This window comes from Panthera tigris, chromosome D3, assembly GCF_018350195.1.
Source record: "Panthera tigris isolate Pti1 chromosome D3, P.tigris_Pti1_mat1.1, whole genome shotgun sequence".
NCBI classification, from domain to species: Eukaryota; Metazoa; Chordata; class Mammalia; order Carnivora; family Felidae; genus Panthera; species Panthera tigris.
In genome coordinates this window covers 87,888,551-87,960,639 of record NC_056671.1, presented here as the reverse complement: position 1 = coordinate 87,960,639, position 72,089 = coordinate 87,888,551, and the positions used below count along the sequence as shown (strand labels likewise).

The following is a 72,089-nucleotide window of genomic DNA, read 5'->3' as shown; positions in this document are numbered from 1 at the left end:
AGCATAGATTCCTACCCCCCTAACCCCATGGGACCCTCTGCTCACTCACCCCTGATGGCACCACCACAGAGCACTGAAAACTTCCTTTGGAAGTTCCCCACGAGTATGGGAGATTCTTGAGCTCAGAAAGGGGGTCCCTTTAGCCTTTTGCCAGAGCTTAGCACAAAACATAGTAGAAGCTCAAAGTAGAAAATATTTTGGAACTAGATGGAGGTGGCTTTGGCACAATATAGTGAGTGTCCAAAATGCCACTGAATTATTCACTTTAAAATGGTTAATACAGGGGTGCCTGGAGGGCTCAGTCGGTTAAGCGTCAGACTTCGGCTCAAGTCATGATCTCTTGGTTCGTGGGTTCGAGGCCCGCGTTGGGCTCTGTGCTGATGGCTCAGAGCCTGGACCCTGATTTGGATTCTGTGTCTCCTTCTCTCTCCCCCCCCAAAATAAAATCAACATTAAAAAATTTAAAAAAATAATAAAATGGTAATACAGAGAACAACCTGAGGGCTCCTGGAGGGGAGGTGGTGGGGGGAGGATGGGTTACATGGGTAATAAGCATTAAAGAGACCACTTTTTGGGATGAGCCCTGGGAGTCATATGTTAAGAGCTGAATCACTGGGTTCTCCTCCTGAAGCCGAGTACACTGTATATAAACTAACCTGAATTAAAAAAAAAAAAGTTAATTTTGTGGTATGTGAATTTCACCTCAATAAAAGAGAAAAACTAATACATGCATTTGTCTAACTGTGCATTCAAAACATTTAGATTCAGTGGGTGACTAAAAATTGAATTCAGGGAGACAGTGAAGCATTTCAGAGGCAGGAACCCACTGATGGTGGGACCGGTGCACAACACCCATTGCCTCCTCACTGGTGTGAGCTTCCAAAGTCCGTGGTAACAGACTCCCTCGCAAATCTTAGCTCCGAGCAAGAGAGAAGATGGGAAATTTGCTATGTGAATTTGTTCAGGGTGAGGTAATGTGGCGAATTACTAAGCCACGTTATTTGTCTTATAGCTAAATGAGCCAACTTACGTAACAGCAATTTATAAACTCTAACGTCCTGTTCAAATACAAAGTAATCTTTATCAAGATTATTATAAGGATATCAGATAAGGCCAAGCCCTCTGAGCCAACACTCAGGGATTCTGTTCACAGTAGCTGACATACAGGCTTGCAGGAGAGACATAATCCGTTAATTTAAACAGTTTCCAGCTGCATTATTTCCGAGGCAGCTTAGGATAGTGGTGAGAATACAGAAGTTGAGACCAGAAGACATAGCTTGGAGCCCCAGCGACAGCTTTTCGTGACTCTGGACTATAACAGTATGGCACATGCTCCATGAGCTTTCCCTTCTTCGTGGAGTTACTACGTTTCATAGTATGTTGCATTGTTTCCTAAAATGCGAAGCCATGTTCGGATGCAAATCATCATTGCCCTTGAAGTCAGAGAGAGGAGTCTGTGTCCTCCACGAATATGCAGAAGTTATGGGATGTTAAAAATACAAACAACAGAAACTAGGAGAGAGAATAAAGGGGCATCTGGTGGTTTTGTGCAGCTTCCGACTCTAGCTCAGGCCATGATCTTGCGGGTTTTTTAATTTATTTTTTATTCTTTAAAAATTTTTTTTAATATTTATTCATTTTTAAGAGTGAGAGAGACAGAGCATGAGTGGGGAAGGGGCAGAGAGGGAGGGAGACAGAATCCGAAACAGGCTCCAGGCTCTGAGCTGTCAGCGCAGAGCCCGACGTGAGGCTCAAACCCACGGACTGCGAGATCATGCCCTGAGCTGAAGCCGGATGTCCAACCGACTGAGCCATCCAGGCGCCCCATGACCTTGAGGTTCTTGAGTTCAAGCCCCACATGGGGCTCACTGCCGTAAGTGAGGAGCCCGCTTCAGATCCTCTGTCTCCCTCTCTCTCTGCCCCTCCCCTCTTCATGCTCTCTCTCAAAAAATAAATATAAACATGAAAAAAAAGAAGAGAAAAAAAACTTTTCTAACTTCATAGTCTTTTTATATCAGCTGCGCTTACAGTTAAATATTTTTAATTCACTTTTTTTTTTGTTATTGTTTTTGGCTACAGAAAAATTGGTCCATCTACATAAAGAGAATCAAATGTAACTGATAATTATCCTTATCCTTCTTGTCCTTTATATGTTGTTTTATTGGGGTAAGAACCTTAATTCACATTTTAGATGAACAGTGACGGAGTGACTTGAGTCTCAAGTTACACATTAAGTGAACAGCGACGTCAATCCGCGTATTTTCACTTCCATAAGGAATTACATTTAAAAGACTTTATTTTCTCTCATATTTTCTATTTATCTGGAAAATATTGTCACTTCATGCCAGAGTGGTTTTGGGGAGTGCTTCTACAGATTTTAAAAATAGAGTAATGGGGGCGCCTGGGTGGCTCAGTCAGTTAAGCGGCCGACTTCGGCTCAGGTCACGATCTCGCGGTCCGTGAGTTCGAGCCCCCGCGTCGGGCTCTGTGCTGACAGCTCAGAGCCTGGAGCCTGCTTCCGATTCTGTGTCTCCCTCTCTCTGACCCTCCCCCGTTCATGCTCTGTCTCTCTCTGTCTCAAAAATAAATAAACGTTAAGAAAAAAAATAGAGTAATAAATTAAAGCTATGTTTTTGAATCCATGCAACTTTATTAAACCTCTATAATACATGTGTTTGTGTTATCTGAATACTGACGGTATTGTACTGTCATTTCCATATTTAAAAAATGCTGAGCTTTTTATCGAACCTTTTACCTTTACACACATTGTAACGTGATAGTGGGTTCATATAGACATTTTGCAGCTATAATTTGAACATCTGAAAATTTCAACCTCTCATTTGGAGTTTTATTCTTCTGTTAGTGCAGAAAAAAAAGAAAAAGAAAAAGAAAAAAAAAGAAAAAGAAAGAAAGAAAAAGAAAAAAAAAAACACACCAAAAAACTAGTGTTGGAATTGAAATACCATTCCAGTTTGAGATCTCAGAAATCACGCCCCCAAAGGCCTGCTTCACTTATTCCACCTTGGAGAACTCTCTTAGATAGTTAATGTCTATTTATATGGTAATTTCGCCCCAATATACGTCTACTTTTTCTCCTTTCAGCTAGATCCCATTTTCACCTAATAACATCACTCACGGGCGGACTGTGTGAGTACAAATGATCTTCATGAATAGCGTTGAGCGGATCAATAAAGTGTTCGAGTTCGCCTTACGCTGAATGCTGAACAGTTCATGAATTAAAATGAGATGAGAGAACACTTGGGAGAGGTGGGCCATTCCTTCTCTTGCGGGGGTGACTCTTCGGGAAGACTGGCGACTGGTTTGGTGGTGATGTCGCCTTTGCTCTGCCCTCTGCTGTCCCCCGCTGGTCTCCTGGAGGCATCTGGGAGCTTACGGCCACCGTGGTGAAGATAAGCGCAGCAGTTTCCCCACTTTTAGTATACTCGACTCAAATGGTCCGCTGGAGGGGGTATCAAATTGTGGAAGAGTTAGAAGGACTAGGAAGACCAGGAAGAACGAGGGACAGGCGGTGAAGAAGCCCCAACTGAGGACGAGCTGTGTGAACCGAGGCTCCAACGAGGAGGTAGCAATGACCGTGGATTCCTGGGGAAACGTTTCTAGGCCCCAGGAACGTGTGACCCAAGGCCTTAGATCAGGAACTGGATGTTCCTGCCTGGATGAACACTCAGAGGCCGGACTGCCTGGAGAATGGGCGTTGGGGTGGGGGGGGGGGGGGAACGTCAGTTCAGTGAGCTTGGTAGGTAAGAGGCCACGAACGGGCCCTGCAGGTCATGGTGACAAGACGAGGAGAGGTCTTAAGGTCCCTTAAGCAAGCAGGGAAATACGTCCAAAGTGCTTGGCAGACTATCCTGCAAGGAGCAAGTGCTTAATAAACGTGCGACCAGTGGGGTCAGCCCTGTCCGTACAGCGGAGTTGCTCTGGGAACTCGTGAACGGCGTCAGGGCCACCCCCAGAGATGAAGACGGTCGGGGGGGGGGTATGGCTGGGACAGGACTCTGACGTGCAGCCTCCGCAGAGGTGCTCCCACCCCGGAGAAGGCCGGTCCGGGTCCTCCTGGGGGAGGGTGCAGGCCTCGCCGTGTGAGCTCCACTGGAACCTTTTCACGTTTACACGTAGGGTACACATGTCAGTTGTAGGTCTATGTTGAGCCTTCCGACCCCAAGTGAGATCGCGGTGTTTTCCCTAACAACTAAGTACCGTCCAGCCCTAGACCTCATGTTTTTGTGTCGACGCCCAGAACACCCTTCGCCCGTCCTCTCCAGTGTTTTGTTTTGCCAACGGGCTTCCCCCCGTCTGCTCCTTCTTGGGTCCTGCGCCTGACGCACATCACGCGCATCGGCTGAACATCCCCGGGCAGCTCTTTAACTCAGCATTCAGTGCTCAGGGCTGGCAAAGCACAAGCCCCGGGGAACCTCCCTCCGGGACCCGGTTGCCGGGCCCCTGGAACAGGTGCTCCGCGTCTCTTGCCTCGTGCACGGAAACAAGATGCGTCTGCTTGCACACACCATGAGGCCGCTAACACTTTTCCTTTCTTTCCTTTTTTAATTGCTTAAAATGTTTGTTTGTTTTGGAGAGAGAGACAGAGTGCAAGTGGGGGGAGAGGCGGAGAGAGAGGGAGACACAGGATGCAGAGCAGGCTCCGGGCTCCAGGTGGGGCTGGAACTCAGGGGCTGGGAGATCAGGACCTGAGCCCAAGTCTGAGCCTTAACCCCCTGAGCCACCCCGGCGCCCAACGGCTCATGCGTCTCCGACACGTGAATGAACGAGTCTCGGATCGAGGAAGCCTTTCCTGGTGGGAGCAAGTCATGGTGGGTGATGTTATCTTTCTTGCTCGCAAACCTCACGCTGTTTCTCCAACTGCCACTGCCCGAGGCGACACCAAATGGCCTTTGTCTGCAGATGGAATCATTCGTTAACCCCTGTCTATCGAGATCTTGACTCTCTCTCTGGCATGCATTTTGTGCCTTCTCTTAAAGCACGTCATGTGAATTTTTTACATTATTCTGTGTCTTTCAGAAAACTCGACGTCCCTGTACTTGCCTTAAGTTTTATTAAGTTGATCCGCTCAGTTAAACAGGTTTTTTTTTGTTGTTGTTTTTTGTTTTTTTTTGTTTTTTTTTTATTTTTGGGACAGAGAGAGACAGAGCATGAACGGGGGAGGGTCAGAGAGAGAGGGAGACACAGAATCGGAAACAGGCTCCAGGCTCCGAGCCATCAGCCCAGACTCCGAGCCATCAGCCCAGAGCCTGACGCGGGGCTCGAACTCACGGACCGCGAGATCGTGACCTGGCTGAAGTCGGACGCTTAACCGACTGCGCCACCCAGGCGCCCCTGGTTTTTTTAATCTTCTAAATTTCTCCTGTTTTCCTTTACGTATAAGTTCGTACCTTGACATTCTTTCAAGTTTATTTTATCCATTTATTTTGACGGAGGTGGTCAGAGAGAGAGAAGGAGAGAGAGAGACTCCCAAACAGGCTCCGAGCTGTCAGCACACAGTCCAATGCTGGGCTCGATCCCACAAACCAGGTCGAGACCATGACCTGAGCCAGAATCAAGAGTCGGATGCTTAACCGACTGAGCCATCCAGGCACGCTGTATCTTGACAAAAAAAAAAAAAAAAAAAAAAAAAAAAAACTCTAAACTCTCTTAAGTTTTTTTGCAAGTAGGAGACAAATATATCCTAAATAAGTACGAATGAAATAATCTCAAAGCAAACCTTACATGAGGCTGGACCAATAGCCATGATCTCTCTTCTTTCCAAAATAGAAAACCAAATATATTTATAATTCTTTACTACTGGTTAAGTTTCATGGACGAGTTAGCTACTCGTTAGTAAATAAGATGTGTTTAAACAGAAACACGCATAAAACCAGGGTGTGTCTGGATCAGCTGACAAAAATGGGAGCCAGAGGCTCATAGGAACCTGGGACCAGTGGTGGTTCAGTGGTTGCAGCTTCGGTCTCTGGCGACCTTATGGAACGTAAGGACCAAAGTAATGAGAATCACGTGGACCTACAAATACGTCTAACAAAAGGTGCACAGAATATCAGAAGGTTTTTGACCACTATTAAGGAATTTAAAATAAGCGTAAAAATTGGAGCTATAGACCAGGCTCGTATGTGATGACTCAACAGAGCAAAAATGTCAGATCATCACAAATTATCGACATAGTTAATACAATCTCCATAAAATAAAAGTGTAGATGGAGCCTGACAAGATGTTTCTAAAATTTACATGGATATGCAAAGTTCCAAACATAGACAAAGCACTCTTGAAGGACAAGACTGTGGGAGGACTTAGCTGCCATATATAAAAACATATTCTAAAACATATGTTCTGAGGCAAGGGTAGACAAAGAGAACAGGGGAAAATAGCTTCTAAAGTGTCCCCTGTGTGTGTGGACCCTGGATTTATGACATAAATGGCACATCAGAGCAGTGGAGGAAACGTGGTCCTTCCACAAATGGTGTGTGGACAAAAGAACGTCCTCAAAGGCAAAAGAGAAAAACAAACTTGAACCCTCCTGCATTTCATTCACAAAGAAATAATTCCACGGTGATTGTGAGTATAAAGGCAATACCCACCCGTACACACAGATATGAACTAACTAAACAAATACGTACATTTAATGCAATTAATAGACTATCCTCATAACATCAGAACGGAAGAATATTAAACATAATACAAACATATTCACCGTGGAGAAAAATATTATACATTGAATGGCATTACACGTCAGATCTCTTATTCGCCAATTTCAGCATTACAAGAGTGAAAAAGATATTATTTGCAACACACATAATCACAAAGTGCCCTTTCCAGAATATATAGGAAAGTTCTACATTTCAATGAGACAGAAGACCCATGAGAAGATGAAGTAAAAACACAAACAAGCATAAGCAAACATAACAAGACATAAAGAAGGCTATTCAAATGATTCAGTGGTCAGTATACATATGGAAAGGTACTTAACTTCATCAGTGACCAGAGAAATATCAACTAAGCAATAAAATTCACGGTCCATCCCCAACAATGGCTAAAATTCCCACCACCGGGAGATGGCAGAAATGGGGTGTGGCAGAAATGGGGGACCACAGAAATGCTCATATATTGATGGTGGAGGTAGAAATTGTTATACTCATTGCAGAAAATAGAAAAGATTGATTAATTTGAAGGTGTGGTACCCTATGACTGAGAAATTCATTCTTCAGCATATACTGTTACAAAATTATTCCAACACATGTTAAAACAGGGAAACTTTGTTTAAGAAGACTACTTGTGATAGGGTCATTGCATTAAGGGAGAGATACGACTCAACTCCTAATTACAGTAAAGAAAGCCGGGGATTGATAGCCACCTGGGCTATCAACTAGGGGTCAATGGTGGAAAATAACTGAGTGGGGGACGTCAAGGGTAGGGGGTTCTGGCTAAAGGCAGGTCAAGAACTCAGACATCAAACGTGGAGGATGAAGAACTTAATTAGAGATCAAGAGTGATTGGATTGCAGACGTTGGGGAATTCTAGCTAAACTGATTAACAGTATTCTCACTTAGACTCAGGCAGACGGAATCTGAGGGGTGAGGTCAAGGCTGAAGTCTAGTCAAGAAGATGGCAGAGGAGCCTGTTGAAAGTTCGGTCAAGAAGAGCCTTTGTTAATACCCCACCCAAACCTAGGAGAGACACGGACAGGAACGCTGACAGTATTCTTATTCATAATTTCGCAAAAGGCAAAATAATCTAATATCAATCAACAGAGGCAGAACCGATGAGTTATGGCATGACTTACCATGCAGTGCATTACAATGTTGAAATGACTGAGAGTTATACAAAAAACATAAATGAATCTCAAAAGCATGTTTACTATAAGCAAATGATGGCAGGTAAAAAAAATATGTGTGCACGATGCCGTTTATATAAAATCTAAAAGCAGGCAAAGCTATACTATATTTGGAGATATATACTTAGGTAGTAAAGAAGAAACAATGAATTGATGACATCATACTCAGGTAAGTGGTTACTTTTAGGAAGTAGGAAGGAGGTTATGACAGAAACAAACCTGTGACGGCATGCTAGTTTCCTGGTGAGGGTCCAGCCCTTGCTGTAGGTGGTGGTTTACTCTGCAATAATTCAATATGCTGAATAGTTGTCTTTAAGGCGCTCTTCTGCATGAGCTTATACCTCCCATTAAAATGGTTTAAAACCTATCCAAATGAATTTTAGGCATTTTAATAAGTATAATATTTAAAATTAAGTTTTCTAATGGCCACAGTGTGGAAAGCACCCCGATGTCCATCAACATAAGATAAAGAAGATATATACACCACATTTTCTTTATCTTATGTTGATGGACATTGGGGTGCCTTCCATACTTTGGTGATGGATGATAGATAGATAGATAGATAGATAGAGTGGAATATTACTCAGCCATCAAAAAGAACAAAATCCTGCCATTTACAACAATGTGGATGGAGCTAGAGTATATTATACTAAGTGAAATAAGTCAGTCACCGAAAGACAAATACTGTCTGATGTAACTTGTATGTGGAATTTAAAAAACAAACATATAAATGTAGGAGAAGGGAAAAAAAAAAGAGAGGGAGGCAAACCATAAGAGATTCTTAACTATAGAGAACACACTGAGGGTTGCTGGAGGAAAGGTGGTCAGGGGGATGGGCTAAATTGTAATGCGTACTATAGAGGGCACTTTTAGGGATGACCCTAGGCAAAAACTTTCCTAGTTTTTCCTATGTATATATTACACTGTAGTTTTTAGAGTTTGTTTTATTTTATTTTGTTTTGTTTTTAAGTAAGCTTTACGTCCAATGTGGGGCTTGAACTCACAACCCTGAGGTCAAGAATCATATGCTCTACCAACTAAGCCAGCCAGGCGCCCCTCCTTATGCTATATTTTTTAAATGGGTAGACTGTGCCTCTACAATTGTACTACCTTTAGGAAAGGGGGACTAAACTCCAGGCTTCATATTTCTACCCAGGAGTATTAATCATTGACCATTGCAATTCCAAAAGATTTTCTTTCTGTCCTAAATTCTACATTCCCTGAATTCAAAACTGACTTTGCTAAATCTTTTGAAACACACATAAGTATGATGAGAAATCTTTATGTCGATCAACTCAGTGGTTTCTGGAGAGGCCTTGAAAAGCCATGGAAAAACTTTTTTCCAATTGCTAGTTTCTAGAATGTGCCTAAGTTCTTCAAGATCGATGATACCTTGTATTTTTGAAACTGGAAATTACTAGCCATGTTTTTTGACCTAGTGATACCAAAAGCTTGCCTAAAAGCCTTACGTCAAATAAACAGATCCATTTTAGTTAAGGGGGGATTATATGTTTATTGTTTTCCTAATTGGTACTTTTATTACGCTTTTGGGAACATGAAAACATTGGTGGGAACTCTTGCCCAAATCAGAATGGCTTCTACTTCAAATTCCAGAGAAGACTTTACCATCTTCTTTAGAAATAGTTCCTAAGAGTAAAAAGGCAGGTGTGTTATTCTCTGACCCTAACGGTCCAACTAACGGTCTGATCCTTTGTCCTAATTCTCTCGCTCAAAAACAACACATGAATATCTATCAAGGACAAGCATGGCAGTAGATCTGGGGCGTAAAAATGGAGAAGATATAACTCATAAGGATCCATCTGAAATGGAAGCTTGGTGACACACAGCCTCAATCGAAGAGAGAGAGCGTCCCAGTTAATGGTTAGGTTTAACCTTTAAACCTCTTTGAGAAAATGAGAGGAGAAGGTACATTTAGGAAGAAAAAAAAAGTTGAGCCCCATCATGATTTTTATTTGTGCTTTTATATATTGCAATGAAATATGGTTTAGGGGAAGCACATTTTCCTTAAACCTCCACCGCTATTGCATTTGCCAGGCAGATAAGCACACTAAATAATTTTTATAGGACCGAGGTATGAAAAATGTATACATTGAGTTTTTTCTGTACAACGGTGTAGTAAAGACCATGAACTCTCATAGCTCGATTATAAGGCTTCTGAAAAACAAAAGTCAAAATGGTTTAAATGGCAAACGTGACGAAAAGAAACTAGCAGGGAAGGTTTCTCCAAAGCAAACTTTATAAGCATGTTTCATAGACGAAGGAGGGAACAGATGGGAAGGGTGGTCTTCAACAGTGTAGGATGTTGTTCTCACACGTCTGTGCCTCACGGAAAGGCTTCGAGCCATGTTCCTTCTCGCTGCTCGGTGTCTCAATGCTCAGTGTCTCTATTATCTGAAGGCAGGTGGAGATATTTTGTATATATGAGTCATATCATCCTTGAATAACATGTAAGTGTCTTTAAAGACCTGGTAGTAATTCCTTTGCTCTGTCCCACGGTAAAGCCTGAATGCTAACTACTAAAGGACGCATACCGCCACGTTTGAAGCGTAACACCTCACTTTCAATCAGTGATCAGAACCGGATGTGAGATGGCCTGAATCTGCTTTGTTCACTTTACAGCGCTATAATATTGATTGTGACAGAGTTACTCTTCGTACAGACCATCACATTAGAAGCATTCCTCATATGCGGAGACCGACATACGTCTTAATAGTTCTTACATCTGCACTTTTGAGATGGCAGTGAACTCAGTTATGATGAATCCATCTGTATCATTACAGCAAAGGGTACATCAGAAATAAAATGAGACCAGTAGGCACTATGCCAAAGCCTACCTGGGGACTTTTACGCCCGGCTGCAGCCGTCGCACAGGTTAACGTCTTTGAGAAACACCAGAGCGCTAATTTCGTAACATAAGATAGAATCATTTAGATATTGGATAGCAATGCAATTGCTTTTCTTTATTGCTGAGGCTCAAAGTTAAATGGGAGTTTTTACTGTGGTAAAGAGAAGTTACCATAAACGTATGAATTGGTTTAGACTTGACTTTTCCTCAGGTATCATCGTTTGTTTACGTTAAGTCATGATACACTAATACAATAAAAATGTAGATGATAAAGTACAGAGATGAGCAAGTTTCTCTCCTCAACTTTACACTTTTAAAATACATGGTTTGGGGCGCCTGGGTGGCTCAGTGGGTTAAGCGCCAGACTTCGGCTTAGGTCGTGACCCCACGGATCATGGGTTCGAGCCCCGTGTCGGGCTCTGTGCTGACAGCTCAGAGCCTGCAGCCTTCTCAAGATTCTGTGTCTCCCTCTCTCTTTCTGCCCCTTCTTGGCTCACACTCTGTCTCTATCTTTCTCTCTCTCTCTCTCTCTCTCTCAAAAATAAATAAACATTAAAAAAATTAAAAAAATAAATAAAATACATGGTTTTTATGACATAAAGCTAATTTATGGCAGTTGTACAATATCTTTTTTAAAAGATAAAGTATATATGTAAGAAAATCAAAATATTCTATAGATTACAATTGCTAACATATTACATTTTTTATTCTTTCATATATAGTTAAATATGTTTATATAATTTTGAAATTGCATGTTTTCCAGCTAATATTTAATTGCAAACATTTGCATGACCATTAACATTGTTAATGTAATCTTTAATGATTTTATTTTTTATGAATTTAGCAAATATGCTCAAGCAATTTCCATGATCTCCATTAAAATTTTTTTATAATAATTCTAAGTTGAAAATAATTGTACATACATTGCACTCATGTTTTAAAAATAATGCTCTGACAGTTTTCTAGACGCAGAGTTACTGAGTTTTCAAGGATACATATCTTTAAAATTTTTGAAATACTTTTCTGAGTAATTTTCCAAAATCTCAAAAGTTCCTTTAGGGAGAAAGTATTCAGCATTTTTCTTTCTTTCCTCAGATCCCAGTACAGTATCTGGCACAGCATTGGTACTTAATAAAAACGATTTTAGAGCTGAGTTGACTGATATTGTTTTGAGAAACAGAACCATTTTGTAGTCCTGCCAGAAACACTGAAAATGCTATTGTCACAGCATTGATGAGACTCATCTTAAAACATTTCTAGCTTTCAGAATTAACGTTTTCTCATTTCATTGTGTGTAACTTTTGCTTAACGGTGAGAGGCAACATTTTTATATGTTTCTAACCTATTTGTGTCTTCACTGTGATATATTTCACTGCACACTTTAAAACCGTTGGCAAAAGTTCAAGTGTATAAGCCGTGACCTCCCTCGGGTGCGGCATTTGGGCTGGTACCAAGCCAGGAAGCTGCTTTACATGTTCTGAGCAAAACTCACGTTCTCCCATACCCGTTGCTTCTCTCACTGGTCTGTTCCACAGCTCAATGCTCGCGTTCTGGAAGAAAACGGGGTGCAAATTTCCCATTAATAAGCCATGCATGTTAAGGCCACGGAGAGAAACAGAGACTCCAGAAGCTCGTGTATCAAAACTCCAGGATTTTGTCAACTCCTTAGTTTTTCATTTTAGCTTTAGTGTAAATTCTAGCTGTAAGTTCAACATTTTTATGTGCTTTGTTTTCTAGCATATATACAGCTCCGGGCTTAGAGAGTTGACCCTTGGATAGCACAGGCTCAAACTGTGTGGGTCAACTTATATGTGGATTTTTTGCAGTGCCGTTCTATAAATAGATTTTCTTTTCTTTGTGGTTTTCTTAACATTTTTCCCCTCTGGCTTAATTTATTGTAGAAATACAGTATTTGATACATATACCATACCAAATACGTGTTAATCAACTGTTGACATGATCTCCCATGACCTTGCCACTCACCCTGCCGAGATTGCTAAGCCCACACTCACCTCCTGGTTGGCTCACCCCCGCCCCCCCCAGAAGTGCAGATCCTCTGTGATGTCAGCCTCACACAGCACATTCCCTTCCACGGCTTCCTGGTCCCTTTGGCAGCTGACTCCTAGCGTCGTTCAACCTCACCGGGTCCTAAATCTCTTGGCCATGTGTCCTCAATGAGCCCCTCTCCTGGACTACCTAGCTTAAGTGTTAGGATTACTCCATATAATCACTTCCATGTCAAGACTCTCAATTTTCCCCCTCTCCCTCCTCCTCGCTTCATTGTTCTCTTGAGAACACGCCAGTCCAAACCAACCCGTCATCTCCCTCTTGCATTTCTACAGGGAACATGGCTCAAGCACCGTACACAACCGTGAGGACTGAACGTGCCCTTTCAATTCATCCCTGGGAGCTCCAACCGGCCCTTGATTCTGGCAGCCATGTCTGCTTTTCTATTTCGCTTACCTTCCCATTCTCTTCTTCTCTCTCCCCAAGCCCCAGGCACCACTTTCTCATTTTTATTCTTGGCTTTCTGTTCACCGAGGAAATCAAGCTTCAGAATAGAATCTTGCAAACTCCCACTACCACATCTATTCACTTTCCGGCATCTGCACCCACATACTCTGCGTCCCTGCTGTTCACATAGATGAACAAACCATGATCCCATCTAAGGCTGTCCCCTCCATCTGTGCACTAGCTTCCATCGCCTCCCACGTGCACAGAGATATACTTCAGTAATCCCCTGCTCCTGACATAATCACTTCATTAATGTTGCTATTGGCCTCACCCCCTGACCGCCCCGCCCCCAGCTACCACCACATTTCTTTGCTCCCTTGGTAACAGAGCCCCCCAAAAGAAGTAACTCATGTACGAAGCTCCTGGAGAATTGCATGGGAGAAAGGCCGAATGACTTTGGGTTTGGTGCTGGCTTTCTCAGTACTACCCCAAAGGTGTAATCGATAAAACTTTATTAGGATTAAAAACTTTGAAAGACCCTCAAGAGAATGAGAAGACGGGCCACAGACGGAGAGAAAACATTTGCAACAGACACACGTGATAAAGGACTGCTGTCCAAAATATGCAAAGAACTCTTAAAACTCGACAGTAAGAAAACAAACAACCTGATTTAAAAACAGGCGAAAGACCTGAACGGACACATCACCGATTGGATCCACAGAAGGCCGGTAGAATATGGAAAGATGCTCCCCATCCAATGTCGATAGGAAGTGCAGGTTAACACAATGAGATACCACCATACCCCCATGAGGATGGTGAAAATCCACAACACTGACAACACCGAATGCTGACAAAGATGTGAAACAGCAGCAATTCTCATCCATTGCTGGTGGGAAAGGAAGGTGGCACAGCCAGTTTGGAAGACAGCTTGGCGGCTTCCCACAAAACTAAATATGCTGTTACCAGATGACCCAGCAATCGTGCGTTTTGGTATTTCTCCAAGGGATTGAAAACATATGTCCACGCAAAAACCTGTACATGGATGTTTATAGCAGCTTTATTCGTACTTGCCAAAAGTTGGAAGCAACCAAGATGTCTTTCGGTAGGTGAACGGATAGCTATTCGTGGTGGATTCGCAAAATGGAATATTATTCGGTACTAAAAAGAAATGGGCTATTTAGCCATGAAAAAAACATGGAGGAACCTTAAATGCATGTTACTAAGTGAAAGGACTCAATATGAAAAGGCTGTATGTGGTAGGATTCCAATCTATGACATTCTGGAGAAAGGACGGTACAAGGATCAGTGGTCGAGAAGGCTTGAGGGGAGGGACGGACGAGTAGGCAGGGCACAGAGAACTTTTAGGGCAGTGTAACTGTTCAGATACTTACACCCTTTTGCTGACTATTCCCCTTTTACTAAGATATCAGGTTTAATTTATTAACGTTCATATTTCATTTGTCCTCTAGCGCCGCCCCCCCCCCCCCCAAATTGTTTTCCTAAATAATACAGGTTTCTTGCTAGATACCAGCAACCAAACTTGGACTACAGTTTCCAGCTGCTCTCGCAACTACGCTGCCCCATCTGAGCAGCTTTTAACAACCGAGTCTGAGCAGAAGTGATGTGCTCGTGCCCCAGGCGGTTAAGATGTGCATGTCTCTTTGGCGTCGTCTTCCAATGACTTACTGAAGACAAGCATGGCGATGCTGTTGAAGATCACAAAGCCACAAAAGAGAAAAAGTCCGAGTCTTTGAATTACGTCTTGCAGGAAAACCTCCTTGTTGACCAAGAAAACATCATTTTTTTTTACTTCATGTGAAAGATAAAAATGAACTTTTTCATTCTGAATTAAATATTTGGGAATTTCTTTCTTAGAGCAGCTAGTATGCCCCCACTAATATATCATTCTCTAGGGGCCCCTGGGTGGCTCAGTCGGTTAAGCATCCGACTTCAGCTCAGGTCGCGATCTCGCGATCCGTGAGTTCGAGCCCCGTGTTGGGCTCTGGGCTGACGGCACAGAGCCTGGAGCCTGCTTCCGATTCTGTGTCTCCCTCTCTCTTCGCCCCTCCCCTGCTCGCACTCTGTCTCTCTCTCAAATATAAACATTAAAATTTTTTTTTTAAATATATCATTCTCTAATAAAATCAAATGTCTTCTGTAGACTATGAATGATGAATCTAGCTTTCTATGGAAGTCCTTACATAAAAACTTTTAAATGGGCATATAATATTGTAAGTAAAAAAAAAAAGACACTGGAATAAATTCAAAAATGTCACATTGTTTCATGCAAGGAAGTTGTACACCGTCAGATCAGTCTTCCCTATTCTTTGATATGCCTGCAGTCCGACAATTTGTTTTTCCTATAAAATGAAAAAAGTAATATAATGTAAGTTTGTGTTTTATAAGAAATGTGTAAGATTTGTTAAATTTAAAAACTTCAGATAATAATATTCTAATAACCAAGTGCTTTTTAAAAAATGAGATTTATTAGGTTTATCTCACTAAAAACAGTAACGCTGTTCTAACTCAAGTTATCACCATTGCATTGATTACTGCCGTGGACACATCTGGCAGTCATTCAGGAAGCAGGATAGATGAACTCACAATTAAAAATTCTATAGACTTCACACAATAGTCAGGAACACGTCTCCTAACACAGTGCTAAATTATTTTTCAACTTTCTGATTGTCTAATTATAGTTGAAAATATGCCACTAGTCATCTCTTGCCGCATCATGACTTTGAAATGCCAAAGCCACTGCCCTAAAAATATATTCATATTGGAGCATGAAACGCTCTAATTGTTTGTCAATGATCCCGTGAGAAACTCGATCCTCGGTTGTTATCACCGAGCAAATCTCCGTTGAGCCAAGTGCATGAGTTAGCAATGCCCCACGTTTTCAGATAGTCCAAAATATAAAGAGGCGGGGGGGGGGGTGCTGCCGGAGGTCGTGCCTGGAGACAGCATACCACGGATGGTCGACTCGACAACATTAGTCAGTGCAAAAGCATCCAGGACACGATTTAGGGAACAACTGTCCTTTAGTGTTAAAATTAGCAATGTGTATTCAAGCGGGGCCTGTCACCTCTTCGTGCCATCAAATAAAATGAGGGATTTCTTTTCGGCGATTTGGAAGGCACTTGTTGGCTTTGACTGTTTGGGGTCCTGCTACGTTTACCTTAAATTAAGAACATCATTAAAAATGCTTTCAGCCCTGTCAGTGAAGAAGTCAAAGTTGTCTTTTGCGTCTGTCGGTTTTACTATGTCTTTTGCTTTTTGTTTTTTTTTTTTTCTCTTTGCCTCTTACAGGAAGAATCCACGTGCTTGACATTCTGCTAGAATACACTGAGCTCTGTCCCGGAATTTCTTTGTGCATACGTGAAAACACTGTTAGAATTCATGATTTAATTTGCTGTCGTCCCGAGTGGAATCTTCACGAAAAGGGGTGGAATCAAGCAGTTGATGTGCCTTCTTTTGTCTGAACAAAACCTTACGGTGTGAGAATACACGCACCAGTCGCCAACGTGGCCATCCCTCCGCTCATTTTTCCGACCTGGTAGTTTCTTCCACTGCATTTAAGGGGGTGTCTGTAATTTACTCCCTCCATCAATTTCTCCATTTTGTCCACCACGTTTGTCTCTTCCGTGGCCACCACCTTCGAGGTAATTTTCTCCACTGTCGCCCCCCTCCTGTTTTCTAACTTTTCCCACATCTCTAAATTTGCTACCAATCAGCTTTCCTTTGTACCCGTTTCCCGGCAATGAGCGTTTGCCTTAATTTTCATTGAAGAAGCGATCTATGGCATTGCACTTTCTTTAAGCTTAATATAACTGATTTGTGTTCCCGTGTTAACTGCTCTGTCACGTTCATGTGTTAAGACTTCCTTGTTAAAATCTGTGCCGGAAAAATGGTTCTGAAGTGTTGGTATTGCAGACTTTAAAAATCTTGGGCATTCTGTACTAGTTCGATAAACAAGGCCCTTGAAAACACGCTTCACTTTTTTTTTTTAAGTTTATTTATTTAGTTATTTTGAGAGAAAAAACGAGCACGTGTAAGTGGTGGAGGAGTAGAGAGAGAGAGAGAGGGAGAGACAATCCCAAGCAGGCTCCGCACTGTCCGTGCAGAGCCTGATGCAAGGTTCGAACTCCCAAACCGTGAGATCGTGACCTGAGCCCAAGTCAGATGCTTAACCGAGTGAGCCCTGGTGAACCAGACATGCTTTGCTTTTTGTGTATTTTAAGAAATTAGGAAAATACTTGGCATCCTATATATGATAGATGTGTATTTTCTGATTTCTTAAAATATCTACGCTATATATGCACACATATACATGCGATCGTCATTACTGATGCATTCTGTATTTGCAAATTCACCCGCTCGCCATAATTTATTTGTCACCCCAAATCAAGACTGGGGCTCAGCCATTCGGATGTCCCAGAGCGGAGACACACTCAGCTGGGGCTGCTCTAGGTTCGGCCTGCAGGTCTCAGCTCTCATGCTGCGTTCCAGTCTCCTTTTTGCACCTTACTTTCTGCCAGGTTCTTTTAGGGCTTTGTGGGGTTTTGTCCGTGATGTCGCTATTTAAAATGGCCCCCAAGAGTTAGTGCCAAAGTGCTGGCTCGTGTTCCATTAAAAGATAAACTGAGGCAGACTAACCATTTTGGTTTATTTGAACAAAACTGGGTTCCAATTGGGCAGCACCCTCTGGAGGTGGTCGGGAGCCCTCCACCAGCCGGAGCTCAGGGAAACAAAGACGGAAGCACCGTCGGGAAATTATTGACCGGCTCTAGTTTAAAGCCTTGCTGGCTGTTTGTGGTTGGTTCTCCTTAGTGTTTCAATTGCGTAAACTCGAGGCATTTAGGCTTAGATTTCGATTTGTTCAGGAAGGCCACTTGGCATCAGAGCCACAGCCGTGGAACGACCTCCCTGATTAGTTAACAGTTCTGGAGCACAAGAAGGCTAAGGTGTGCCTTATAGAGAAAATATGGCTATTCCATAAGCTTCCTTCAGGCATGAGCTATAGTGCGGTTGGCCTCGAGTTCAATGTTGATGAATCACCAGTCTCTATTAAATAACAGAGCCCTGGAGAAGCCATCAGAGCACCACTGAGTTTCTCTATTTTTAAACTACATATCTGAGTAACACTGATGTTTCTTCATATAGTTAAAGCAAAATAATTTATTGCAAACATTGATTGCAAAAGCAGGTATAAGAATCTAGCTGTTTTCTCTTAAGCCATTAAGAAGACATTAAAAATGTCTTTTGTAAAAATGTAAGCCAATACCATTCTAAGTTATTTTTTTTGTTTTGGTAAATACGGTTAATTTTGTTAAAATTATAGGTATGTTAGCAGTTCCTTGGTGATATTATTCATGTCAACATTTACTGGGCTATTATTTTTATTTATTTTTTATATATTTTTAATGTTTATTTATTTTTGAGAGAGAGAGAGAGTGTGCATGAGAGCGAAGGAAGGGCAGAGAGAGAGGGAGACACAGAATCTGAGGCAGGCTCTAGACTCCAAGCTGTTAGCACAGAGCCCGATGTGGGACTGGAACTCAGAAGCCGTGAGATTATGACCCGAGCAGAAGTTGCACACTTACCCGACTGAGCCACCCAGGCGCCCCAATTATTTTTAAATTTAATAAGAATTGTTCTCATCCGGTGAACATGGTTAATTACAAATAGTGAACATGGTTAATTACAAACAGCCGCGAGCTGGTAATCTGGCTCGTGGGAGAAAAAATTCTGATGTGGATTGAGGTGTGCCAATTTCCTTGCGGTAACTATTCCAGTGCTTTGATGGCAAACATGTAATAACTCGTTCTCTGAGAGAATCCCAACATAAATGTCTACATGGACACGTGAGACAACCATGAAACAACAAATCTCCGAATTGGAGCTCTTCTTCTACATGGGAATGGCTTTTAGGTTGAATAACATAGAAGGTGATTTCCTCAATTTTTTGTCATGCTTCGTAATATAACGGCTACAGACTCGAAACACCGTAAACGTAGTCTTCGTTCTTAATATCTTCTTACGTCAACAAAGCAACAAATCAAGCCGTGCCTGGTAGCATTGCCAATTGCTGTGGTGTAAATATTCTCACCTCTGCCAATTCCAAGCGACCTCGCATCACCAAGTAAGGAGTCGTGAAGAGGTGCATGATAGCACAACACCATATAATGTTTCCACTTAACCGACAGACCGCGCATAACCTCAAGAGAACAGATCATAGAAAAATGTAGTAGCATGTGTTAATTTTGTTTTTAATATAAAGTATTTGTAAGTTTGTGGATTTTAATTTTTGACCAGAAATCTTTGCCAAGACTGCCTTGCAATATTTTTTTGGAAAATTTGACAGTCGTTCTCTTGGGAGATAGAATGCACCGCGTTACCGGCAGACTCCCTGGATGGGCGTTTGCAGGCCGCTAAGGGGGCTCGCCAAATGCAGAGTTGGGAGTCAATGCGCAAAATCAGTTCTGAGAGTCTGCCGGCCTGTCCCAGCGCATCCCTGGATATGACCCTCACAAACAACAACTCTTTGAGGGCCTTCCGTGTTTTTAAGAGGGTTAGAGGTTCCGAGACCAAACTTGGAGAACTGCTGAGTTAGTGCTTAGTGAGTTAATTGGTTTTGAAGCCTGGAGCTGGTGCGCGGATTAATAATGATCCTAGAGAGAGTCTCAGTGGTTCAGAGCATGATTTTATTAAACACAGATTCCATACCTAGAGGATAACAGGCACAGCAGTATTTGACAAAGGAGGTGAGGGCTCAAAAAAAAAAAAAAAAAGTGATAAGAAGTGAAGGTTTTGAGCAAGAAAAGGAGTTGAACGAAGTTTGTTGTTGTTGTTGTTTTTTAATAAAGAAGTGAGATAAGTCCTGTTAACCTCACTAAAGTTAATGTAATCCTTCATTTCTATAGAAAGTGTTTGCTCCTTACATGGGTTTAACTCGTGCGGAAGATGAACAGGAAGGCAGACGGTACTTGCAAGGGGTAATTACAACTGCGTTCTAACGTCTCGTTACCAGAGAAGCGTTTGGATCAGCTAAACACTGTGAGAGGTTTCAAAGGCAAAAAGGGTCTCACCTAAGCCTGAAGGCTTGAAAGACCCAAACTCTTCCGCATCATAGGCCTGGGAGTTCTCAAGAGGATCCGGGGGGAGGAGTCTCGAAGATGAAAGGGAGGACGATGGAGGAGAAATGGTCCAAGAGGCTGGGGTCTCAGCGAAATGAAGCATAAGGTTAGGAAACGTTCAATACGACGTTGCCTTGTCCGTGTCCCTTCCACGCCTCCATATTCCACTTCCCATCCCTTGCACGCCGGGGCCCGCGTGTGCACACGCGCGCGCGTCTGCTCACGCGCTTGGGCAGGTGTATGGATTGAGCAGGAAGCTGGGTTGCCTGACGCTGGTAACTCAGATAACAGCAGTGAGATGACTCATAATTGAAATAACAAGTCCACATAGGCAAGATTTTGGAATAAGGGAGAAAAAAAAAAAGAAAGATTTTGGAATAAGAGGTGACTGCTAGAATATAAGCTTCTCAAGAACTCACAGAAATTTTAGGAAGAGCTTCGAGCTTCCATTCAGTATGGCATGGATTTTTGGAGGGAATTCATTTTTTTTAATTTCCAGAAGCAGAGATACCCTAGTTTAAGTGAAACCACACTTTTGACATCTCTTATGTCTTAGGCTGATCAGGCAGCTAAAATACCGTAGATGGGTTTATGAGTATCACACATTAATTTCCCACAGTTCTGGAAACTGGAAGTCTAGGGCCAGGTTCTAGAACATTAGGTGTTCAGGGAGGGCTTCAGGTTTACAGAGGGTGCCTTCTCACCGTGTCTTCAGATGGTGCAGGGGCTAGAGAGCTCTGTGAGGTCTCTTTCCTAAGGCGTTAATCCACTTGGGAGGCTCTGCCTTCATTACTAATCACCTCCAAAGCCCCCACCCCTGTATCCCATCACATCGGGCGACAGCGTTTCAACATGTGAGTTGAGTGGGGACAAAATATTCAGGTCACAGCCCCCTCCACTGAGGAGGATTGTCTACTCATCTATCCGGGCTTATAAAAATAATGCAAATATCAACGACTCATGAAATTGGTCTGGTTTGATGAAACTAACCATTCCACAGGTTCCCTTTAATTTAATTGTGTCTATTGCACATCTTAGATTTCCCTTTTCGTAATGTAAACCTGGATTTACTCAATTGTAATTTAATTTCTGGATCCACAGTACATGCTTATTATTTTCTAAAGCTACACGTGGGGGGGGGTGTGCGGGTGTGTGTGGAGATACAGGTCTGTGTATGTCTGTGTCAATATCTATGTAACTCTTCCAATGGAATAGAATAGAAACCCCAGAACTAGACCCCCAAACGTATGGCCAACTAATCTTTGACAAAGCAGGAAAGAACATCCAATGGAAAAAAGACAGTCTCTTTAACAAATGGTGCTGGGAGAACTGGACAGCAACATGCAGAAGGTTGAAACTAGACCACTTTCTCACACCATTCACAAAAATAAACTCAAAATGGATAAAGGACCTGAATGTGAGACAGGAAACCATCAAAACCCTAGAGGAGAAAGCAGGAAAAGACCTCTCTGACCTCAGCCGTAGCAGTCTCTTACTCGACACATCCCCAAAGGCAAGGGAATTAAAAGCAAAAATCAATTACTGGGACCTTATGAAGATAAAAAGCTTCTGCACAGCAAAGGAAACAACCAACAAAACTAAAAGGCAACCAACGGAATGGGAAAAGATATTTGCAAATGACATATCGGACAAAGGGCTAGTATCCAAAATCTATAAAGAGCTCACCAAACTCCACACCCGAGAAACAAATAACCCAGTGAAGAAATGGGCAGAAAACATGAATAGACACTTCTCTAAAGAAGACATCCGGATGGCCAACAGGCACATGAAAAGATGCTCAATGTCGCTCCTCATCAGGGAAATACAAATCAAAACCACACTCAGATATCACCTCACGCCGGTCAGAGTGGCCAAAATGAACAAATCAGGAGACTATAGATGCTGGAGAGGATGTGGAGAAACGGGAACCCTCTTGCACTGTTGGTGGGAATGCAAATTGGTGCAGCCACTCTGGAAAACAGTGTGGAGGTTCCTCAAAAAATTAAAAATAGACCTACCCTATGACCCAGCAATAGCACTGCTAGGAATTGACCCAAGGGATACAGGAGTACTGATGCATAGGGGCACTTGTACCCCAATGTTTATAGCAGCACTCTCAACAATAGCCAAATTATGGAAAGAGCCTAAATGTCCATCGACTGATGAATGGATAAAGAAATTGTGGTTTATATACACAATGGAGTACTACAGGGCAATGAGAAAGAACGAAATATGGCCCTTTGTAGCAACGTGGATGGAACTGGAGAGTGTGATGCTAAGTGAAATAAGCCATACAGAGAAAGACAGATACCATATGTTTTCACTCTTATGTGGATCCTGAGAAACTTAACAGAAACCCATGGGGGAGGGGAAGGAAAAAAAAAAAAAGAGGTTAGAGTGGGAGAGAGCCAAAGCATAAGAGACTCTTAAAAACTGAGAACAAACTGAGGGTTGATGGGGGGTGGGAGGGAGAGGGGGGTGGGTGATGGGTATTGAGGAGGGCACCTGTCGGGATGAGCACCGGGTGTTGTATGGAAACCAATCTGACAATAAATTTCATATATTGAAAAAAATATATCTATGTAAGTCTTGTAAGATTGCTGATTTCCAGGCGAGCTTTCCCTAAATATTAAGACAAAAGTCTTGCAAAGGGGTGACTGATGCTATTTGTGCTCCATTTGCCGAAACGGAAAAGGAATTCTGAGTCCAATGTCCGAGAAGCAACTTGGTTTCAATTTCCTGTAGTTTAAAACTAGCAGCTGCCAGCAGGTATCACCAAGCACATTTCAAGTGTCAGAGAGATAAATAAAATCACTAAGGTAACCAGCTTCTCAAAACCCTGTGACTCATGAAGGCATTTTCTCATAATGTCAAACCTAAATTATGCTTAGAAGACTGAAATTTTAAACTGCCTCCTTAAAAGTAGGATTCATTTTCCACTATTGTCTGCTTCCAAGGGCTCTAAATATGCATTCGGCACTTGTGCTATCCTGGTTTCTTTTAAAACTCAAAATAAAAGCAAAACAAAATAGTGAGACTTTTTTTTTTTTTTTTACTATTTTTTTTTTTTTTTTTTGTATCAAAGCTAGTCAACGAGAGGTGCCTTAACCCGCCAGTCACATCAGGTCGCATGGGTTCCTGCCACATTAATAAAATGAATGATACACTGAGAAATGGTGATCGGATGCGAAATTTGGACCTGGGCAGAGCAAATATGGTCTTCACTCTCGGATGTTTCCCTTCTCTTCCTTGGGCGGTGCATTCCTGAGCCTGTGTAGTCCGTCCTCCTTTGCAACCATTTCTCAGTTCTATTTTGCCCCCGCATCTTCTGCATTGCCAGCTTCGATCACAGCCACGCCGCTGACACACGATATCGAGCCTCACCTATCACACACATGCACTCAATTTGTCTGATACGTAGCTGGTTTCAGATAGCTGTCATCTGTTGTAAATGAAGTCCCAAACGTGCGCGTTGCTGACTGCTCCCTAAAGGTAGTAGCAGGCACACAGAACAAGCAATGCGCTTGTAGACCCAGTTCTGTGAGCTATTTCTGCTTGGAATCAGTTATCACAGGCGACTGGGTCACCTGGCAGTGGTCCTGTGGCCGAGCGACCCGCCGCCTGCCAAAGTTTGCAAAAAATACAGCTAGGACACCTTTTATTTCCCCCTACCTGATGCATAATAAAAATAGTTCGTATGGGCCCCCCAGAGCATTTTAAGATGAATGTTTATGTACTTTTAAGCCTTTGTGCTAATGCACGAGTTACTGCTGTATAGACAGAGGGGCGATTATGAATGAAACAGCCGATTGGTTATACTTTCCCTATCCACCGGACAGAAAAGAAAGGTTCCTTTCAAATGCTTTTATCTGTCATGGACTGCTGAGAGGTAATACACACGATGGTGGTGGTATGATAATTTTCTGGAGCTTTCTGAAGCTTGCCAATTGCAAAATTACTCCTGATTCAAGTTAATAAATAATGTATGCACTGTTAATAGATCCGAAATCTTAAGTTCCTGTTAGGGAGAGAAATTGTGCCAAATCATCGGAGAAGTGTTATATTAAATTGGAGTGGGTAGGAGGGGGGGGCGGGGAGGAAGAAGACTAAAGATGTGTTTACGTCATGGATGCTACTTTTGCTTTAAGAACTAAAAGAAATAAATTTTAAGTAATCAAAAAATTTTGTTCCAAGCCTTGAATATTTTTATATAATATTGTCTTTTATTTCCCTTCTGGTTTGAAAATTAATTTTTTTCATATTCTCCATAACTTTATGAAAGTGAATTTCAAATACCTGGGGTTTAGCTGTGTTTGTTTGTGTCCCGGGAATGACTTCTAGTTTACTGTTTTTTTTAACGTAATGAAAATATGCACCACTGTATATGTATTATAAATGATATATATCATATATATACATATATCTATAAGGGTCTTTCATCCCAATACTACTTACACATCTCACAATGGAATACGCAATAACTGTGTTTTATTTTCTAAACTCTCACAATATCAACCTTCACGTATGTGTACATTTCTACATACAGGGATCAGCAAACTTTTTCAATAAAGGACTAGAGAGTAAATATTTTAGGCTTTGTGGCCATATTGTCTCTGTCACGACTGCTCAACGCCGCCGCTGTGATGAAATCAGAGGACAATTCATGAATGAATCAGGGGGACTGTGCTTTGGTCCCTGGGTCATAGCCTGTCATCTCCTATCTTAAGGAAAAGTTAATCCAAACTAAAGCTCATTCCGAATTTTTCCTATACCCCCCCAGGTCATTGTAACATTTTTAAAAAGTCTTCGGGAATTCTCCTTTGGCTGAAAAAGTGTGTAACGTCTTATACTTTAGAGGCTTGAAGACAGCACAGTTTTCTGCATGGATACATGTGGGTTGCTCGTGTAACCAGAGACCAGAAGGAGTCCCTTGTCCATCTGCATAGGTGGTCAATCTCCATGGCGGGTTCGTTTTTGAGAGCAAGAGGGGACCCAGCCACCCAGCACCCATTCTCTTTCAAAAAGGGAGGGTAGGCAAGGGGGCTGCTGGATGTGTGTGCCCAGCGCCCTTCAGCTCCTGGAGAACAATAGCTTTGTTAGGTCCTGGGAGCAGCATATAGACAGTGAACAATCAGGAGCTGAGTAGAATAAGCACCTTTCTCTGCCCAATCCCTGTTCAATGAGCTCCTTCCTGGGTTCATTGTGAAGAGTTGACAATATTATCCCCATGGAGAAAAGGATCACAATGATAGATATTTAATCAATGAGTGTATAAAAAATTAACAAATGTCACCGAAGAGCGTGCCTGAGACTGGCCACAAAATCAAGGTGCTTTGTATCTTTCTTTTAACCACTTTTCAATGCACTTTGATTTCACCAACCTCAAGAGACTGCATTTCATCAAATGGCTTTTCATCTCCTATACCATAGGAAGTGCCCTTTAAAAGTCTAAACAAAATAATGTCATCTGTGTCTGTGTGTTACCTAGTTTTGCATTATCCTCAGAAAAGTCAAATGGATCTGCTCTCGTTGGATGCCATTTTGAATCCAGGCTGGTGGCCAGTGACACAAGGTGCTTCCCCCAAATCAGTTTTCAAACACACACCCAACCCCACATTAATTGTGTTTCATCTACCCTTCTTTCAGGCTATCCTCCGCTGTGATTATCACTGAAGGATTTGCTTATTTGAATATTCACTAAAGTTACGTTTTGTATTAAAATGAAAGCACACTGTACCCACATGAGCGCCATCAAATCCAAAATGGCACCCCTTGGGGGGTGTCGTCCGAGCAAGTCTCTCTCTGCTTCTCAAACTTGTTGAATCCTCACTTCATCTGGCGCCATCAGGCTGCAGGGAAACCATCCTTTCATCCTCTGAAAAGCGGACTTGCAAACTGCCAAGAACATTGGTAGTTGGCCCCCCGCAGATTGTGTTGCACGTTAGACAAAATGTCTAACGCCTAGCTGTGTGCACCTCCAGAGCAACCCCATCAGAGACGCTTTGCTAGCCCAGGGAGTACCGGTGGGTTGTGCCATACCACACTGCTTGAGACTGCACTTTATATTCATTTGTGGCAATGTTTTAAAACTTCATACGTATATACAAAAACACGAGACATTATTTAGAAGATTACCTATCAATTGACTGCTGACACCAGAGTAGCCCTTGGCTTTCACGTCCATCCTTTGCTCCAACGCGCGCCTCCCCTCTTGTGCTCCTCCAGCTGTATGATGGGCTGCTGGAGTGACAAAGGCAGACCCTTCCCACATTCGCCCTTAAGAACATCTGTGAGTTTGGAGAGTCCACAAGGTAACCCTCAGGTTTAATGAGAAGACTCAACGGAATTGGGTAACGCTGTTACCTTCGCAACTGCGTCTTATTACAGTTCAGGGATACCGATTACAGCCAGCAGGTGGAAAAGGTGCCTAGAGCAGGGTCAGGAGAGAGCGGGCATGGAGATTCCAGTTGGACGCCCTGAGCGGAGTAGAACAGCAAGGGTGTGTGACAATACTCATGGAGTATCGCCAACTGGGGACACCCACCCACCCCATGGTGTCCAGAGATTTTACTGGGGGTTGGTCACATAGACCTGACTGACATGGCCCCCACCGTAAAGCACACCATTGGCGTAGACCTCCACACGGGATCTGAAAGTTGTAGACATCCTACGCTCATTAGGGAAGTCCTCGATGTTAACTTCTTGGTCACCTTGCTCGTCAAGGTCCCTTTCACTGACATATTTCATACAACCTATTCCCTTTTGTCGTCTCTCTGCTCTTGAGTGATCAGTCTGCCTAATCTTTTTCCCACGTTCTGACCCTTGTTGTCGCTTTGTTCTGTCCTTTTCATTCGATCTGAATTGAGTTGATGAGAAAATCAAAGATGTTACATTTAAATATCAAATTAAAATTAGGGCAAGGAGTGTCTGGGTGGCTCAGTTGGTTAACTGTCAGACTGTCGATTTGGGCTTAGATTATGATCTCAAGGTCCTGAGATCCAGCCCCAGGACAGGCTCCCTCCGCCTCGAGCATGGAGCCTGCTTGGTATTGTCTCTCCCTCTGCCCCTCGTCCACTCTTGCTCTAAAATAAACAATAAGTAAATAAAATTAGAGCAAAGTAAATTGGCATGCACTGTGTCACGTTTTTGTATGTTTATACTTCAAACAGGAACAAGTGTTGCATCGGAAATACTGCAGGAGAAAAACCCTGTAGTAGATTTCAAAGTACTGATATGTGGGGGGATAGAAAATAATACATTTTCCTTCTTCAATAACTCTGTAGATGTCAATGTAAGAAAAACAAAACCATTTTCCGTTGTTACGTGTGGTTTGAAAACATACATCGGGGGGCACCTGCGAGGCTCAGTGGGTTAAGCGTCCGGCTCTTGATTTTGGCTCAGGTCATGATCTCACGGTTCAGGAGATCATGCCCCGCATGGGGCTCTGTGCTGACAGCGCGGAACCTGCTTGAGATTCCCCCTCTCCCGCTCACTGCCCCTCCCTCGCTTGTGCACATGCACTTTCTTTCTCTGTCTCTAAATAAATAAACATTAAAAAAAAATGAAAACATACCTCAGTGTATGATTGGTCTCTTTTATCTCCCATCCTTAACTATTACTCTGCTGGAAGGACTCCTTCTGCCCCGGGCTTTTGTCCCACGTCCTTCATTATAGGTCTGCATTTTTAGCTCCTGGGTGTCACAAACACTCAGAATGGGTCTATCCGTCATTTGCTTTCAGTTGGTTTACTGTTCACTTGCCTCATTTTTTTTTTCAAGGTAGTCTAAAGGAAAACCTACATTTCCCTTCACTCGCAGAGCCAATTGTCTCAACAGTAACATCTTTCTGTTACCGTGCAGCGGTCCCAACAGAGATAGAAGCAGGAAAGGGCTGTCTCTAGTGCTTAGTATTGAATACTTCTTCCTCACACCCCCCAAACTCATGGCAAATGGGCCTTTAAATCACGCGTGTGGCATTTTCTTTTCTTTCCTTTCTTTGTTTTTTAAGATAATAAGGAATAGTAGCAATTCCTAATTGAAACTCACACACGTGCAATGAAACATTCAAGGACATACACATAGAAAGTTGATAATAGAAAGGGTCGGTGTGGAATCACAGATCTGGCATCTGCTAGTTAGACAAATTAGTCTCCTTAAATATTTTATTTTTTTCTTTTTGCCTGCGGCCTGGGGCATAAAAATTCCACATTTATTAGCTTGTTGGACCGAGCAAATCGGACATCCCCGCCAGTAGAGCCCCGGGCACACTGCAGTAACCCACGGTCCCCGAACCCTAGTAACTTACAACACAAACGCTAATTTCCGTAAATGACTTCTTAAAAGTGCCCGTGATAAATTAAATAGGAATGTAAAATGTGGTTCTGGGTTTTGTGTAAAATATATATATGTATTTATATATACGTACTGTGTATTATATTTATACCTCCTCTATCATGACCCACATACGTGCGCACACACACGTTCATGATGTTTTCGCCTGATGTTCTTTACTAGAGTCTATTTTTTTCCTCCAGAAGTAGCTAGTTTCCTTTAACTGAGTGCATGAAGTGACAACACAACAGAAGGTCTGGAACACACTGGGAAATGGTTGTGTGGCATCCATGGAAGCCACTAACGGGCATATTCAGAGCAAAGTGTCTCCCCGTCTTAAACACAACCCTTGTCATACGGGGGCTCGGGGATGTAAATTCCCTTTTTTGCCCTTTATTTTTTCTCATTTTAATCAACATTGAGGAGAAATAGGGGTTGCAGTGGTGAGAGATGAGCCCTCTTACTTTTTCCCGTGTATAATTCAACTTTTATGCAGTGCGTGGCCTGGCATTTCAGCTTGGGAGAATTCGGAGATTATATTTCACATTTTGTCACTGAATTTCCTATTATTTTTTGTCTGAAGGCATTTGATTTTGCTTAGTTGGTGAGTTATCTAAGCTCAAAAGTCCTTTATGGCCATCTTTTCTTTTAACACACCCAGTTAATGGGAACAACTATTTATTTTTTTAAATATTTTTTAATGCTTATTTATTTTTGAGAGAGACAGAGACAGAATGTGAGTGGGTTAGGGGCAGAGAGAAAGGGAGACACAGAATCCGAAGCAGGCTCCAGGCTCCGAGCTGTCGGCACAGAGCCCGACGCGAGGCTCGAACTCCTGAGGCGTGAGATCATGACCTGAGCCAAAGTCGGACGCTCAACCGACTGAGCCACGCAGGCGCCCCGGGAACAACTATTTAATATTAACCACTTCTAAGAAGTAATTCTAAACTCCATCACTCAATTCCATTACTTGAAACTTGGAAGGAAAGGGAAAAAATGTCCCCAGTTAAAGGAACTTTAGAAATCATTATCCTCAAACTCTTCTTTCTTCTTTTTTTTTTTTTTTCTTTTCCTTCATATTCTTTATTGCTTTGGTTTTGGCAGAAGTCCAAAAGGCTCACAAAAGAGTTTATTTTGCTCTTCAAAATTATTCTTGTCACTTTCTTTTGAACATCCGCTAGGTAAATCAGGCATAATAGATTTCAAATTTTATAATACATTTCAAATTGACTGCTTTCATCACAGTCAAACCAAAATAAGAAGAGTCTAATGAAAACAACAAATATTAATAGTCTCATGATTTTCACCTCCTTTACACTATTAGTCCTGTTATACTCCAAGGATTATGAAGAATAAATTATAGAAGAGATTATGTGATTAGTTATTAATTCTTTCCCTGCAGGATTGAGAACCAAAGGATGCTATAATATTTCTTCATTACAGAGATATGTGCTTCCCCAGTGACAATCAGTCCGCACTGAGGCATGGTAATGAGGGATAGGCAGAAAGCCGAAAACTGAATCTGACAGGTGTCTTCAAATCTAGTTTTAGCCAAATGTTTCAAATTTCCCCTAGTCCAAACCTTTTGCGAGAGTTTATAACATCAATCAGAATTAATAGTGTGATTTTGGGGGTGAATTTACGTATTTTTGGTTGGCTTTCCAGGCTTGAATTACGGGCTGTAACCTTGCTCTGCCTGCATTTTTCTGTGGCATCTCGAATCCCGTGGCCTGGATCAGGTGGTTTTCCCGAAGCTGGGTCATATATACACCAGGTGGTAAATTAGTTGTTGGTACTGAAATTATCCAAACATAGAGATTTATCGGAGCTTTGCATCTCTCAAATATGTTGTATATTTGTTTTTCTATTAAAATTACATGTTTGTTGCATGAGCCTTCCCTAAAACACACACAGTGTTGGAAATTGGTCGTCCATTGACAATACTTGGTCTGTTCTGATCCCTCATTATTTTTCCTGGGCTATCTTTCTTTTTTTTTTTTTTAACGTTTATTTATTTTTGAGACAGAGAGAGACAGAGCATGAACGGGGGAGGGTCAGAGAGAGAGGGAGGCACAGAATCCGAAACAGGCTCCAGGCTCTGAGCTGTCAGCACAGAGCCCGACGCAGGGCTCAAGCTCACGAACCGCGAGATCATGACCTGAGCGGAAGTCGGCCGCTCAATCGACTGAGCCACCCAGGCGCCCCTCCTGGGCTATCTTTCTTATCTGCCCTTGATACCTATAAAAAGGAATTGGTAGCTTCTTTCATTTACTTGTTTCCATTTTGAACCCCTGGAGGGAAGTGGGGCTCTGCACATGGGCTCCAGTTTTATTTTCCAAAGCCCCTTTGGCACTGCTGGCCCTGAGATCTATACTGACTTTTTTTTTTAGGAGAGAGAGAGAATGAGTGGGGGGGGGGGGCAAGGTGGGGGGGATGGGTAGAGGATCACGCTGACAGCAGAGAACCCGACGTAGGGCTTGAACTCGCCAGCTGTGAGATCATGATCTGAGCCGAAGTCGGATGCTTACCCGACTGACACCCCCATACTGTTCTTTTCTGAGAGAAAATCTTGGTCCTGGGGGTGAAGCCCCGGGAAAGAACTAGAACCAGGGCGCACTTTCCCCTCCCTCTCTGCCCCCTGAGCGAGTCTCCCTCTTTCTGCTTGTATAGGGGGGATCTCAAGAATCCAATCTGTTCTCCTCACCTTCTCTTTGCACTTATATCACAAAATAATACATTAAGAAAACGTATTTCATGCCTTTTAATACAAAGGAAGTCCAAAGTAATGCAGTCACATGGCCGTAAATTACAAAATGCAGAAACACACAGGATTATATGAAGCTAATAGCAGCTTCCTCTCACGTCAGCTTAATGCCCATAGCAACCTTCTTCTTCTTCTTCTTTTTTTTTTTTTTTAATTTATTTACTTATTTTGAGAGAGAGAGGGTAGGGAAGGGGCAGAGAGAGAGTGAGAATCCCCCATAGGCTCCACACTCAGCGGAGAACCTGACTCAAGGCCCAATCTCACAACCATAAGATCACGACTTGAGCCGAAATCAAGAGTCAGTCCCTTAACCAGCTGAGGCACCCAGCCGCCCCCATAGTGATCTCTTTTTAAAACAGATTTTCCCCTTTCCCCCATTTCCCAAAGTCTACATCATGCAGTCTAGTCCTAACTTTATCAACTTTATTCAATGTCTGTTTATTTCCTGATAAAAGATGGGTATTTAGCTCAATGGCACCAGACTCTTTTATTTGAGAAATATATTATTTTTAATTATATTATTGATTTTCTTTGTACTTGAATATAATGTACTCTTTTACCATAATTTCAGTGAGCATCACAGCATCTTTTATGGAAACAGAGCATAAGTGTCACTGGCCGTCCCCCACATCTGAGTGTTCATTCTCATTTTTCCTTTACCAAATGGTTAACATCGTATCATAGAAAAATTTGTTTCAAACCATTTATTTAAGGGGAGCCCAGGTGGCTCAGTTTCTTAAGCGTCCGACTCTTGATTCCGGCTCAGGTCATGATCTCGTGGTTCGTGGGATCGAGTCCTGCATCAGGCTCTGTGCTGACAGAGAGGAGCCTGCTTGGGACTCTCTCTCTCTCTTCTCTCTCTGCCCCTTCTCTGACCATGCTCCTTCTCTCTCTCTCTCAAAATAAATAAATAAACATTTAAAAAAATAAAAACACCAAGCATGTAAGCAAGGAGTGTGTTGGTTTTTATACATTTTGAAAAGAAACCTAAAATATTAGATACTTGTTTGATGACCTTATGTAAATCTTCTTCTTCTATTAGAAAAAAATCTGCCTCTCTGAGGGAAATGCTAATAAGCAGTGAAATTCAGAAAACACTGAAAGAGGGGCGCCTGGGTGGCTCAGTCGGTTAAATGTCCGACTTCGGCTCAGGTCATGATCTCGCGGTCTGTGGGTTCGAGCCCCGCATCAGGCTCTGTGCTGACAGGTCAGAGCCTGGAGCCTGTTTCAGATTCTGTGTCTCCCTCTTTCTCTGACCCTCCCCTGTTCATGCTCTCTCTCTGTCTCAAAAATAAATAAATGTTAAAAAAAAAATTAAACAAAACAAAAACACTGAAAGAACATGATAGAAAAAAGAGAAACAAAAGGTTAAGAGAACACAGCGACTGGATAACAAGCTCAAAACAACAACAACAAAATAGTTGACTTTTACACGAAAGATGGGCACGATTGTACAACCACAAAATCATAAAAGATAAAGTTGTTGCACTTCTTTTTTAAAAAAAAGCTGATTTATTTATTTTGAGAGAGGGAATGTGTGCAAGCAGTGGAGGGGCAGAGAGGGAGAGGGAGAGAGAGAGAATGTCAAGCAGGTTCCTCACTGTCAGCCCAGAGCCTGACACGGGGCCGCAACTCACAACCCTGGGATTATGACCGGAGCTGAAATCGAGTGGGTCGCTTAACCGACTGAGCCCCCCGGGTTCCCCAAGCTGTTGCACTTCTGAGTTCAAAGTTCCAGCTGAGCTTTCCAATTGTTGCCAGTGAGCCAGCTTAGGATGATTTATGTATTTAAGGATATAAATAGCCAAGTTCATGAATATAAGCTTCCACGACTAATACGTGTTTTATATACATGGTGTTACACAATGTCATGATATGTACATATCTGAAAAACCTCAGTGTTGTTGTACTACAGTTGATCGATAGTTTTTTTTTTCCTGTTTCTATGGAAGCCATACCACATGGAGATATGGGGATAGAGACCCAAACCCCAGTCCTGCTCTATGAAGAGGTATAGAGGTTAGTGATGATGTGTGCTTGAAGGGCACAGAGGGGACAGATCTTCCATTTCTGAAGGCTTTGTGAAACCTGCAGTCTGCCCATTCTGTGGTCTTACACTCAATTCTAGTTCAGGCTAGAACTGGATCTCTCAGAAATACAAATGCTAGCAAACAGAAACAAGATTGAAGTATGCTCCAGGGGCTCCTGGGTGGCTCAGTCAGTGAAGCATCCGCCTCTTGGTTTCAGTTCAGCTCATGATCTCATGGTTCCTGAGTTCCAGCCCAGCATCGGACTCTGTGCTGACAGCAGGGAGCCTGCTTGGAATTCTCTCTTGCGCTCTCTCTTTTGGCCCCTTCCCCTGCTCATGCTTTCTCTCTCTGTCGAAATAAATAAACTTACAAAAATAAAAAAAATCAAGTATGCTCCAATCTTCTGGTTGCAGATAGGTGTCCCCTGGACCAGGCTACAGAATTTGAAACCTCTATAAACCTAAAACAAACCAAAACCAAACCAAACCAAAACAAACAAACAAAAAACAGTCCACTAACAAAATCAAGATCTCTTCAATCTAATTTTCCTGAATGAGTTAATATATTTTATCAGAATTTGGTATTTTTTTGACTTACTCAAATCATTTTGCCCATTAGGCATTTCTCAAACTACACAGGAAGACATATGATAGAATTACCAAAAATTGCTATTTAATGAGCGGCTGAATCCATTTATCAATATGCAAATATACGTAGAACTCCCAACAACCAAAGGTATATGTTAGATGTGCTGAAAAACAGCAAGACACAAAAGTCACGGTACCTGTTTGCAAAGGATTTATGGTCTGTGAGTGGACAAGATATATAAAGAAGTAATCCGAATGTAGGACTCACATAAGCACCATAACGATAATGTGAACTAGATGATATACATATAACCATATATCATTTGAGGAAATTAGTTAACACATAGAACTAAATCAAGGAATATATTAGTATTAGTCCGACATTCAGAAACTATTCCGCTCAGAACATCGTGAAATAACATTATGAATGAAGCCAAAACTTAATCTAATTCTTAATATCCACTGAAAGTTTCCTGAAGGCATATAGAAGATTTGAAAAAAACTAAAAAAAAAAAAAAAAAAAAAAAAAGCAACAAATCTCACTGTCAAGTGAGGCAATTCATATTATACTATTTTTCATGATACACACTTTTTGTTACAGGATGTTTGAAAGCTAGGTAAAAATATATCTCGTGGCTTAGGGCTCACAGTCTAGGATATTTAATATGAATATCCCTTTACTGATGCAAGTACCTGTCTTTTTCAAAGCCCACCTTCCCCATGACCCCATGCAACAGTGCCAGCTCTCAAACATTTTTCCATCCTCTGACTTCTTAGCACGGAGGGTAAGTCAGCACTTCCCTGAATTTTTGCATTTTGACTCATTCAAATGTCTTCCTTACCTCCCGATGCGGTTAGAGTTTCCTCTGGAGAGATGATAATACAATATAATCTGTGCCTCAGATACATTAGAAATTTAACAAATGGTTATGTTTATTGGAAACGAGGAGTTTCCTGAAGGGAGACCCATATACTTCTTTGTAGATTATCAAGAGAAATCAGAATGATGATTTATCAAACAGAAATCTAGTCAGCCCGGTAAGGGATCAATTTCGGTTTTGATTTTGCTTATTTTAAAGTTAACTTTTAAGTTGCAATCATTCCGGCAGCGAGCAAATGAAGCCCGAGATCCACACAAAGAAGAAGAATAGTTTGCCGTTGCAACCAGGAGAATGTTTGCGCCTGTTTCAGCCTGCAGGATTTCTGTCTACTAGTTCTTAGCAGATGCAAATACTAATCTCACCACCCTCTGCCTTTGCTGCTACGAACCATGACACCTTTGAAACAGGAGACAGAGGAAGATTACACATTTCCCAAAACACATCATAAAACTTTCAACCCTGGATAAGTATTTACCTGGTGACATGCATGTGAACTGAAACCCTGTCATGACATTTATGGGGTAATAACTCCTCGTAGAACCATCTTACGTAGGATGATAAACTGTCCCTCGGTGTCAATTAAAAATGCATTTAGAAAGCTGTTTCTCCTGTTTTCTCAATTGTCCTTAATTTATCTTGCCAAAATTGAGCTTCCAGAAAAAAAAAAATTGTATAGGATTGCAATCCACTGTGATTTCTTTTCTTTTTCGAATACTGTGTATACATCTCCATCATCTGGGCGACCTACGGTGAAGGTAGCAAGTGAACGTGGTGGGCAGGGGGCAGTCATGAAACACCGAGGCTGCGGGTACCGGATCAGAAAAAGAATTCCGTAGTTGCCGGCTCACTGCTCGCTCAAACAACCAGGTAGCGCATCATTCGCTTTCAGGTGGAGAAACGTTTCTTAAAATATATGAGTTCCTGCACTCTGATATCCGTGCAGCGGATAACCATATTTCTCTTAAAAACTCCTGATCAGTGTAAAATAGTTTTTACAGTGGGTTACATCAGAAAAAAAAATGGCTCCTAAGAGATAACCAGCTCTTCTTAGCTTAGGCAAGATGTGATTCTTTGAAACAGGAGCCTTCAGGTTGCTCAGTATTAAAAGATAACAATCCCATGGATGTCTGCTTAATATTCCATTGGGAGGGCCTATTTCCAAAGAATGGTCCCACGATCAACAGTTAATATCAAGCATGAAAAAGTTACTGCTATCCAATAGCTTCCGAAGCCACAATTGAAGAGACTCTATTCAGATCTAGGCAATGTTTGAGTTGCATGTTTATATCTTCTGATAGGTTGGTTTTTGAGGACGTGGGCATGTCCTTGGAGAACAAAGCCTCTCTGTTAAATAACAATTGGAAAATAAAATAGATTTCAGAAGGCTAAAATGGTTGCATGCCTCATATTCTTGAGTGTTCACAAAAATTTTGGACTTAAAGCATTATTGAACACCTACAAACACAACCTGCCTTTATAATTTATTCTTATAGGGGAAGGAACGCATGAGAGAAAAATACACATTGACCCATAATGAATATTTCTGAAAGTACACCAGCAAACAGTTTTTTTTCTTAAATCACGTTCCTACTTTGAAATCAGTTTCTAGTAAAAATATATGATTCATGTATATTACATGCATGCAAAATTTTCTGAGTATAAAGAGCCTTGAAAACATACAGGTAGCTCATTCCCAAAAGAAAGTTACACAATGACACTACAAGAAATAGTGCTTAGGCTAAAATTCAGGAAATGCTTTAGGTGCATATTAATGATTCTCTATACCTTCTCGGCCACTAGATATTTTGTTTGTTTTAGCAAGATCTTGCAGAAGGAAGTTTCATCTAGTAACACTATCTTGGATTGAGAAAGAAGAGTTGACAAACAGTGTCCTTGTTGATAAAAAATTGCGTTTTGATAGAATTAAAATGACTAACGTGAGGCACTTGACCCAATTTGGTAAAGCAATACAGACATTTCCTATCAGAAAATAGAAGAAATTAAATCCTAGGATTGCATAAGACAATGAGACGTAGCTGAAAAATTGTTTTCTTCGCTAACCAGTAGTTTCTATGTCTGCTGATATGTCCTTTTTCAAAAGGTTAGGAGTCCATAAAGTTGCTAATTTGCCTTGTATACTGATTTTCAGATATGCCGTTTTAAGAATCGAGTAGCATATGACATCGGAGTGGCACGAAACTAGATCGCTTTGTATGTTTTGAATACCCTTGCCTTATAAAATCTCATAAACTCTAATATTTACCCTCACACAGATGTCTAGACTCATATTTTGAAGTTTAAAAGGCATTGGAAAATAAAAAGTGGATTATTGTATAACGTAATCTGTTCACTTCATAATACCATAGAAATAGTATGTTGTGGTCAAAGGTTGCTCTATATTTTATCAGTCTGCTCACAAAAGCAAAATTAAAAATCATATTTTAAAGAATATTTATGGGATATTGAAACATATAAGAAAAATTAGTGGCTTAGGTTTTCGAAAACAGTTCATTTCAGCATGATCTTTGAATGACAGAAGAAATTTGTTTCATTTAACATGACTACATAATGCCCGAGTCATAATTGACTTGATTTCAGCTAATCTGGACTTTTAACTGTCAAGGAATTCTCAGCTAATTTGCCTGGAATCTTATGATTATTTAGTAATTTCGGTAAACAATTATCAACCAGTTGCTTCTTTGATAACTTTTGTTCTTTCTGTAACTGAATGAAAACTGGTTTCAATTTGTAAAGATTTTTTTCGTATGTTGGTAATTCATTCAAATGCCCACATAACATGGGGTATGTATACTTTTTTCATATTTATTTATTTATTTATTTATTTATTTATTTATTTTGAGAGAGAGAGAGAGAGAGAGGGACAGGAAGGGACAGAGAGAAGGGAGAGAGAATCCTAAGCAGCCTCTGCATTGTCAGCATGCAGCCCGATGTGGGGCTTGAACTCCCAACAGTGAGATCGTGACCTGAGCCAAAATCTAGAGTCGGATGCTTAACCAACTGAGCCACCCAAATGCCCCTATACTTTTACATTGTTGTTATACATGTTGGAGTTAATACACATGTCAATGTGTTTATCATTGCACTGATAAATGTGAACGTGGATATTTACACAATTTGGTATGTATAACTTAAAGGTACGCAATATTTTGAATTATTAATTATGTTCTACAACTTAATAACCGGCGAGAATAACATTATACCGTATTGGAAGTGTCTGTACTAATAATTTCAGAAATGTATACTTTCCTTAAAGCAAATGTGAAATACCTATGAGCCAGCAATCACACTCCTGGGCATATATCTGACGGGAGTGAAATCAGAATCTCGAAGAGACATTTGCACTCTCGTGTTCATTGCAACGTTATTCGCTATAGCCAAGGTGGGGGAACAACCGATGTGTCTGTCAATGGATAAATAGATAAGGAAGCTGTGGCATATTTACCCAATGGAATAGTACCCAGCCAAAAAGAAAAAAAAAAGGAGGAAATCCTACCATTTGCGACAAAAATGGATGGATCGTGAAGGCATTATGGCAAGTAAAATAATTCACGCGGAGAAAGACAGTGCATGACATCACTTACATGTGATTCTAGAAATAGAAAATAGGACGGTTGTCGGCAGGGGCTGGGGTGGGGGGGAAACGGTTGATGTGGGTGAAAAAGGGTACCCGGTTTCAGTTGTAAGAAGAGTAAGTTCTGACGATCTCCTATGCGGCAGGATGACTATAGTTGACGATACCGTTCGTAGGCTTGAGAGTTGCCGCAGGTAGTTGTTAAGCACTGTCATCACATAAATAAATTAAAAAAAGGAGTGAACTCTGTTACCTATGTGAGGTGACGTGTTAATTATCTTGATCTTGGTAATCATTCTACAGTGTGCATGTATATCCAATCATCAAAATGTCCACCTTAAATATATACGATTATATTTGCCAATTATTCTTAAAAAAAAAAGTAACCCTAAAAATAAAATTAATTTTTGTTTATCAATGCTTACACGTTTATGCTGTAAAAGTGTGTACACGGCGTTCACATCCAAGAGTATGAAACACGTAGCAGGTTGCAGTTTTCACATGCCTAGAATACAATCATACGTATTATGTATTAATTTAAAGAAGCAAGAAAAGGCTGCAATGCATATGCTACAGACGTATTTCAGTGATGGGTTCCATGCAAAGAAACCAATTTTAAGCTCCACTACAGGTAAATATTTAGGACAAATGAAAGAAAGGGCGATATGGCCCTAGCCTTCCCCTCCCACATTCTTTTAAACATTAGAATACTTTTCTCTTAAGCTCTATGTGGCCATCTGTCTACCCCAGGGTGATGCGGGTGTTACCCTGTATTCTAGATGGCAGATAAAAGGCATGGTACAATTTCTGAGACATAATAGATCCTCAGTAAATGACACGGTTGGCATGGTTATTGTGTATGGGGATGTCCCTAGACTTCAAGACAAAAGGCTCTACCACTGTTTTAGTAGTAATGGCAGAAAGTTCTAGTAACATGAAAAGAGAACAGAAGTAATTCCTGCGATACCCAGAAGACATTTACATTTTACATCTAAGTTATATTCTGAAAATCTTTCTAAGCATGTTTATGGGTGGCAATTCCATTACAACCTCTAAGGAGACAACCTCAATGTCTCCTGATGGATAGAAGAATCAATCAGTGAATAAATAATGCTCCGTTTCTCTGTCAGGCTGCTGCTTTTCACAATGACTTTCTCTTAAAAAAGAGCCTCAAGCCTAAATGTAAGCCTAACCTGTTTTTTTCCCCCATTACATAAGAATGCTTCCTGCTCTGTGTCCATGATTTAGCTCCCTATGTCGATGAAAGGTTTCCTGATTTATAGAATGTAAATACTTTTGTTGCCACATGGAAAAGAGCTTTCGTTTTATTCCCCCCCCCCAAAGGTGATGATAATAATCTGGTTCATGTGTGCTCGCATTTGCGTTAGTCAAAAGAAAGGCTTATGGCACAACATTTAAGACAGTTGCTTAATAGAGCTGTTATTTAAAGATTTATAGATGTGTGAGAGGTATTGCTACTTAATTAGCATCCCCAAACGGGTCTAGTTGTCAGTCTGTGCCTCACATCTCTTCATGGACCTAGTGTCTTTTGCTGTTTAGTTTTGCGCGCAAATCAGTTCTCCCGATGATGGAATGACAGAGCTGTGCCTATTTTGACAATAAGAAATTGTCAAATCGATGCGACACTGAAATCATGTAACTACCTGAAAGTAAGAATTAACAATTTCCACTGTGTTAAAAAAAAAAAAAAATTGACAGTGAAACATGATGGTTTTGAAACAGTCTCCTGGCAAAGTCCAGTCCGTCTGTTGTGCATGTGATGCAAACGCTGAAATTAAGCACTTAATTTTCAGCGCATATCCTAGGGAGGATAACAGATTTGGAGGACGTTTTACATTTTTAGTATGTTGCATGTTAAGTGGAAAACATTTGGCTCAGAAGTTCTTTTCATCACATTCTTACAACCATCCTAAATATTTTGTCTCATGTAACAATACGCAATTCTGTTTTTACTTGGCCCCTGTCTTCCCACGCATCCATTTCGGTTAAACGAATTCGAAATGAATCTAATCTCAGTGCTTAGATATGAGGCCTTGTCAGTTCTAAATGGGGAGCGGAGCCACGTGAGAGCCTCTGGGAAATAAAGCCTTGCAAACCCCCTACCTGAAAAGACTCAGCCCGTGGGGTGGAACCGGCACACTGGCTGAAACCTTCACACCAAAGAGGGCTGGTGTGAGGTCTGGGGGAATAGGAAATACTTCCGCTCCCTTCTTGTGAACGGCATTGGCCGACTTACAGTCTATTTTTGATCAGCCTGTCGTCAAGGGCACACGATGCAAGTCAAAAGACTTCAGTATCTTTTTAACAATGTTTTTAAAAGTCCGGGCATAAAGCGAGTGTACGTTTAAACGCTGCTTAAGGGAGGCACAGACTGCAGCTCAGTGGCCTGTGCAAACGTTTTGCGGACCGTGCTAACCAATGATAAACGGACTGCAGCGTAGACTGGTTGGGTCGAGCACGAAAGATCTGCAAAACCAGGAGCGCCGCCACGCTTTGTCACAGCGAGGGCACCGAAGGATACCGGCAAGATCGCTGATTGTTGTATTTTGGCAGAGGGCAGGACTGCTCTTTGGGCTCAAAGAAGACCATCAGCAAACCTCATCCTTCGCCCCTAGGGTTCCGCCACCCGGGCCCAGCCGGCTGGCCCGCAAGCCTGCGGCAGGGAGGCCCCAGCGCCCGTAGGTGGCGCCCCTCGTCCGTGCTGGCGCTTCTCGCCGCCGCTCTGGGCGCAGCTGGGAAAGCGGCGCGTCTCCCCAGGTCGTTAGAGCTCAGAGTAGGCATTTTAATAAATAAGCGCGAGTGCCAACGCGCTCCGGGAGCGCCGAGGTTCAGAGGAGCAGAAACATAAACCCAGACGCAGGCGCCTCTTTAATCCCTGCCAAAAGCTGACATTTCCCAAACTGGAGATTCCGGAACCACCGCCTTTAAGCCATTAAAATCCCAGGCGCTTTTTTTTTTTTTTTTTTCCCTCTCCATCCCAGTCCTTTTTTATTTTTTTTTCTTCCCCCCCCCCCAAGAAAACTGCTTTACCCCCTAATTATGAAAGTGGTCACGCTATTAAGGATAAAGACTTGGAGGGAATTTGGAAAAGAAAAGAAGGAATTGGAAAGAAGAGGCGCGACCGGTGCCTTGAGGGTGCCTAATTATTAAAAGCGAGGCGTCTGGGCGGATTTCGCTCGGGGTGTCTGGGTGAGAGTCGGACCTGGGTGGTGCAGGGTGCGGCGGGGGTGCGGACGCAGAGCGGGTGCGGAGCCCAGGAGGGGGCGGTGCGCGGCGTCTTCCGGGCGATCGCGATGGCTGTGCCGTCCGGAGACCGGAGGAGAGGCCGGGATTGAGGGGGCCCGGCGGAGAGCAACACCCTGGGGGCGCGCTGGGCGCGAAGGGCCCTCCTGGGCAGCGGGTCCGGGGGCGGTGCCCGGAACACACCGGTGCGACGAGCGGGGCGCGGCGCGGTGCGGCGCGGGGCGCGAGGGTCTGAGCAGCTGCGCGGTGCGGGACGCCGGGCGCGCGGGTCCCGGGCGCGGCGCGCTGCGGTGCGGGGCGCGGGGCCGGCGGATCGGAGGCGCGGCGCTGCGAGGGGCGCGGCGCGATGCACGAGGGTGCGAGGCGCGGGGCGTACCCGGAGCGGGCGCGGGCCGGCGCGGGAAAAGGGCAGGGCGGGGCGGCGCGGTTATTGGCCAGGCGCGGGGAGAAGGGCTGCGCTCCGAGTCTCCTCCCGCCAGCTCCCGCTCGTCTTCTTTAAGCAGAACAACTTCGAGGACAGCGCTGCTCGCTCATCATGGATGTCCCAGGTAACCCAAACCCGAGCCTGCCCGCCACGGTCCGCACGTTAATTGCATCCATGCATCTATTTTAATAAGGACCTTCGAGAGTCTGCGTTCTGGAGAGAGAGAGAGAGAGAGAGAGCGCGCATATCGAAATCAGTTCGTAGTGGGGCTGGGGAGAGGCCACTCCTGGGGAAGCAACTTCTCTCCGGTTAGAGGGACTGTCGGAGGAGTTGTGCGGAGCTGTGGGCGGTGAGGGGAGAGGCGTCTTTGCTTTTCCTTTCCCGACTGGGCATGGAAATGACCTGTTTAGTGTCGTGGGAGAAGAGAGGCCGGGGGGAAAAGTGCAAACGCGCGCGCAAGTTAGCAGAGAGCTCCGGCGCTGCCTCCCAGGCCGGAAGGAAAGGGCCCGGAGTCTAGGAACAAAAGCCGCACCATAAAGCCAAGCTTGGGACGCTCCTCGGTGCAGTCCTCTGGTCCTGCGCGGGAGAGGGCGATCGGAGGGGCTTCGAGAACGAAGGACCTCGCTGCTGGCTCTGGGGACATGGGAAGTGGGTGTTCGCGTTTAGAGTCTCTCTTCTTTTTCAAATGTTTTCCTCTTAATCTTACCCTAAGGAGCTTCCTTGGGATTTGTTGGGCGGAAAATGGATACGATCTTATTAACTAAGTGAACTGCTTAAGGAAAAAAAAAAAAAAAAAAAAAAAAAAGAAAGAAAATCTCCAGGATGGAAAAATAGAGGATGAAAGGGAAAGCAGAGAGAGGAAGAGGTTTCTTGGTGTGGCTTTCAAGAAAATGCCCCTAAAATGAAGGCGATAAACCTTTAGTAGTTTTTTGTTTTTTTTTTTTTTCTTTTTCTTTTTTCCTTTGCCTGCATCCTAGCCCCTTTCCACCTTTGCAGAATGGGCCCGGGGGTGGCGTTGACGGCGTCTCTGAGGTCACCGACCGAGTCTGAGGGCCGAGGCCCTGCAGAAGCTCGGGCCGCGCACCTGACCGCACCCCCGGCGCGCGCAGCCCGGGAGCCCTCAGGGATGCCCTGCCCAGTGCGCCGGGGCGTTCCTCCGACCTGTTGTGCCAATCGGGGAGGGGGTAGCTTTGCGCGGGACTAAGAGGGTGGCCTCCAGGGAGGAGGGGGGTTCCTTGGCGCTGCAGGCACCTGCTCCCCGCGTCCCCTCCCCTCCCCCCCCCCCCCAGCTTCACCTCCCAGTCTAAGGGTTTGGGTTCTTTGCCCTCACAGGTCCGCTGGCGCCCTTCTTCTGAGGACGACCCTGGCCTTGACCAGCAGAGCAGGGGACCCAGGCCAAAGGAGGCTTCCCCGGGCCCCGCGCAGTCCTGCGCGCCCTCCCGCGCTCCTCCGGCCGCTGCCCGCCGTCGCCCTCGCGCGCCCCCGCCCCCCCCTGCCCGGATGGCGGCGCCCGGCCGGGGCCCCCGAGGGCCGCCGCTGACCATGCCCGGGCGCCGGGGGGCGCTGCGCGAGCCGGCTGGCTGCGGCTCCTGCCTGGGGGCGGCGCTGGCCCTGCTGCTGCTGCTGCTGCCGGCCGGCTGCCCGGTGCGGGCGCAGAACGACACGGAGCCCATCGTGCTGGAGGGCAAGTGCCTGGTGGTGTGCGACTCGAGCCCGTCGGCGGACGGCGCGGTCACCTCCTCCCTGGGCATCTCCGTGCGCTCGGGCAGCGCCAAGGTGGCCTTCTCCGCCACGCGGAGCACCAACCACGAGCCGTCCGAGATGAGCAACCGCACCATGACCATCTACTTCGACCAGGTCAGCCGGCCGGCCGGGCCGCCTCGCCTCCCGCCGGGGGTGGAGAGGGCGGGGGCCCGGGCGCGTGGGCTGGGGACTTGCAGGCTCTCCCTGCCTCTCCGCCCTGCCCTTGTCCTTCCTGCCTTTTCGAGTGAGCCCTCCTTGCCATTTCCCCTGTTCACATTGTAGCTTTTGTATCACCATCAGCTCCGTTCGCACTGGGACGACTGACAGTCCCTTAAAGCCGAGAGACCTGGAATGCATTCCCCAAAAGGAAACTGCCCATTTTACTCTCCTCTGGGGTGAGGGCTGTCGTTTGGGGTGGATGGGTTTCAGCCCCCCAGGTGGCCAACTTGAGGATTGAGCGCCTTGATAACACACCCAAAGAGAGGGTTCTCGATCAGAAACTATGTGCTTATTGCTTATTGGGGGATGGTTTGGGGACAGGATGCTTATCTTCAAAAAAAAAAAAAAGTTGGGAAGAATGTGGGGGCAACAGCAGGGATGGCTATATAAATACAAAACAAAATAGAGTGTGGTTAGAGAAATGGAATAGATAGGAAGTACGATACATACATTGTAATGCGCAAATATACCCTGCCCGTAAATATTATATATAGTGTGGTTCTATAGATTAAGAAAAAAACAAGTAGGGATCAGTGACTTATGTTGCCCTAGGCCATTCCACTTCTCTTTCTAGGTTCAAATCACAAGGGTCACTGAATGCCCAGACCTTGGCAATCCCTTCTCTGGGTCATTGGGCTCAGGATGGGGGGTTGTGACCTTCGTCCTGTGCCCTCCCGTCTTGGTTACTGTTGTTTTTCAGAAACAAATGGAAAACCTTATAGCGGTTCCCAAACTTTACCTGCTCAGTCCCTTCCTTTTGCCACTAAAACAAAGGGCTGGGCTCACCAGCCACACTTAATTAACTTCCTTTCTGTTAACCGATTCTCACACCCAGTAAACCTACACATACCACTGCCTCTTTTTAGGCCAGAGTATTAATTTATGTTCATTCTTGCTAAGGATTATCTACTTGAGGTTTGGAGGTTGGGGGGGGGGTGGTTCTTTAATCTGTTTTTTAAATAAAATTATTTATTTTAATGATGTCCAGGTACAGTAGACAATAATGAAATGGGTATTTGCAACCTCTGTACACTATTAATGCATCCTTCTTCGTGCCTTATTATTAGCCATCTCCCGAGGTCCTACAAATAGTTTTCACAGCGTTGCTAATCCATCGTGTCATTTGGTGTGATGTAGGGCAAGACACGTTGTAGGAAGATTCTAATTTTATAGACACGCGAACTATGGCAGGACAGGCTAAACGATGTTTCCCTGGCTCCCCAGGTAGGGTGTACGGAAAACCTGCTTTTCTGGGCTCCTTGGGTGTCCTCTCATCGACAACAGGGCCCCAAAGTTACCAGTTCCCTGAATGTAAACGGATGGAAAAGAGTTGAGGTCGTTGAGGTGGAGGAAACAGCCCCGAGGGTTTGGAAGGAGAATGCTTTATTCTCCCATAAAGTGTTGTAAGGCAGACAGAGAGAGAGCACAGGCTGGAAGAGACAGACAGGCGTTGTGAAGTACAAGGTCTCGGACAATAGAGCCCGGAGTGTCTGCGTGAGCCCGGCAGGCAGGGGGACTGAGTGGCGCCCTGAGCTGTGTCGAAGAAGCTGGCTCCAGGCTTCTTTCCCGAGTCCTTACGGCGCTTCTCAGGGGCAACGTCCCACACGGCTGGGGGATTGCACATCATTCATCTGTGATGAGTGTGTGAGAAATAACAGCAGAAGGTGTTCAGCTGAGACTCCTTTTCTGAACAGATGACAGGATCCCTGATCTCGGGTTTTGTTGTTGCTGGCTGTCTGTTTGAAAAGCCCGAGAGCACCGAGGGGGGCCGTTTGATGATTTTAACTGAGTTGTGCATTTGTGTGTGAGTAGGAATGGGGACAGGATCCAGACAGCGTGGCCAGATTCTGCCTTAACCATCTGAAAGGGCACTGGGTCATTATGAGGGGTCCTCCACTCTTCAAAGTCTGCTCATGGCATTGTAACGCCCTCATCCCCCCTTTTGTTTGAGAGAAGGCGGCTGCAGGGTCACGTGACCTCGTATCCTCCGGTTAATTTTGTCATTAGTCTTGCAGACTCCCTCCTGCAGTTTGAGCTCGGAGTATCCAAGTGCTGCCTGCACACCGTTTGCTTCCTCAAGCCTTTCTGCATGACATCATAGCTCAGCCAAGGGAGCAGGCGCACGGCTCAGAGGAAAGTGCAGGGAATCAGCTGCAGCCAGGGTTTGCCTACCCCCGTGGGGTCTTCCACTGAGTCCCCGAGATCCAGAACCTCTTGGGCGCTGCCACGGAGGGTGCCAGGGGCTGGGGACACGTGGGGACAAGAACCTCACACCTTCCATTCTCTCCTGGGCTCAATGGAGTGGAGTTCCAAGCTTGAGAGGCTGGAGGTTATCTCATTGAATTGGCTTTGGTATTGATGACCCCGTGGCCCGGTTGTCCCCATTCAGTCTGGCGCGGCCCTCTATTTCTGCGAAACTGAACTTCACCTCGAAGTCCCCAGAATCCCACACACGTCTGAACAGACTCCGTTTTGCTCGTGTCCTGACCTTATCGTCTTCCGTTCCTCTCCCTCGCCCTGGCCCTCACCGCGCGAAATTTGCACGCACCTTGTCAATCCACAGGCGAGATACATTTTTAAACATCCTTGTTCATTGCGATCCATGAGGATTCTTTTCCAGCACCTTCCCCATGCAGGGCATTTTACCACCGGCTCCTCCCCCGGGGGCAGCCTTGGCTCGCTGCCTGGGCGCTGGCTTGCGGCTCGGCGGCTCCTGGAGCACCTGGCGTCGGTGGGTGGTGTTGCCAGTCTGGGTAAAACAGATGCTGAGGAGGGGCTTGCCACGTTTGTGCTGTATTCCCTCTTCTCTTTCAGGTATTAGTAAATATTGGCAACCATTTCGATCTTGCCTCCAGCATATTTGTAGCACCGAGAAAAGGCATTTATAGCTTCAGCTTCCACGTGGTCAAAGTGTACAACAGACAGACCATCCAGGTGGGTAGCTTCCAAGCTGCCTGGACCCTTCCAGCGTCGGACTACTAACGCCCCGTGGCCACAGGTCCTGGCGCCCCCTCTGTGACCCCGCGCCAGCCAGGGAGCTGGCTGACCCAGGGCTGCGGGCTCAGGGCCTGCCTCGCGTTCTGGGCCAGGCCCTGGCCGGGGCTCCCCTGGAAGGGGTGGGGCGCGGGGGAGGTGAGGACAAGTGCGGGCAGGTGGGGTCCTGCACGGTCTGCTGACCTTTACCGTCTGCCCTGCAGGTCAGTTTGATGCAGAACGGCTACCCAGTGATCTCAGCCTTTGCGGGGGACCAAGACGTCACCAGAGAAGCCGCCAGCAATGGTGTCCTGCTGCTGATGGAGAAAGAGGACACCGTGCATCTCAAACTGGAGAGGGGCAACCTCATGGGAGGCTGGAAGTACTCCACATTCTCGGGCTTCTTGGTTTTCCCTCTATGAACACAGAGCCCCCAGACGGTGGGGAAGTTGCGATCTGGACCCAGGCGTCTGCCCTTCCGAACACCCTGAACTTGCCAGAACAGGACCACTTGGTTCCAACCTCCTTCAGACTGTTGAGGTAGAAGAATGATTTCCTTCTAAATCTCCAGTATTTTCTTTGCATATCGGCCACTCCTCGGGAACCTGGCTTCTAATTAGTTTTAGACGACGAGGTCTTAAGGAGAAACGAATTTATCGATTTGAGCAATTTGTACCTGTGATCGTAAAGTCAATACTGGATTTTATTGTCGGGGCCGTTGACTTCTCTTCCTTTTGTTTGTACGTTGTATTGTTGCCCCACGCGAGGAGTGCCGTCGATCTCCAGGATGGATTGCAGGTCGCAGGCGGGGCTCAGAGCAAGAGCCCCACGAATCACCACCGGCCGGATAGTCCTTGAAATGTGTTCTTTGTGTGTCTGTTCCGCCTTAAGGAAAAGAACGGCTTCGCTTTCATTCTGTATCTGCCCCCGGGTGGACGGGAGGCCTCGGGAGGGGGAAGGGGACATTGTGAATCTGTCAAGAAGCGCTTTATCTGGAGAAGCAAATTTTGCACGATGGGACTGCGACTTTTGCTTTGTATTGTTTACGTGTGTGTGGGTTTTTTTGGTTGTCGCTGTTCTTTTTTTTTTTCTGGAAAAGCTTTGCTTTCTTTCCACACTCAGCTCTCCCTTCTTACCCTTACTTCTATTTTTCGTCCTGGGATGGGGGAGAGAAACATACGTCGATTTCTTGAATGAGACCAAACAAACAAAACAGAAACATACCTGTGTATTTTGTTGTGGATGAGACCGCACCAAACAGAAGGTACCCGTATCTCAGAGTCCAAGTAGCAGACGGACAATTCTGCTTCTTTCGAAGACATTCTCTCAGATGCACCTTTAGAACTAACCAGCTGGATTGTTGGTTTTTTTTTTTTTTTCTTTCTCTCTCTCTCTCTCTCTTTTTTTTTTTTTTTTTTTTAACGCTCTGGAATACTTTAACAACTTGATGTTCCTGGGTGGCCTGAATCATGTAAGAGAAGCATGGGAGCCGTAATGACCGAGTGTTCTAAACACACGCTTCCTTGGCCCAGCGTGCTTCGGTCTTCCCAGCTGCCTGTCTTCATCTGTCTGTGTCCACCCCTCCGTGAGTGCATCCGGATCAGGTGTTTCAAAGCCAGCAGGACGGGCTACTCTCCTCCAGGATCCTCCTCTGATCCTCCAAGGAAAGAGGCGTGTTGACACTCTCTGGGAGCACCTGGCGAGAAGCCACCTGGAAGTCACAGCGGTTACAGGTATTGGCGGAGGCACCCTGGGAGCAGTTTTGCAAAGCCTTCCGGTTTGGGCACCTTGTACAACAATAGCGTTAAGACGCGGCTGGGAGATGATGGGTGCAGGGTTCATAGGCCAAGGAGATGTTGCTAATCCCAAAGCAATCCAAGAAGAGACCTCACAGCGGACGTTAATTTGTCTTTTGTGTAACACTGTAACCAAAATATTGATGATAAAGAGTCATAATTTAAGATTCAGAATAAATGGGTTTGATGTCTGGCTTGCTCTAATGCCTTCCAATTGTCTCTCGACTCCTAAAATGTGTGCAAGCGAAGGCCAAGGATGAAGGACTTGGGGAAGGGAAAATGCACACCGTACCTCTTGAAAACACACACTCCAATGCACACTCCCATGTGGAGATCTAGCCGTGGGTCTAGATGGAGACTGCACACTGAAATACATTTCTATTTATACATATGTATTTGTCACCCAGGAAGGTTTTTGGGAGAGATATTATGGGAACCAGACAGCTAATGCTTTATGGACAGGCAGTCTGCTTTTATCACATAGAATTCTTGATGTGGTACAAGGTCCAATCCAGTATTTCAGTCAGAGGGCATGGGTCTAAAAGACACTGACATTTCAATATGGCATCAGTTGTTTCTAAGATAGGTATGAACATGGGGAAACATTGGCTTCCATTTTCAAACAATAAATGCAGTGAGGATTAGAGAAATGAAAAAAGTATACTTTGATGAAGGCTCTAAGTTTTCCTGGTCTTAGATGGACAGCATAATAGGATACTCAATAATCTAATTAATTTGAATTGAAATGCTATCACATTTTGTTAGGAAAAAAAAAAAAATCAAGAAACATCAACCAAACATCATTTTGGGTATTTTGGCTCTGTGATTAGGAGACACGCTTCTAAGTACGGGCATTGTTTATTAATGCTGATAACACCAACAGCTCGATGCTAGCGAATATTTTTCATCTGTGTCTTACTGCCTTTGGTGAGTTAGTCCTCTGGTCCCTCATTTTTTTCAACCTTCTGTTCAGTGTTCGGTTTCAAACAAGCAGCAAACTTCATTAGCGGATCATACCGCCCTTCGGAGATTGAAAAATATATGAGTACTTGTTATTTTTATTGCTTACTAAAATGTAACGCATATATTTGTTTGTATTTACAGTTTTACTACATACAGGTTGTTATTTGGTTATGCTGTCTAATAAATAAGTTATTGAATCGATCAAGCTAAAAAGACGTATATTTCAGGAGTCTGTTTTATATTAGGAAAACAGCTTCATCCTGTTGATTCCACTCCTGTCATTTATTTATTTATTTACTTACTTATTTATTTCTGTTTTGAGCTGGATGCCAAACACTGCATTAGGGAGAAGCCATGACAGTCGTGCTGCCGAAGTCATTTGTCACCCGCCGTCACAGCTGTGCGGGTTGTTTGGCTAAGGATCTTTGACGGAGGTGAAGTTCCTGTGTGTGGTCCATAAAAATATACATCATCCAAGCAAAATTTGAAATGTGTTTTCCTTTAATTGGGGAGGAAAGACTGACATCTGGAATATACACCATCTGATCCGTGCTTCCCTGGCTCCGGGCCTCAGTTTCCCCATCTGTGGAGCCAGTTCAGGAACCCCCACACCTCCTGCCCAACTCACGAGGCTATCGTGAGGTCACAGGGACACTCTGTGAGGTCTACAGGACACCGTGGTGACCAGAGGCATTATGTGGCAGGGAGGGTGTTTCCAGAAAGTGAGATTTTTTTTCAATATGCAATTTATTAAAAGTATTTAAAATGAACATCCGACAGGAGGACACTTTCATGTGAAAGTAAGTTTCCATATTCCCCACGAGCTTATTAAAATGGTAGCACTCCAGAAGTTTAATTTGATTTTTAAGAATGATGATAATAGGACTATGTCAAAATCTATGCATTTTCACACTAACTCAATTCTGAATTATGTTCTTGCACTGTCCTATGTGGCTCAAGCCCACCTTTCTGCTCCAGCATGCAATATCCACATTTTACAAAAATATAAAACTAATATTTTTAACACGAGTAAAAATTGAGTTATCAACATTTTGGCATTATAATAGCGAGTGGGTCTAGCTGACAAATGTTAATCGTACTAAAGTGTAAATGCCTTTAAACGATACTATTTTTTAACTTAAAATCTATTCTAATTTGAAATATGACCCTGATTCAACTCTACGTCCTGAGAAACTGTATTTACTATCTATAATTCCTGAACCCTTTTTGCATCTTAATATTTTTTTTATTTATGTACTCATGCATCATGAAATTATTTACATTTTCAAAGTTTGTGATTACTATGACTTCTTCAAGCAAAGGTCATAAAAGTCCATCAAATATTGGCATGAAAACTCATGGAATCCTATAGAGATTACATATTTACTTGTTTGGGAAAAAAATGTTGTAATTTTTTTTTTTTTTGGAAAATCTAGTTATATCAAGCATCAGAAGAGTTAAAAAAGATACATAAAAGCAAACCAAAACCTTTCCTGAATCCCGAATTTTATTTGTATTAATTGGTATCATCACATACGCAGTAACATGTATATCATTTGCCCATAAATACATGAACAAATACATCTGATTTTTATCAGTGAATGAAATAAAATGCGTAGATTGGTCACGTTCCCCTGGAATCTGGAACTAGGTGAGGGGAGACCTTGATGAATTCCTTTATACAAGCAAAACAAAAGCACGGGCTGCTTCAGCATGTCTCATACGTAGCAAAAGGAGCAGAGAATAAGCTGTCAATTTGGGTCGTGGTTTTGTAATCTTTTATAAGGAAATGAATATTGCAATAAGATAATGTCAGCGTGAATAAGTAGTGCTTACATTCCTATAGCATAGGAAGTATATAATAATCTAATGCACATGAATGAGAAGCTGTTACATTACATTGAAGGTGGTGTATATAAAAGTTAGAACTCATAGAAGCAGGTGACATAGAATTATTCTAAAGGTTCGTCCGCACACTCTGTAGAAACACTTGTAAAAAATGTAAAACTAGATTAACCATAACACTACAGTGAGTTTTTCCGTTTTCCGTTGTTTCCATAGGAATTTACTTGTCAAGGGGACTCACACTTTGCTACTAAAATAGGATATTGCAAATATATTTAACATGTAAGATCAAAGCCTATAAGTTCTCATAAGACTCTTAAAATTAATTTTCTTGGCATTTAAAGAGCATGCACACCAAAGAGAGTGGAGAAAGGTAAGCTACAATTTCCATTTTGGTTTTATCATTTTACATTTTTTGTGCTCAGAATTTTTTTTTTAAAGAAAACACTGTGAAGAGGTTAACTGCTAATGGCCACGTACACTAATCAAGTACGTTTATGTATTTGCCTAGCCTTTTAAGACATAATTTTTTTGCGGGGAGGTTTACTGCCTTTGAAGATGGAGAGCTACGATTCATTCACCTTTAGATATTTTAAATGTCTATTTGTTACCTAGCTCTCCATGATGTGATTGGTCAGTCCAGTCCTCACCCTCCCTTCAAAAACAGAAGAAACATCTTTTCAAAATTCCTTTAAATTAGATCCAATGAATATCAAGTTAAAAAAAAAAAACAAAACACTTTTTTGTGTAATAATATTAAACCAAAACATGAATTCTAAGTAAATGAGCTTTCTTTCCATTCCCAAACCCAGTAGGGTAACTTGAAATTTGTGAGGGCAAAAGCCGTGTGGTTTTACCTCCCACAGATAATAGGAGCTCTGTTTTGTCCTCCTAAGTGGATTTTGCTGTGGATTTCCATCACCAGAATCACTTAAGTGTCTATAGCCTCATAAATCATCATCTTCAGCAACTCGCCCACATACACTCACTGTGTAGTGTAAATGAGCTCCTTGACAACTTAATTTGGAAAAGAAATCTTCATTCCCTCTTCTTAATGCCTCCAGCAGGAACCCCCCGGGGTTAGGACGCTGCTTTGCACTGGAGCCATCCTAACACAATGGAACCTACGTAGTAATGAGCCACCACCAGTTTTGCGACCCGACGGCTACGCCTTAACTTTTATTATTGCCCCCTCGTATTTTTCAGGAGTGCTCATTTCTCTTGTTGAATTTGTTCCAGGTGGCAAAAACAAAAACAAAAACAAACCCCGCCCGAGATGGAAAGTGTGGAGAATGTTGGCAATGCACTGGGGATGTGGGACTCCTGAGTATTTTGCTTAAGTCTGTTTGCTCTTAATTTTTCATCTTAAAATGCTTCCCTAAATTTCTTATGCTCTTTAAAGACCAGTAGGATATGGAGCATCCTCCCATCTCCTTGACTTTGTACTATCTATGAGCTTTTATTGTGACTCTGGGTACTTTGCTATGGAACTGACTTAAGAATAATATTTTAAATATACCAAATTAACCAGAAAAATTGGCAAAGATTCCTTACTACTGAAATTCCTCATTTGCAATGTTTTTTGACGTGGTTTGTTTTTACAATGTTTTGCATGGATCATAAAGATTCCTAACGGCTTTCAAATTAACATTAAAATAAATATAAATATTGAATTAAAATCAATATTTATCTTTGAAGTGCTAACATATCTTTTTTTTTTTTTTTGCAATCATGTAATTATTAGGTCATAAGTGGTATACTTTTAGAGAGACGTCTATCACTGAAAAACAAATACAGGACATGAAAATGTGATACTATCATTTTTTTTCATATTCCCAAGCACCATGTAGGGATACTGTAACATAGTTTCGTTCTGGAACTATAAACTTTCAGTGGAAAAGGCAGTTACGTCATTGATTAAAAAAATCCGTTCTTTTGTGGTCAAGGTGTAGATGTTTCCTTTTCATTCCATAACATTTACATATTGCTCCTTAGGGGCTGGATAGCGTGCTTAGGGATGATGATAGAAAAATAAAGACACACATTGTGTGTGCCAAGAGTTTGCAGTCTTCACTAAATATATAGCCTGGAGGATATCCAGGGTAAACTCATGGTGAGGGGTAGGCTGGGGTGAGCTTAGGAGGAACCTTAGAAATTGGAATGCGTGTTTACTAAAGTGAAAAACATTTTTCACACATGAAGAGGAGAATGCTCTTTGGGTGTTGACATTGAATACACTGAACATCCATTAATCTTCCGACCAAAAGGCTCCCCGCGACCTCTCCTCCCACGCTGAATGTGGTTGGGTATTTGGCAGACATATGGCAGACTAGGGCTCATGAGCCAACCTTGAACGTACTGAAGTGGAATGGGACAGATATGGGGAATTTCCATTGTTTTAACACATGAAGGTTAAGATATAATAGCCCTTTTTTTACAGTTTTATTTCTGTTTGCCTTGTGTGGTGAGTTGCTGGAGAAGACAGAAGGCATGCTAGAATTAGTCAAACCCTTAGAAGATGGATCTAAATCAAGACACAAGTAAGGCATGATGTGAAGTCCATCACAAACAGAGCTGGATGGAGGACCTTATCTAGCCTTTTGGCGTATTTTACAAGCTATTAACCCAATGAATACATTGAGACGTTACTCAATGTCTAACTTAAGACACAAAAAATAAACGTGCAATCAAATTGCACTGGTAGAAAACATGAATTGTGTGTGTTTTATTAGCTAATCACAAATACGTGTGTGTTTGTGAGTGTGCGAACATTGAATATAAACGAATGGGTGTAGCCACAACTTACCTCTGTCAAAATGCTTCCCATGTGCCTCCAGCCGTGCCAGCACTGAACCCTTGCTATCAGGGAAGAGGGAGGTGATACGGACTTTGCTTTGTACGTGGACTTACTTCTACTAACTCACCTCAATTCTTGGGTCTGTTTCGTATTTTATTTCTTGTATTCAATCGTAGGCATCTATTTCTCCAGAAGGTAGAAATTACATCTGGTCTCCCTGACAGACAGAGATTGAGAACTGTTGAGAATAATTAAGCCATCTGGTGCTATAAACCCAACAGAAAGCTATGATCAGTGGATCGTGGTCTAATCTAGTCTTCATCCATTGCGTCTGGATTACCTTGGCACAAAGGAGTGACAAGGGGCTGGATTTTCAGCGAAGATTGTCACATCTCCCCAGTCATTTAGCAGGCAAAAGGCATGCGTGCGTCAGACTGTGATAATTAGGGAAGAAGTATTCTCCCCTAAGGCCTATTACTTCTGATACTTAATTTTTCCTTTTTTTTGTTGTAATGTCTCAACAGTGACTGTCATGAGACATTGACTTGCGATTCTTACCAATTCCTGACTATGTTCATTGGAAGAAATTCTTTTACTGAAATAAATTTTCTTTTTATCTCAATGAAAAATTGAAATGAACATAAAATTATTTTGTGATATTTTTTGTTTCCAGAATTGTAGAAACATTTGTTTCAGGAAAAACTCCCCAATAGATGGTGCTGCTGCTGTGATTTAAACCGCTGAATAATTAGTATGCAAAAGAGCTCCAGAGAGAGGCCTCTGGGAATTCCCTTACATCAAGTTATAGAAAGACAAAAACGCGGCTTCGGTTTTGCTGAACGCAAATTGACGTAATTGTATGATTTGAAAACTAGAAGGGTTTTTTGATCTTTTGAGGTCAAGAAATTACTTTTTATCTCCATTGTTCATATCACAAGTCTCTTTGAAACATAACCACCAACGAAATTGCGTGTTGCCAAAAAGTGTACTGAATGGCCTTCCAAGTTTCTATACCCCCCGTAATGCTTCAAGGATCTATCAGTTAAAGCCCTAATGTAAATATGACAGTAGAAATGAAAAATAGAGTGCTTCCTTCATATTTATGGGGAAAAATTGCAGATGCAGGAGTCATCCTGGCAGAATGATGCCATCACTGCTGTTAATGAGAAACCATAATACATCAACCCTTTGCACAGGTCACGCACTGTGTCTAGCATTTTATAGTTACCTTTCCATTGAATCATTATGAGAATTGTACAAAGTAGGCACTATCATTATCACCATTTTCTAGATGGTGGAGAATGCGGTTTGAAGCGATTCGATGATGTGGTCAAGATCTCACAGCAAATGAGTCACAGAGGTAGGAATCTGACTACGGGCTTTCTGACTTCAGAACCTGTTCTCTCATCTATTGTATTTTCCCGTATCTCAGCTGGAGAGCTAAAGTAAGAAAAAGATTTTCTTGAAGAAGATCTCTGTATGTGCGATGATTAATCAAAACTGTTTGCATCCTGGTTATTTCAGTAAAACTCATTGTTTAAAAAACGGGACAGCTTATCTTTCTATTCTGCAAACATAAAAACTGTTTTTACTCACAGGTGGAATTTAAGAAATAAAAGAAATGAACACACGGGAGGGGGGGGGGAATAGAAGAGAGGGAAACAAACCACAAGAGACTCTTAAGGATAGAGAACAAATTGGGGTTTGCTGGAGGGTGGTGGGGGGGGTTAGATGGGTGTTGGGTACTAAGGAGAGCACTTGTGATGAGGACTGGGTGTTTTATGTAAGTGATGAGTCACCGAACTCTACTCCTAAAACCAATATTGCAGTGTGTATTAACTAACCAATAGTTAAATTAAACCACCAGGACAACAAACTGCTTGATTGTAATCATAAGAGAAAAATTACAACAGCTGCTGTGAATTTACTGACCCTCTTGTACCAGAAACACCACAGTCTGAGCTCTCACTATTTTCATGCAGAAATTGATACTGGAAACATTTCTTTCCCTTTAGTTCTGCCCCAAAACTTTTTGCAAAGATGGAACTGAAAATACACAAATATATAAATATAAATAGCTCTTTTTCTCAACAATATTGTATATTTTCTAAAGGACACAGGTCACTCTCTAGATTTCTAGAGTAAAATCTGAGAAATCCGGGACATAAGGTAAATAAGCTAGGCTTGAATTGAGCATCTTGTCTTAAAGCTGTTCGTAAAGCTTTAAGCTTAACCTCTGGCTACAGAAATCTCTTAGAACGTGGAGTCAGGGAGTCTTTAAGAGATTAGATCTCTTGCCCTGAAAGCATAATTAGCTTTAAAATTAGTTTTTAAAAATAAAGTTAAAACTAACTGAACAAAATTAAAGTCGATTTTGGAAATAGCAAATGTCACTTGGTTGGATTGAGTGGTTTTGCTATATTCTAATCAGAGGAAAATACATTTTAGGAGTCACATCGGAAGAAGGCAATACAAAATATGTCACCAAATGTGTTTCTGAGAATGTTACTTTATTTTTTGGTGCCTCTCATTTTATCTTTTATATTGTTAGATATTAGATATAAATATAAAATATTTATATAAAATGCTTTTTCACAGGTATCTTTTTATACCCTATAAAATATTAGAAGTGCCACATTTCCATTCAAAAAGGTCAGGCAAAATGGACCTTTCACAACTTGCTATTTGTTTACAATAAGGGGCTTAGTCTTGGAGAGTAATGAAGTGGTTTGTTTGAAGAGGTGAGTACCTACTGGGTGCCGGTATCCGTTGGGCTCCTTGCTGGGCTCTCCCACCGGAGAGAGAACCTCAGACAGACCCTCCATTTCTTAATACAACTGAAAATAAGGTAGATTAGCTAAAAGTGTAACAGTTACATACAGGGATCTTTTACTTTCCAGCGTGATAGGGTATTAAAAAAATAAAATCGCAGATGAACATAAAATAAACATAGATTTCGATAATGTAAGGTTTTCGAATCGAAGATATTGAGAACTCTCTATGGATGACTTGGGATGGGTCAGTGCCCCTTAAATATCATGAAGTTCAGCTTGTTGGCCTGCAAGACAGTTAATGCTACTTCATAATCGCACCGCTGAAGAACGGGCAGCTGGGGTTTACTGATGGCATTTTGACATCACAGAATTGATCCCGCCAACCCTGGTGCTTTTTCCTGTAGTTAGGAAACAAGGTAAGGATTCCTCTAATGTGACACGTCTCGCCAGGCTTCGGCCACAGAAGGTGATGAGCCAGCACTGTTGCCTTCCTGCCCGTCTGGTAGGTTGTGGCATTTTCCGTCCTGCATGTTTTGAGAAAGTGCATCACCTTCAGCGCACCAGCGTTTACACTGCTGAGAACATACATTTGGGAATTAAAAGCACTCTCGTGTATTAGACAGAAACGTCAGGGCACTGATGCTGCTGATTATGATATGGAGATTTAAATGCATATGTGAAGAAGATAGGTGGATAGATAGATGATAGATAGATAGATAGATAGATAATAGATGAATAGATAGACAATAGGTAGATGGTGGTTGACAACAGATGATAGATAGAAAATTAGCTAATAGATAATAGGTAGATAGATAGATGATAGATACACAGATGATGGATAGATAGATGATAGATGATAGAAAGATAGATAATAGATGGATAATAGATAGATGATAAGTGATAGATGATAGATAGATAGATAGATAGATAGATGATGGAGATCAAGCATGACGGTAAAACGAATAAAAACCCCATGTATTTAACTTTCTTTAGGTTTTTGCTTTTGTGATCCTTGCCTGACATGGATGTGCCGTAACAAAGAGTTATCAGAATAATAACTCCAGATGATGTCTAGCTTTGTTTAGTGTTGTCACATGTCTGCCTGAAAATCTGTTTGGAAACTTATAACCTTAGAGTTAAGTAGTAGGTAACAGTTAATAATTTCTAAGTAAGAGAGTCTACTGAAACAATTATTAAGACTACACTTAAGTTTTTATAGGTTGGGCTTCATATTTTCATACAGTATAGAGAAGCTAAATATATTTGAATCTGTTAATAAACATGTTCTTTTTGTCACATTGAAAAAATATACTCTAAGGAAGAATATACTTATAAAAATTGTGACATGTGTGTTCATAAAATTTAGCAGTCTGCTGCAATTCACTACTGTTTATTTCCTAGTTTTCTCCGTAAGAAAGTAAAGGTTACTAATGGCTAAAAACTACAATCAATATGTGAAAATAAAACTACCAGTAACAATCAGGGTGAAGGGAAACATTGTATGCAAAGTATGCACAGTATATAGGGTGTGTTTTTGTTTTGGGAAAAGAGTAATTTTGTTCTAAAGTAAAAGGTGAAAATAAAGGACAAAAACGAATGTATAAGAAAGTTACAGGCAGGAGCGCCTGGGTGGCTCAGTCAGTTGAGCATCTGACTCTTGATTTCAGCTCTGATCATGATCCCAGGGTTGTGGCATTGAGCCCGAAATCAGGCTCCGTGCTGATAGTGTGGAGCCTGCTTGGGATATGCTCCCTCTCCCTTTGCCCTTCTCCCCCAAGCTCTCTCTCTCTCTCTCTCTCTCTCTCTCTCAAAAAATAAATAAATAAAAATAAATAAATAAATAAATAAATAAAGTAAAATTTAAAAAACTAAAAAATTAGAATATTTAAAAAAAATAGGAAAAAAAAGAGAAAGTTACAGGCAGTTTGGGAAAAAGGAATCTTGAAAACGGAATCTTGTCCTGTGAGATCAAACCTGGATAAGATTAGGTGGTCTTATTTGTAAGTTGTTTTCTTATTTTTTTTTAAGAGTTTCAGTATTAATAGTACACAAATGCAAAACCAGAATTTGGTTTTTTTCTCTGTTATAGCAACAAAGTATTCTTTGATTATTGGTCTTCTCTCAAGAAGAGATTGTAAAAGTTTATAGTTTTTGCTGTTTGTTTATTTGTTTATTTATTACCTTTGTAAGTAACCTACCTAGAAAACAAAGATTCTTGTCTTAGCAGAACAACTTCCTGTGCTTTGTATTGACTTTATTACGTTCTTCAATATTTAAGAAAACTGAATATTCTCACGTTTATACCGAATTAAGCTTTTGTCTTCTTTTGCTTTTTTTGCAATCTTATTACCTTCTATGTTTACTTTTGAATTATTGTATTGTTACTTTGGTTAAATAGGTAGGTAACTATATTTTTAGGCCCAGGGTCTTACTTATTCAAGAGTTCAAACCTTTTGACATTTTTGATATTTTGCCTTCCAAAGTCAAATTCTAAATTGTGAGATCTTTTGTAATCTCAAACCGACTTTGAGATTTATCGGAGGGCCCCTGGAAAATCTCAAAGGACTTGTCTTTTCATCCTGCAAAAAGAGTAATTAAATTTACTTTGTATGTTCAATTGTATGAAAATTATTTTGAAAAAGGAAGAGATGCTTATCCTTCCCCATAGGTTCTATATAGATGGGTGAATGTAAATAATATAAATATTTCAGAAATTATACGAAGTTCTTAGACATTTGCCAAGGCCCCTGCTGTTCATGACATGTCCTGGTATAATGTTATCAGTCCTAATTCTGGCTATTATTTAAAAACATTATATGCCACAGAAATAACCAAATTTCTAACAACTCAGGAAATATCAGATACTGGTGAGGATGTGGTGGGAATGCAAACTTGTGCAGCCGCTCTGGAAAACAGTGTGGAGGTTCCTCAAAAAATTAAAAACATGGGGCACCTGGGTGGCTCAGTCGGTTGAGCGTCCGACTTCGGCTCAGGTCACGATCTCGCGGTCCGTGAGTTCAAGCCCCGCGTCGGGCTCTGTGCTGACTGCTCAGAGCCTGGAGCCTGTTTCAGATTCTGTGTCTCCCTCTCTCTCTGACCCTCCCCCATTCATGCTCTGTCTCTCTCTGTCTCAAAAATAAATAAACGTTAAAAAAAATAAAAAATAAAAACAGAATTATCCTACGACCCAGCAATAGCACTGCTAGCAATTTATGCCAAAGATACAGGAGTGCTGGTTCATAGGGGCACATGTACCCAAATGTTTATAGCAATGTTACCAACAATGACCAAATTATGGAAAGAGCCTAAATGTCCATCCACTGATGAATGGATAAAGAAGATGTGGTTTATATATACAATAGAATACTACTTGGCAATGAGAAAGAATGAAATGTTGCCATTTGCAACAATGTGGATGGAACTGGAGGGTATTATGCTAAGTGAAATAAGTCAATCAGAGAAAGACAGACATCATGTGTTTTCACTCCTGTGGAATTTGAGAAACTTAACAGAAGACCACTGGGGAAGGAAAGGAAAAAAAAATAGTTACAGACAGAGAGAGAGGCAAACCACAAGAGACTGTTAAATACACAGAATAAACTGAGGGTTGATGGCGGGGGTGCAAGGGGACAGGGGAAATCGGTGATGGGCATTGAAAAGGTCACTTGTTGGGATGAGCACTGGGTGTCGTATATAAGTGATGAATCACAGGAATCTACTCCCAAAGCCAAGAGCACACTGTATACACTGTATGTTACCTAACTTGACAATAAATTATACATATAAAAAAATAAAAAAATAAACATTAAAAATAAAATTAAAAAATAAAGCAAAAAACAAAAACAAAAAAAGAAACAAAGAACCAAATTTCTTTGTCAAATGAATTCTCACCAGATCTTTAACCACGGTCATTTAAAGTCTTTTGACATCCACAGATAGGTTTTATTTCACTCTTATTCTTTTTCAAATTTTTTGCAATCAGTTGCAGACCAGAATGCTTCGTCTTCAATAAAAAGGAGTAGTCTCAGAGACCCATAGAGAAAATGATGACAGATACCCCGGAATACAGACTTCCTGTGACTTTGTTTAAATATATTTCAGACCATCCCACTGGACTGAGTGAGGATTTCTAGTGCTCTCGTGGAGAAGCTGACAAGTTCATAAAACTGCTAATCCAAGATCAAGCCGAACAAAACCTAATTACATGGGACTGAATTAACTGATGAAGAATGATAATATTTTTTTACAGCCTTTGTGCCGAACAGTGCTGATTCTTTTATGCTCTGTTTTCTGGATATGAGGAACCCCCTTTGCTTTTCTCTTAAGCTATCTATAACTAGTAACAATGTAGCAGATGATACTTTTGTAAAGAGAAACGAGTCATTTCTCTTTTTCTCCTTGCTTGATCCCTCTAGGATTTACAAACTCTTATTGAATGTTCTAATTTTCATGCCAATATAATTATTTGCAGAAATTCAATAGGAATCTATTCTCTTTATAACAGGACATAATTAGAAAACGAAAGGTTATATAACCAAGACTTTGGCCTATCATATTTGAGAACGATGTGCATGGAATCAGATATGACCACAAAGTTTAATGGAACTAAGGTTGACTTTATGGAGCCAATGATTACAAAGCCCTTCTGGAAAAAAACAGCCTGGTACCTGACTGACGGGGTTCCTAACCTTACAGTGAGGAAGGAAATTTACTTCCTGGCAGGCCCGGGAATCTGAGGATATCTGGGGGACCTCAAAAAGAGAGGAATTCTCCCAAATCACCTGATGGTGAGTTCTTGGCTTGTGTTTGTAGCCAAGAGAGGCTTCCAAAGAGAGGCGATCTTTCATGAGAAGTTCCAGCAAAGCAAACCTAAAAAGCCCTGTGTGGTCAATTACCATGCTTGTTGCACTTGTGCAAACATCAGGCCCGCTCTAATGACAGCAGACGCCCGTGTGTAAACTTTGGTAATCTTTGATTAAAAACGGGGGAGGCCGCAGAGGGCGGAAACTGGGCTTGGTGACAGATCCAGGTAGGCTTAGGACATGGGTAACTAGCAACATAATGGGACGTAGGATAGGATTAGGGAAATCAGGGATGTGGCATGATGTATATCTTGGTAAAATCTATTCTTAGTGAGAATCTTTTACCCTTGAGATATTGTGAAGCTCTGATTTTGAAACAGAGGCATCTATGTTTCAGTGTAACTTTCGGGGAGTTAGGGATGAAACACTTTAGCCCGCTTTCCTCCATGAGGCATCCTAAATGAACAAATTCTACCTGTCAAGACTGGTTCATTTTAAATTAATATGCATGGTTGGTGGGTTTTGTTATTTTGCATCTAACTACACGGGAGTTTAGGTCCAAAACGTGGAACGGAATCTGCCACGATGACAATTTAATATTCCTTGTCAAGTCAAATTTGATGCTTGAGCCACTGACTCCTGGGGCTGGTTGCGAGTCCCAATCCTGGCACTAGGGAACTATAAAATATCATGAGCTAGAATTCCAGAAAACCAGTCACATATCCGGGAGATATGAGGAACACAGTTGACTTGCGGTATTAAAATGCTTTTTTAATCTTAATTGTAGTAATGATGGCTGCAGTTTTGCTTCATATTAGTTCAGTTCTGAACCGGCTTCAGACTCTACCTAAAACACGTTAACGTCAAAACAAAACGTTAACTATTAGCGGGTTTGTTTCATTGGCCTCTATGTTATAACTCTGTCCCTCAGAGGCTAATCAATATCACTAGTGTAAATGACTAGCATTTATTAAAACCTTGCCAGGTCCCAGGCACCCTTGCAAGCATTCAACTGGGATTATGTCTTGTCATGAGCCCCGTTCTATCACTTTCTCCCGTCCATTTCAGAGAAAGCCGAAGTAGAGGGGTTAGTCAACTTGATCATCATGGTTATGTATGCTGGCCATCCTAGCCAAGGTCTGAGCCCAGACTGACTGACTCAGGATCCATATGATTGTGGATTATGGCATCATCCCGTGTTGGGAGCTGGCCTCAGAAAAATTCAGTAAGGGCTGAAAACTCCTTTCTCTAATTGATTATTGTGGCCAGATGACTATCTTGCAAAAGTTTTCCTTTTCACTCCATAAATCAATTATTCACCACATTTGTAAGTTAAATGGATCTGAGGTTAAAATTTATTTATGAATTTAATATTTTTTGGCCAAGTATACAATGCCAAATTAAATCCCAGCACTGAAGTGCTTAACTTGATGGCTTAATGTATTTGCCAGCCAGACTCAAATAGATCACTTATTTTTTTTTTTTATCTTTATTTATTTTTGAAAGAGAGAGAGAGAGCAAGCAGGGGAAGAACAGAGAGAGAGGGAGACACAGAATCTGAAGCAGGCTCCAGGCTCCTAGCTGTCAGCGCAGAGCCCGATGCGGGGCTCGAACCCATGAACCGTGGGATCATGATTTGAGCAGAAGTCGGACCCTTCACCAGCTGAGCCACCCAGGTTCCCAATATGTCACTTATTTATGTATTAGGGTTAGGTGCTGGGGTTAGATGATGACATAAACAGTCCCGATGCATGGGGCGTGTGGTCTGGGGGGATTTTGCTAAGAAGATATCTAACTACCACTCTGTACAACAGGTGTTGGGACACTGAGAGGCATAGGGCTCCCAGAGCAGAGACACATGAGAGAAACAATCATCCTATCCATAGGGGAACCTTCCTAGGGAAGTGATGTTTACCTCCTAGGAAGGTTGAGAGGGATAGGTAAGGTATAATCAGCACAGTCTCCCTGAGGAGGAGAGCTGGAGTAGACATAGGAAGGTAGAGAAAAAGCCCATGAGACATGAAAAGGAATCTGGAATTTAGCTTAAAGGCAAATTCTTTACAGTTTTAAGAATTATTTTTTTTTTAATGTTGATTTATTTTAAGAAAGAAGCAGAGAATCTCAAACAGGCTCTGTGCTGTCAGCACAGAGACCAATGTGGGGCTCGATCTCATGGTTTGGTTTATGAAATCCTGACCTTGGCTGAGGTGAAGAGTTGGACGCTCAACCGACTGAGCCACACAGGTGCCCCAAGAATTAAAGTGCTAAGATCAAATCTAAATCACTCTGATGAGGCTGTTACAACATGAATATAAGAACGCATAGTTTGGAGAAGCTGAATTATGTAATGCTGACATTTAACATTCTGCTTTCACACCTTCCTCCATCGTCCCTTGTAAAAATGCACGTACTGGTGTCCCAGCTGAACACGGATTAGTCGTGAAGTCACAGAAGACATGCCCAGTAACCACTCGTTTTCTCCCAGCCTGTCACAATTTATCCCTTGCAGCGTATGTAATTTTGTAGTAGTATGAAAAAAGGCAACTTTAGTCTGATTTCCAGGATAACTTGGAGGCCAATGCATAAGCCATGTTGTACCTAAACAAATACATGTGCTATATTTGGGTGGCTACAGTTTGCTTTATGTGTTTGATTATTCATTCATTTCTTTAAAACTTGTAGAATATTTAGATATTTTCCATTTTTTTATTAAACCATAATGTACATAGAGGAAAACCCAGCTTTTTAAGTTACGGTTCTGAGAGTTCTGATACAGCTGTGGAGTCTAGCTATCACCATCGTCAAGGCACAGAGCAGTGTCATCACTCTCGATAATTCCAACCTACCTGTCGCAGTCATTAACCAAAATAAAAAAAATAAAATAAAGTACATTTTTGTGTCTATAAGTGTTCATTTCTTCTAACTGCTGACCAGTACTCTCTTTTTCAACCATTACCGATATTGCCACCATCAACATCCAAGTGCAGGTTCTATTTAAAGCCGGGTTTTCTTTACATTTGGGTAAGAACCTGTGACTGTTACGGCTCATGCTTTTGTAGCTGTATTTAGGAAATCTTTGCCTTATCCAAGGGCACAACATTTTCTCCTTTCAGTTCTTCTTGGTCATTTCTAGTTTATGTCTTTCATTTAGGAGTAAGCGTTGTGCTCTGGATACTTAGACCCTCTTGGCTCTCAAGAACCAGTTGTTAAAGGCATAGACTTTTGTGAATTTTCTGATGATATTATTAACTGAAGGTAAGCCACGTCAGTGTTATTCGTACTCTGAAAATCAACAAATGCAGAAATGTGAACCTGTCTTTCTTCCCCCAACAAAGTCGGTTGTTACACATTTACAAACACAGCACTTTCTATGATTCATGTTAAATTAATTTTTGAACAAGGTGTACATATAGATGGATGTTTATTTTCCTGCATAAGAATATCCATAAGTTCCCACAGCATTTGTTGAAAAGACTATGCTTTCTCCATTGAATGTCTTTGGGACTGTGTTGAAAATCAATTGACTGTGTATGTGTGAGTCTCCTTCTAGAATGTCTTCTGTGTCATTCATATGCCTGTCTAAAGTGTCTAGACTACAGCTTTCTGCCAGGTCCAGAAATAAAGAAGTGTGAATCATCCCAATTCTTTCTGTCTTCCTTTTCAAAATTGTTTGGCTATTTTAATTCCTATTTTTCCTTTCACATTTAGTTTGAGCCTCATGGACTTTCAAACTCTGTGCCTACATGTTAAAGATTCTTATGTCTTCTTGGACGATTAGTATTTTGTCATTATGTGACGTCTGTCTTTATCCCAGGCAGTGGTCCTTGTTCAGAAGACAAGTTTGACATTAAGATAGCCACTCCAGCTTTATTTTGATTAGTGTTGAAACATATTCCCTAACCTTTAACCCATTTATGCCTTTACATAAAGTGTGTTATTTTGTAGACAATCTACAGCTGGGACATATTCCTTCCTCTCCCCACCAGTCTCACAATTTGTCCCTTAATTGGTGATTTTTGACCATTTACATTAATGGTATTATTCATATAGTTGAGTTAAGATCTATCATCTTGCTAACTGTTTTATATTTATTTTATTTATTTGTTGTTTTTTCATCTATTTCTACCTTTGTTTTGGATTATTTTTTATGATTTCATTTTATCTCTACTCTTGGGTCATTATTTATAACTCTCTTTTAAAATTGCTTTTAGTGATTTCCCTGCGATTTAAAATATACACCTTTATTAATCAAATTACCTTCAAATAATTTCCATGTAGTTTAAGGACCTTGAAACACTATACCTTTAATTCCTCCCTGCCACTTTTTTTTTTTTTTGAGATTTGTGTCATATATTTTACTTTTACATACATCACAAACACAAAATATGTTGTTATTTTTGCTTTAGACAGTGAAGTCATCCTTTAGAGTAATCAATAATATGAAAAAATAAATTTCAAAATTACTGTAACTTATTCCATTTCTGGCACACCTCATTTGTTTGTCTAGATCCCTGTTTCCATCTGGTTTTCCATTTCCTCTGCATTCAAACCTTTCTTTAAAATCCCTCAGAGTGCGAGTCTTTGGCAATAAATTCTCCTAGTGTATCTTGGTCACAGAGCCTTTGTTTCTTCTTGATTTCGGGAGGATCCTTTCACTGGCTATAGAGTCTGGGTTGTTGGGTTTTTATATTTTCTCAACACTTCAAACGCTTGTCTTCCTCCTTACCTGGGCTTATGATGAGAAGTCTGTACTTATTACCTGTGACAGGTAATATTTATTTGTCCTCATTTGCCAGTAAGATTTTCTCTTGGCTTTGCTTTTTAGCAGTTTGGCTTGGATAAATCCAAGGGCACATGTTATTAAAGTTTATTTATTTCTTTTGAAAGAGAGAGCACAGGGGAGGGACAGAGAGAAGGGCAGAGAAATGATCTCAGAGCAGGTTCCACGCTGTCAGTGTGGAACCCTATGCAAGGCTAGAACCCACCAACCTCGAGATCATGACCTGAGCCAAAACCAAGAGCTGGGCGCTTAACCGACTGAGCTAACGAGGCGCCCCTAGGTGTGCATTTTATTTTTCTCACTTGATATTTTCTGAGCTAGATGGATCTGTGCTTTTGTATCTATCAATAATTTTAGGAAATATTTGGGAATTGTTTCTTCAAATATTTCTTTGTCCCCATCTCTCTCTCTCTCTCTCTCTCTCTCTCTCTCTCTCCAATTTCACGTATTTTAGTCATATTTGGTGTTTTCCCACATAGGTGTGCATGTGTATGTGTGTGTTCACTTTTTTCCCTCATGGTTTAATTTTGGATAATGTTTTTCATCTATGTTTAAATTCCTGATTCTTTTCTTAACAAAGTTGAGCCTGATGAGCCTATAAAAAACATCTTTTATGGGGCGCCTGGGTGGCTCGCTCAGTTGAGTGTCTGACTGCGGCTCAGGTCGTGGTCTCATGGTTCGTGAGTTCGAGCCCCACGTCCGGCTCTCTGCTGACAGCTCAGAGCCTGGAGCCTGCTTCGGATTCTGTGTCTTCCTCTCTCTCTGCCCCTCCCCTGCTTGCTTTCTCTCTCTTTCTCAAAAATAAATAAAAACATTAAAAAAATTACAAGAAAAAAATATTTTTTACTATTTTTTTATTCCTAGCAATTTCATTTTTTTCTTTTTTTAAATTCTTAATGTTTATTTATTTTTGAGAGAGAGACAGAACGTGAGTGGGGGAGGGACAGAGAGAGGGAGACACAGAATCCGAAGCAGGCTCCGGGCTCCGAGCTGTCAGCACAGAGCCCGACGCGGGGCTCGAAGTCACAGACCATGAGATAATGACCTGAGCCAAACTCAGACGCTTAACCGACTGAGCCATCCACCTGCCCCCTCATTTTTGTTTTTCTTATACTTTCCGTCTCTCTGATGAAATTGCCCTCATGCTCTTTCATGTTTCCATTGTTTCCATTAAAGCTTTTTACATATTAACTATGAATTTTTTAATTCCTTTCTTGATAATTCTAATATCTGTGTCATACCTGACCCTGATTATGTTGATTATTTTGTTCGTGGACGTGGGTTTTGTTTTCCTTTCTTTTCCTTGTTTTGTTTGGTTTGGTTTGGTTTCATTTCATTTTTGCACCTTATAAATTTTCGTTGATAGAGAGATATCTCTTTTTTAAGAGATATTTATTAAGCCTGGAAGTTGGCAGGCTTTTCTTCTGTTAGGCCTTTATTGCTGAGTATTGAATCAGCCTTATCAGGGGTGGAGCTGAATTCGTAATTTATTGTGGCTCTGGTTACTCTGAATATACCACATGCTTCAAATTCTTCCACATTAACTGGTATTTAGGGTGAGTTATTTTAGCAGAAGATTTTTTTTTTTTCAATGTGGGCTTCACTTTTAGCTTTAAATCTCCCCTTTCTGCTGTGCCGTGGAGAGGGTCTCCCTGGATAGTCTTGCCTTCCGCAATAAAGCGCTCTAACTTGTTACTTGGGGCTCGTCAACTCGGTGGCGGAGAATTGGGGAGAGTATGTTCTGATGTTCTGACTCAGCTTCAGTGTTCAGCAGCCATTGTGTCCCTGGGTCCCACGGGTCGCATGTGGAGCCTCTATTTCTTCCGCCCCTCCCGGAGCTCAGGAACGTTAAGCAATGTCATGACGTTGGACGAAACGCCAGAGTGTAGAGGGATGAAAAGAAGAGCCTAATATTTCCTGCTGAGCCGCTTTTGAAGGATTCTTACCAGGAAAAGGGCAACTATTATGGAGCTTTCCTGCAAAGAAAAAGTAAAGAGGAGATGCGTCACGCAGCTTTTGGAGGAAAGGAAGAGAAAATTTGTTCTGGAGATACTGCCTAGGGAAAGAATAAGGAGAAAATACACTGGAAGGCAGATAAACTATTCAATGGGAAGTGGCAGATGGGACTCGATGCACAACGGTAATAACGTGAAAGTAACCGGATATGAGAGGCTTTTCTTTTAAGTGCTTGGTCAAGGACAAGGTCATTAATTTGTAAAATGTTCAGTGTTAGGGATTCTCTGCTTGGACTTGTATGAATACCGTGCTTTCTGGATCTTCATTTTTATCACTACTCTATCATTTTGGAAAAAGTCCTCAGACTCAAGAGGTGGCACTGAGGACTGTCATTCTCATTGTTTTCGAGACGGTGGCTTGTTACATAAATGAGCCAAAGAGGCGCTCTGTATATTGGCTTCCAGGCATTTTTGGCCACTTCGCAACAGGCTGACACCCACTAGCTCAAAACCCCACAGGCTCCAGATTCAAAATTTTACACGTTCAGTGGTCTTCCGCTAGTCCGGAAGAGGAGAAAAGTAGATCTTTAGCCATGTTAGTGCCTGGCTGCTTTGCACAACCTACACTCAGCATCTAGTGACCATTGATGGAATACTCTTGTGATGACAAGACCCAAGCAGCTGTTGTCCTTCAGGGTCTGTGACCGGAGACCCCCCCACCATGCTGCTGGGCAGCACCTTTTGGACTCCAGCTTCGTCTTTTATTTTCTCTCCCGGAAGTTCCCTTGCCCCTCCCACTCTGCCCGGCTACCCCCTGGCCAGACACTCCTGACCAGTCCCATGCCGGGAGGCACCGCCTCTCTCATGCCACTCTGTTTAAGTATGACCTAACAAAATGTGTGCCACTGCCTGTCGTGATCTTATCTTTTCCCTTGATAGGTACCGAGAACCCTCAACGATTGCTACGGTGGCCCCATTCCATTCCTAGCTGAAAGGATCAACTCTCTCTGCTTACTGGGTTTTTCTGGGTTGCTAGTAAGAATTCCAGTTAGGGCTAATTGTCTGTCTGTCTGTCTGTTTGTTTTCTCTTAATGAGAAAACTTTCTTGGAGTAACTGATAGGCTAGGACCAACAAATAGCTCATCTCTACACCTCTGCAAGACCACCTGATGAAAATAATTCCCCCCCCCCTTTTTTTAACTGATGTGGTTAAGAAGGAAGTTAGCAATGTCAGTGCGTGGCTGTCTGCAGAAAATATTTGGCTCTCCTGGCAGATAGATGTACGATGCAAGGCCCAAGCTGCAGTGGTTCTTGACCTTGCATTTGGTCCTCCATCAGAACAACTTATGACTTTTCCTAGAAGTGTCCAAGCCATCTCTCTAATAGTCACCCCGGTGGCTAAAAAGGGAGTGTACAAAGCGGTTCAGTGAACTCCAAAGGCGTTTATTCATATTCCCGTATCGAATTCCATATTTGGAAGGCGCGCTCCGTTTTTGGATGGCTGGTCAGCCATTTGGTTAAAAAGCAACTTCCTTGCAAATACCCTGTTGGAAATGTCAACAGGGAATGTCGATTAACCGGGAACACAAGGATCCTTTGCATTTTTAAATGTCCGTTTCTAGGTCAGCTAAATGACATCAGGAGTCAGGACAGTGTCCCGTATGATAAAGGAAAAGCGTGTGGGGAGCAGCAAGTGTGCAGGTTTGTAGGCAGTAATGAGGCTAGAAGAGCATCTGTATTCATTAGGTGCCTTTTCACGGAGCTTGTTTTCAGGACCTGAGTGCCCAGGTTATCTTCTACACCCTACTCGGCAACTGAGCATATTTTTAGCGTGCGATACTTCTAAAATACTTTCTTCCTTACCTTCCTTACCTTACTATAGAAGAAAACTGCCCTGATTTTCTGAAATGCACTTAACACTTAGGTAGGTAAGCCTTAGTATCATGAGGTGTTAATGACTCACCTAATTAGATGATATATCATCAGGGCCCTGAGCTATGGTTGTTTTTGTTTTTGTTTTTTTTCCGTAAAGAAACCTTCCTTTTTCTGCACCTGACTTTACTTTTTTCCCATGTTTGCAAAAGGCATGAGCAAACAATACTCTAACAACAAATGCTGTTAACTCTAATGATGGAGTTTCATAGAATAAAGTATGCTTTTATATATCAGGAATTTGAAATTAATAAAAGAGGCATTGTATGAAACATATGACACCAAACTATGCATCTTGCAAATTATCTATCCCAGTGACCTATCGTTAGCAATTTGCATTGCTATGAGGTAAGTAAAGAAACATGAGAACCGTTCTCAGTTATATATATAAGACTATAGATTTAAATTATCATTGCATGACCCCTAATGTGTTCCCATTAATTGGAGAAAGCACAGGGAAACATGTTCTATTCAATATGCACACCATGCATAGTTGTTGTTGTTGTTCTTAAAAAGTATAGATTTGCCATGAATTAATAAACAAAAAGGGAGTAGTTATTTCACTTAGTAGTAATTTTCTTGATGTGTGACTTGACACGAGTATGATTTTAAAATATATTTTCTAAATGCTTAAAAAATATCTGAACTGGCCCCTTTTCTCTGTTTCAAAGTTGAATGTCTCTTTTGTTTAACTGTTTGATTGTGCTTTTATATATATAAAGTACTTTCAATTTTTTTTAATGTTTATTTATTTTTAAAAGGGAAAGAGACACAGCATGAGTGGAGGAGGGACAGAGAAAGAGGGAGACACAGAGTCTGAGACAGGCTCCAGACTCCAGGCTGTCAGCACAGAGCCCGACACGGGGTTCGAACTCATGAACCATGAGATCATGACCTGATCCAAAGTCAGACGCTTAACCGACTGAGCCATCCAGGCGCCCCATACAAGTTTTACAATAAAGAGCGATCATTCTTCAATTTCTTCTAATATAATTAGATTCATTAAGTAGAATTACTTAATATTGAGGGATACTATGGGAAAATGAAACTTCCCTGGTTTTCACAGGGCTAAAGGCTCTTTAAATATCATAAGAATTACATCTGTAGCCACTTATATAGCTGATTTCTCTGACCCCAAAAGGAAAAGATAGATAATAAGGCTTCTCTTTTGTCCCGGATAGGGCCAAATGGTTACAGCCTGGTCTAAGTCCCAGAATACCTGAGACCGTAGCACTTTCTTCCTCAATATTTATGGTAAGAGATGCAGCCCTAGAACTTGGAGACCTATGTTGGTCTCCAAGAAATGAAGGCCAACAACACCACA

The 72,089-nt window shown here is 42.2% G+C and overlaps 1 protein-coding gene and 1 long non-coding RNA gene across 2 annotated transcripts; both read left to right on the top strand.

Annotated features, from left to right (window-relative positions):
- Positions 1 to 43,686: 43,686 nt before the first annotated feature.
- CBLN2 (cerebellin 2 precursor) lies at positions 43,687 to 47,702 on the top strand. Its single transcript, XM_007084765.3, has 3 exons — positions 43,687 to 44,043; positions 46,963 to 47,082; positions 47,346 to 47,702. The coding sequence occupies exons 1-3, from the start codon at positions 43,687 to 43,689 to the stop codon at positions 47,541 to 47,543; spliced, it is 675 nt and encodes a 224-aa protein (XP_007084827.2). The 3' UTR covers positions 47,544 to 47,702.
- Positions 47,703 to 50,583: 2,881 nt separating this feature from the next.
- Positions 50,584 to 54,439, top strand: LOC122232690. Its single transcript, XR_006210083.1, has 3 exons — positions 50,584 to 50,680; positions 51,942 to 52,098; positions 54,166 to 54,439. It is a non-coding gene; the product is annotated as an uncharacterized LOC122232690 (long non-coding RNA).
- The last annotated feature ends 17,650 nt before the right edge of the window (positions 54,440 to 72,089 follow it).

What these genes read in the sequence shown, in the direction of transcription:
- CBLN2 (XM_007084765.3), top strand. Translation starts at nt 43,687, where the DNA reads ATGGCGGCGCCCGGCCGGGGCCCCCGAGGGCCGCCGCTGACCATGCCC. An exon ending in TGACCATCTACTTCGACCAG is followed by an intron (nt 44,044 to 46,962) that starts GTCAGCCGGCCG and finishes CTTCTCTTTCAG; the next exon opens with GTATTAGTAAATATTGGCAA. An exon ending in ACAACAGACAGACCATCCAG is followed by an intron (nt 47,083 to 47,345) that starts GTGGGTAGCTTC and finishes TCTGCCCTGCAG; the next exon opens with GTCAGTTTGATGCAGAACGG.